Source organism: Electrona antarctica (genome assembly GCF_951216825.1).
Source record: "Electrona antarctica genome assembly, chromosome: 20".
Lineage (NCBI taxonomy): Eukaryota > Metazoa > Chordata > Actinopteri > Myctophiformes > Myctophidae > Electrona > Electrona antarctica.
This window is the reverse complement of record NC_136801.1, coordinates 19,125,702-19,197,790: the sequence shown is the minus strand read 5'-3', so window position 1 is coordinate 19,197,790 and position 72,089 is coordinate 19,125,702.

Below are 72,089 nucleotides of genomic sequence, written 5' to 3'. Positions count from 1 at the left end.
ATTTCACCTCACTCACTCAACAACAAAAAAAACATTTTGAGGTAGTCGCTGTGTGCGTGGGCATGCATGCGACGATGCGCTCATGTGTGCCGTTGTGATGTAAAAAAGGTCTCCACCAGGCCAGGTTGCCTACCCAGGGTCCACAAACATAGCCACTCGCAGAGGCAGCAGTTCCAGCAGGGGCCCCCCAGACTTCTCTCCACGAGGCCTGTTAGCTAGTTCTGACTGCAGGAACCAGAGGCATTCCTATAGGTCAAAGTGGAGATATAATCCCTCCACCAGGGGGGATTATATCTCATAGTTTGTCTCATTTTGAAGAGAATAAGGACTATTAAGCGTGCGCATCGGATCGTGTGGAGGCTGTTGATTACCATGGGGGTGCCAATAACGTGTCTTTCATTCTGGCTGGTAGAAAAGATCACTGGCAACTTTGGCAAGAGGGGAGTATCACTGCAGTGTAATGTATGGTTCCTAATGGCAATTAAACTCAACTGATGTCCTAAGTATCCTGGGCAAGTAACGTATGCTATGTTTAAAGTATTATGCTTCCTGTCAGTAGAACTGCCACAGAGAGGAAGAGGAGTGGGGTGAGGCGAGGGGTTAACAATCCCATTCTTGCACCTTGCCAGTGTGATTTTATAAGCACTTCCATTAAGTCATGGTTGAACCCATTTTATTATTGTATTTGACCTTGGCAAAAGGTTAGCTGGGGCACAGCTCTGCATGGATAACATTGTTCTGCCAACCGAAACAATGCTACAATTGGTCATACTGTACAGTAGCTAAACTGGTAAGTGAAAGGGCAGGGTGCAACACGACTGCAAGTCATGTGAGACATAAAATAGGTTTATTCACTTTATATGAACAATGTTAAGACAACACCAAGTATAACATTTTCGATATGATCATGATGTAATGTGTACATGCAGGTCTGCCAGGTCAGCACAGGTCTGTGAAACAAAACGATTAAGGAGAATGGTGGATCATGAGGGCACAAACAAACACACAAAAGCTTACAGAAAATGTCCATTGTTTTCATTTTTGTCAAGAGATTTGATACATAAGCCTGGGGGTGGAAATCGTATCTTCCAGTGTTCTTACTGTGCCGGTTAGTACACCCTATTTGTTCTGGTCTTTTTGGATCTTGCCCTTGACAAATATTGCCCACCTGTACATGAATAACACTAAAACCAATAAAAACTAGGACACCAAAACTAACCCATTTGACAAACTAAACTAGAAAACCCACTTTAAAGGGATAGTTATTAACAAGGGATAGTTAAAGATAGTAATTTGCATGACCACTGCTGGGATACAACTATCGCTTTAAACACGAATTCAAATATAAATTACTTAAGAAAAATGCAAAACTCTAAACTTATATTATTTCAAACCACTGCAACCAAAAACATAATAGAATGTATCATACAGCATCATTGCTCTCCTACAATCTGTACATTGCACAATGTGTGCATGCCATGAAATATTGTTCTATTACATATTGCAAGCTGCACTACCATTTCCATAACTATGACGGAGAGGCAGTACTGTACATATGCCTGATTGACCACAGTACACCATACATAACTATACACATAAAACAACTGAAATGCGTCATACTCAATTTACTACCTTTCAAATATATAGAGCATGCAAGCACTCCCAGTCTTGCTTGCACCTGAAGTGAGACTTCGGGATCAAATCCTCAGAGAGCAACACAGTTTCAAGACAATCCGTCTGTGTTTTATTTCAAATGTCAAACAGAAACCTTTTACTTTTACAACGGGGGGATTAGGGTAAACTCACAGTCCTCTTAAATGATAGAATTAGGTTGGAGTGTACGTGAGTAGTTCACACAAAGAAAAGTTCTTGTGAAGGTTAGCCAGGTGGTCTTACATCAGCATATGGTATGAGAGAGGAAGGGGGGGAAAAAGGACAGCTAAAATAGATTGCATGGCTGGTAGGAACAAAACCTAATTTTCTCCATGCAATTAAAAGGTTTCCAATATCACGCAGTTTAACTATGCTAATCAAATAATTGATGCGTGATAAGGATGCATCTTCCATAATTGAATCCAGAGAGTAATAATTTCAAAATGTATGCAATATGAAACATATGTTATCAAAATATAATTAGCCTATTATGATGTACATGTATTGAAGTCTGTATTAACATTTTGTAAAAAAAAGAAAAGAAAAGAAAATAAATGGGATGAATAAATCATCATTCTGTATCTCTAAAACAGCCAAGATACCCATGCATTGTCAAGCAAGATCTCAAATGATTTTTTTACCTTTTTACTTTGAAATGAAAAAAAATGAAAAAAAGGTATGGTTAGTAGTATAAGCCTATTGCAGGACCCGCTATAAATCTCTCTCATAAGCCAACAATCAATTCCTCATTATATTACGGTATAACACATCGATACTTGCATACCCAGTCAGTAAGACTCTGGCTTTCATCAGCTATGCACAAATATATTCATAATATTATTATGCGAGAGATTGTGGCCATTTTCCTTTAGAGATGGCCAATTTGGCCATTACGCTCTGGAGGGGGGCTCACAAACGGGTCAAGGTTGATGTCTAATAAATTAGTTCTTTGTCTGTAGGCTATGTACTGTACAGTATGTGTTTGCGGATGCTCAAGGACCTCATCATCTACCATGCAGCTGGGATTCAGGGCCTAATGCTGATGTTGCATTGATCGTGCGCGTGCGCATGCGTGCGTGCACGCGCGTGCGTGTGTGTGTGTGTGTGTGCTGGAGTGATGTTCCATGTCTCTTTTAACCCCAACCCCCTCCCCCTTCCTTAAACTGTCTCTGTTCTCCCACACTTTCAGACCAGTTATTCACCAGAAGCATAATTAACCAGTCATAGTCTGGAATGGGTCCAGATGGATGAGTTATTGTTACCATTATTGATACTGGCTGGTATGAAGCCCCGACTATCAGGGATTAATGCTGTTAGAATGTAGAACCTGGACACCATCTCCACCACTTAGGGCCATGATGAATAGTGTTAGGCAAAGTCATTTGCACTGACACTCACTCACTTCCCCTCATTTTATGTACTTTGCTTGCCTTATTAAGGCTCTTACAGGTATACCACACATTCTCCTCTTTAAGACCTAGAGGTGTTTTATTTAGTGAATGTAATTATGGTACCTGTAAATATCATTGATCTGATTCTAGCCCAATCAATCTATTTTCCTGTATGTGGGCCTGGCAGTCTAGTTTTTGTTTCCATTCATTTCATGGCCTCTGGACACTGTTAACTAGGCTTAGCTTGTTTGTAGCCCTCCTGCGTAACTTTTTCATACAGTATGTGGAGTGCTCATTAAGACATGGGACACCCCTAGGCTCAAACTATTACAGCTCACCCCCACCCTGCACCTTAAAGAGCGCAGAGGACATGGAGGATGCCCCCCAGAAACACTTCACTGACATGGAGGAACAAGCTCTGCCCTTATTAATGTGGCCTTTTACAAGGCAACACTCCATGCACAACGCCCCCCAGGACATGAGAGTGCACTGGCTGAGGCAAGTGGGTCGGTTCATTTTAGTTTTTTATTTTTAATGTTCCTTTTTTGTGTGTTGAGAGACTGGGCTTAAAGAGTGAGCATGTCCCACTTTGAGTGAACTGTTTTTGCATGCATAGTTCCATCTGGGCTTCATGGACCAGTAACCTCTGATTCAATCCGCTTGTAGTGTTTATTTTTTTCTCTCTTTTTTCCCTTGTGTAATATTGAAAGAGCTATTTTACAAGGAGCTAACACCAGGTTATAGATTTTGTGCGTTATAAATACAGTATGTTTTGTGTATGATTTTATGTATGTGCCTGCATGTGTGGGAGATATATTCGAGGTTATTCGTAATGCAGCTGGATGGTGAGAGGCTAACCAAGTCCTTTTGATAGAAGTAGTAGTTGACAACAATGTGTTGTCAAGAATACAGCCCAAATAGGTAACCTCTTCTTTGCTGGAGATTACTATATCGCCAACTCTGACCTTGAAATTCTATAATAGGCGGGACCGGATATTAACACTGAACAGTAAATGGAGTGATTGTAGAAAACCAGCTGATGCCGTTGTTAAAATAAACGTGTCTTTAGGCTAAGAGCAGCTGATGCTGTAAGTAAATAGTCATGTCCTTCCCCAAGAAAGGGAAACCAGGTTTTTTTTTAAATAAAATAAAGTAAACGAACAAATACATTCTGAGGGAAAACAACTCCTTAGGCCCTACTAATTTCTTCCAAAATAAAAGGTGAGTACAGTGAGCACAACTAATCCCAGATGTATGCGTATACAGAAAATAGCCAATCCACTCATGAGCCACAATATGCATAGGTGAACATTATCTGTATTTATTGTTCACCTCTCAAGTTGCAACAACATTCCATACAGCAGTGATATTTAACTGGCCCGTGGGCCAACTCTGGCCCCGGCTGAGCTTTCTTGTGGCCCCTGGAACAAATTTCCTATTCCAATGTAAAAATAAATGTACAAAATTATTATTAGATGGTTGGTTCTAAAACGGGTAGTCCCAATACTTGATTCTGATTGTCTGGTTACCGTCACGTGACCGGTGTAAATTTCACCGATAACCCACACCTTCAATCACTTTATATAATTCGCAGCTGATTCCGCATCTCTGTAGCTGTACTGGGGAAGGGGAGCGCTTGATTGCCTTGCAAACCCATGTCGTGCGGGCGTCTAAGCGCCGCCCGGCTCATATGACCCGTCACTTGCAGCAAAACAAGGAAGTGATGTGGCTCGCTCTGGTGGCGCAAAGCGTAGCTACTTTTGTGAATGTAATAGTTTTATTAGGTTAATATTGCTATATGTTTGTAACCGTTTTAGAAAAGCAATAAGCCACTCGAGGCCCCAGCTTACCGGGTATTTTACAATGGCTGGGAGGGTAGAAGACCCTCGGCTGCGTCTCGGGTCTGCCTACGCCCCCAGCCATTGTAAAATACCCGGTAAACTGAGACCTCTCGTGGCTTATTGCTTTATTATACAGAATGTCAATTTTAAATGTTTTTCATAACCGTTAACTGAAGCTCGTTAATCCTTAACCAAAATCTACCATAGTTTTGAAGTGAATACTTCATAGATGAGACACTCCATTAAATCCAAAGGATTTGGCCTGGGCCGGCTTAGCGGTCCAGGCACCTTGGCTGGTAATCCAGCATGATAGTGTGTCGCGGGTAGGGATGTCCCGATCACGTTTTTTGCTTCCAATCCGATTCCGATCATTAGATTTTGAGCATCTGCCGATACGGATTTTTTTTATTATTTATATTTTATAGAACACTTTTATTAAAAAGGGTATATTTGAAAAACAAAGAAAAGGTCCCGCACACTGTCAGACAATGACAAGTCAGACATTGTCTTGTCATTGTCTGTCCTGATGAAGGTCTAATCGACCGAAACGTCGATCTAATAAAGAGCAACATTTTGGCAAGTATCTGACAGTGTGCGGGACCTTTTCTTTGTTTTTCAAAGATACCCTTTTTAATGTATGCTCTATTGCCCTACGCACCTGTCACTAGCCTTCTGAGGTGTGCATCGGCCTTTTGCTAAAATAGAAGTATAGTTTATGCCATATCACTATAGTACAATATCCCAAATCACAGACAATATCCAGTCTAATATGATATGAATATAATATTGATACTAGGGATGTCCTGATCACGTTTTTTGGCTTCCGATCCGATTCCGATCATTTGAAAATGGCATGATCGGCCCCGATTTCCGATCACCCGATCCGATCAGGACAACCATAGTCGAGGGTTCGAGTTCCGAGTTAAAATATGGGACCCATATTTGCGTTTTATTGGCCCTCAATTAGCTGCCACCTTGAGCATAAGGTTCCTTGACAGAAGTGATACAACTAACCTTGATGCATAGGATCAGCATTCCTTGTGTATTTACTTTATTTGAATTTACTTTTTACCTGCTGTGGGTATTAATACTATTACTGTATTTTTATTTGTATTTAATTTTCTCAGGGTAGTTGTTCACCCATCTAGACTCAATGTGTCACAGAGCTTGTGCCGGATGCTCAAGTCAAATACCAAAGAAAAAAAGCAAATATCTGTCCACAAACATGTAAGCATTTCACCATGCCAGCCTGCGTCCAATATTCTCACAAAGACACTTCCATGCCAGGGAACATGGTCTTGTGGGCGGCCCCCGACTTCAAGTCATTTTACAATTGTGGTCCCTGCCTAATCTAGTCGAACACCCCTGTCTCCTGAGTCCTGTAAACATGAAAGAGAGAAACTCTATGGTGCCTGTCAACCCAACTACTCCAAAGTCATCTAAGCCAAGCAAACACATCACTTGGAACAATACATTGTTAAATCCAACACAACCACTGTTTACTCTTGTACTGCACAACACACCTCGCAGCTCCATCCGAACTTCAAAACATTGTGTTCTTGTAAACAGCTCTATTTCCATGGTGAACGGAGGCGGGTTTAAATAAAGGCCTGTTGTACAGGCAAGTGGTGGTCAGTTTAGCGGAGCCTGTGATATATGGTCTGCAGACCAGGGCACATGCAGGGCTCAATGGCTGGGTGGCGTTGTACCTATTAAAGTCACCACTTTATAGAATGGGAGAATTTCTTACTTTGATTTCCCTCAGGCTTTTTGCTCCCTGAGCTGAATGAAAAATGCCACCTCGTTGGCAATATAAAAGGCCTGATCCACACACGCACGCACGCACGCACACACGCACGCACACTCGTGACAGATTGTACTGTAGCTGCAGACAGTCCACAACATTTAAGGGTGCAGATATTGCTTCATTACTGACTGAACTTACTGTCTGTATTGCTGCATTTCATAGATTCTGGTATTTAAGACAAGACAAAAGCTCATAATGCAAGTATAGTGTCTGCCAGAAATCAATAATACTAACATAGCATTATAAATCTTCACTGTTTGATGAAATTAAATGAAAAGACAAAGTCAAGCCATACTGTAGGTGGTTACCAACTTACTTCACTAGGTCTACACCGTACATAAGATTAGATGTTAGTGATGAGTCAAAAGTCAAAAGTACAAAACATTTTTATAACATTCTCAAGATTTTTGAAAGAGTGAATCGAATTGATTTTGGCAATAGTACAGTACGTTAAAAATAAAATAGACTTTTACTAGATTCCGCCATGTGAACATGGCGGAATCAATATCACTACAAGATTTCAGGCATGGGGTTGACAAGGGTAATCCCTTCCCAGCTCTATAATGTTTGATCCGTGTATGGGCCAGATCAGAGCTTCACCAAAACCGGTGTGCTCCACATGCATGGAGCATGCAACAAATATGGGCACATTACATAAAAAACATCAACACAAAGTGCACAACACCACCAAACCAACACAACCTTACCACACCAACACAACACCAATACAACTGAACATCAATTATGCAACTACACAACACCAACACAACTATAACACTGTTGAATATTGTTTGTGAAATAGCTTAATTGAATTGCACTGTTTACAGCACTTTAAAGAAGACAATAGGACAATGACCATTCACACCTAGTGTCATCCCTAATCAGTGGGATTGGGCCCATGCTGTGAGTGCTTATAGGCAGGAAGTGACACTCTGCCTTCAGATTCGATTCAGATTTGTTTGACCTTGAACTTGATACCAACATTGTTCCACCTCCCTTTTCCCCTGTTTTTTAGTATTGTTAAACCGTATAGGAAATAAAATGAAATCTTAATTGCAAGCAAGAAGTTGTCCCATCTGATGGTATTCGCACCGCTACAAACACCAACAGCACAGCATCAACACAACTGCAAATCAAAAAACACATGTGCGCGCACACGCACACACACACACACACACACACACACACACACACACACACACACACACACACACACACACACACACACACACACACACACACACACACACACACACACACACACACACACACACACACACACACACACAATATTCATGTGGCATCCAACACAGAAAGCTGTGATCCCTAATGGCACACGAGCAGTGGAGGATTCTCTGGGGTGAGGTGAACAGATGTGCTCTGTGCCCAGAGGCACTTTGAGTTTGCTCTGCAGAGAGAGGGGGTGGGGGTGGGACTTACGCCTGATTTAGACTACTTGTGTGCACCATGTCACACAGAAAATAGCAGATGTACTATATATATTTATATATGAAATGCTCGCATGGACTTTTGCGCCACCCGAATCTGCGTGTACACGTTCATTATCCATCCATCATCCAACTGCATAGATCATCCTATTTATAAATACGCACTGCAGTGACGCATATTGTGGGATTCTATATGGACACAACGGACAATACGTACAAACAACGTTACTCACCGTCGTGGTCACCGATGTCACGTAATGTGACTGTATATATCCATATCCATGGTAACAACAAGCTTCATTCACTTTCTCAGTCTCACATCGCAACTTTTCATAAGGCATTTCACTGACTAGTCGCAGGGATAAGAAGTTAACTAAATCACTCCCACTCCCTTATTTTTTTATTTTGTTGTAAGTTTCTCTTTCACTATAGCTGCCTATAATGTCCACTGTGTGTGGACATTGACCATGCCAACAATGTGTAGTAGGCGGCTAATTTACATAAAAATTACATAATATCAAAATACTACTAACCCACGCCAACAGCTCACTGCCAAAGACAAGTTAAACAAATTGTCTTGCTGCTCTCTGAGAGAGAGAGAGAGAGAGAGAGAGAGAGAGAGAGAGAGAGAGAGAGAGAGAGAGAGAGAGAGAGAAGAAGAGAGAGAGAGCCAGTAGCCTGATAAGGCCCCGGGCTATTATTCATCATTTAGTAGGTTTCACAGTATGGGTCAATGCTCATACACGGCACCTTTCAAGCCAGACTGTGGCAGAATAACTTCTATTTGATTAAGTCCCTTTAGCCTTCATTTCCTCTCATCAAAGGTCACTATGTGTCTTGCGTGACGGCTGTCCTGATTCTCTGTGATCCCATCCACAGACCACAACACAGACTGTCACACTACACCCAAATCCATCTTGCATCGCATGCTTATAATAACAATCATGTATATACACATATAACAGGTTTTCAAATTAAAATTATATATTTTCTTGTTTGTTCCTATTTAATATAACTAGAAAAAAGGGCCCTTCCGGGTGCTTTACCCCAATCCATGTGAAAGCCCCCCCATAGATACAGACAATGCCAGGGGTCCTCCCAACTGTCTGAGTGTAATCTATATGCCACAGTACGAATGAATGCAAGTTGAGCCACAAGAGGCATCGGCGAGCGAACTCAGGCGTGCCAAGCGTTGTGAAGTTACCGTCAGCCGACTCAGCGCTGTCCGAGTTATGTGCCAATAGGGACAGAATCGTAAATCATTACCCCCCCCCCCCCTAGTATCTGTAGCTCAGAGACCTCAACACTGCCTCGCACGTGGTTCCAACACAGCTGAGTGGTCTCGCTTATTTTTAGCACCTATAATAGCTCCTGTTTCAAAGTGCACAGATGTATTATTTATTATTTGTATTTCACCGTCACGTTGGTGATGACTGATGTATTGACTGCAGGTCTGTCACATAATCTGACTGATTTTTCAATCATACTGTAAATTACAAAGTAATTCAGAGACCGAAATTAACCACTCAATGTGGTTTAGATTATTTGTCTGTGTCTCCAAGAGATCAGAGGGTAGGTCAAAGATAGAATAGATTTCTATAGATGTAGTCAGCTACATAGTTCACTTTTGAAAAACAGTCAGTCTTTAGCAAATGTGTTAAGATTGTCATTTAATTATGAAAACAATGTTTTAACAAACATTTGTTTCAATTGTATACAGGCACATTCATGTGTGTGTGTGTGTGCGTGCGTGCGTGCGTGCGGCACTGTGTGATGCGTAGTGCAGTAGATCTGTAGTTAGTGCATGCTGCATGCTGCTTCTGCTTGCTACTCTGCTTGCTACTCTACCGCCGGCTAGCCCTTCTCGCGGAGGGTGAAAAGTGGAGCCGAGTGCATAAGCCCCCTCCTCCTAGTACAAAGCCGCTCCACCGCCAAGACTTCTGGCCTCCACATGGCCACACACGGTAACTGGGTACCACTCAGTCCCAGGCCACACTTTAGTCTATTTCGGAGCAACAGTGGTCCCCAGAGGAAAAGCGTGCAGGCCAACCGGTGTGTGGACACGTCCTGGCGCCTGCCAACCACTGACCCAGCTATGGGCAAATAGTATGGGCAGATGGGGCTCATAGCCACGGAAGGCAACCCATCGAGGAGAAGGACACTCTGAACTAAAACCAGGACTGCAAGGAGTTGCGCCCCACAGTCCTTAATCAGCATTGTAAAGCCAACCATGGAGAACAAAGTCATCCTAATTCCTATACTCAGGAACATCGCAGCGGACGGTGGTGCTAGTCCTCCTCCCGGAGGACAACATGACGATAGGACCGTAAACCCGCAAGGGCAGGCTCCTGTCCAATCACAGCACCCCGTCCAATGCACACTTGCGCTGTCGGAGACCATTTTGAATGGGAACCTTCAACGCATGTACACAGAGAAGAAGCTAGATTGGTGGAGCTAGCACACTGTGCTGAGGAACGGGGAGTGGAGATCCTGGGAATCCATGGAACACAGAAGAGTGCATAGTCCAACTAACGTCTGACAGAATTGTGTGTGACTGGTCTGACACTCGAAGCGCTCATGATATTATTTTATTACCTATAAAACCAGCAACCTATCACCTTTCAGGTCAGAAAAGAGGGAGAGCAAGGATAAAAACAAAAAGAAACATGTCAAAGAAGAATCAACAATATCTTGAACATACACGTAAACAAGCAGTACATGAGATTATACAGATGTACTGTAAAGTGCATCTTTGGTAGATCCACACATAGCTTCAGGCATGTACATGACGTTTGACATGAGGAGCAAAACCTAGCAGCACAACGGCAGGTCCACATAAGAACAGACAGACAGAGAGGGATAGAAAACGAGGTGTGCGTGCTCGCGGGCATGTGTATGTGTGTGTGTGTGTGTGTGTGTGTGTGTGTGTGTGTGTGTGTGTGTGGCGTGCGTGCGTGCGTGCGTGCGTGCGTGCGTGCGTGCGTGCGTGCGTGCGTGCGTGCGTGCGTGCGTTGTTTGGTTAAGCCACTTATGTGTCATCAGTAAGTTAGATCCATGTGAGCAAACAGTACAAGTCCTTTGCATTCTCTCTGAAGTGGGATCAGAGGAACATGCCACACAAATAAATGAATAAACAGACACACACATGCACGCACACGCATGCACGGACATGCATGCACGCACGCATGCAGCACAACCCTTTGTATCACACTGATGCAACAACAAAGCAATCTTATAGCGTGGCTTCTGGTTGTGAGAGAAGTTTCATGCACTAATTAAAACGTTGCAGGAAGGAAGGCAAGCGGGAGATGGTGTCAATCCTGTGCTGCTCAGAGCTCAAGCTGCCACGGGTGACATTGTCGTCTCAGAGGGGTTTGTGCCCCGTCCTGTGTGAAGCACTCATCGATTTCCTTCTGATGCTCAGCAGCTAGCGTCTCACGCTGTCCTCTGCGCCTTGTTCGTTAAGATTCGGTCGGCTCTGCCAGGCTACCTGTACACACTTCTAATACAGTATGGTATCCATGTTGGGTCAGGGAGGGTGGGGGTGAAGGGGGCTACTCATAGGATGGTGATATGTATTGGGTGGACTGGTTAGTGCGTATATAATTAGACTCAGATGCACAGCCAGATTATCATGAGCCTGTTATTCACAGGCTGCCACTTGATCCAAATGAAACAGGAAGGAATGAAGAGGCTGTCAGTTCACATAGCCTACATATGAATTTTGAATACTTTTTAACGACCTGCAGTCACCCTAGCCTATGTTTAATCTGTGTGTGTGTGTGCGTGTGCGTGTGCGTGCGCGTGTGAGTGAGCAAGAAAGAAAGAAAGAAAGCAAGAAAGATCTGGAGGCATCACCACGCCCCATACCATTCCCATGTCTATTTTAATTTTAAACCAATACATTTAACTCAGACGGGGGGGGGTTATGATTCAACTATCTGTGGAGATGCCAGGGAAATCAGATGTGGAAATCCCGGTGACTAATGAATATTTCATCGCAAAATGCGGAGCACCGTTTAGAGGGAGAGAAAAAGAAAGAATCCTGGGTAAACGCAGCGAGTGCGTTCTCCCTCCTCAAAGTGAAAGTGCCGCTAATGCTGTAAGGCATATATTTATTTAATTAGCACGGCACACCTCGGCGGAAATCCTTGTTTATAATTGAATACTGCATCCGGGAATGAGTTTTATTGGAGAGCTGTCAATCTCAAAGCCTTTCCATTATACAGTACTTTACCTTGCCGTGATCTCCAGAGAATCCATCAACAGTCAATCAAAGGGGAAGTTTATTCACAGGATCCCAATTTGGTTTCCTCTTCCCTGCAAACACAATTTGAATACCCACGGGGACAACAACAGCACCGGCAGCACAGTGAAGCGGCATAATACATTCACACTGCCCCTTCCTTTCTCTATCATTGGAGTTGTTATTCCTTTTGTCAGTCAATCAAGGACAATCACAGGTGGCTGTACCCCCCAGATGAGGGAATGGGGTTTGGGTGGGCAACCTGCAACAGGATCAGCCTGTTCTAGCACAGTGTTACAAATGCTGACGATCAACTTCCCCTTGAGGGAGGAAAGTTTTCCACTGCCACTATTATCATAGCCAAAACAACAAAGTGTCGTACCATATTGTGCCGAATATAAGACGACAATGAAATTGGCCTAATCGCGGGTTCGACTTTTTGACATGTCATACTCATTACACATCCGGCCAATAGACACCAGTACCGCTTAAACCAGTAACCATAACCATAACACCAAGGATCTACAAGCTCACAACGCGTCGCGCTGCAACGCATTGTGAGCTTGTAGATCTGCTCTAATTCTGCAGCGCAAGCTAGCACGGCACTGCGCAGCGCAAAGGGGGACAACAGGGGGCTCCACGACCGGACGGCCGGGCGTTGCTTAACGGGAGGACGAATAAGTGACGCCGTTTGGGAGGAGGAGGCGACGCGCGGCCGTCGGAGGCCCCCCTAGGGGGGGGCGGCTCCAAGCCGACCGCAGCAACTGCGAAGGAACGGGCTGCGATGCGATTATTGTTTCTTAAAAAAAAAACAAAAAAAACACTGCCTAGCGCGAGGCCTCGCATGCGCGAGGCCCTGTGCGACCGCACCATTCGCACTACCCTTAAAGCGGCCCTGCTAATGATGCTTTATACCCACTGTGTGATACTTTGTTAACATATAGGTGATGAATTAGCACATTGTCTGCTGTTGACGTACTGTACAGTACGTTTTTTGAATAGCCATCTATTGTCTGCGATTGACGTATACATTTTATATTGCTTTATATAGCAAAATAAACACCTGGTTTAAGGCAAACAAGTTATCCCTAAATGCAAAGAAAAGCTCATATATGATGTTTATGCCTCATAATCACTCAGTCACATGTACCCGTCCCAATATTCAGATTGATAACAATATACTAGAAAGGGTCACCGTTACCAAATTTCTTGGATAATTGATGATAAACTCAGTTGGAAAAATCATATAGCCCTTATTTCCAACAAAATAAGTAAGAATTACTCTTACTTTATTCCTTTTAAGCCTACTATTACTGCAGCTACTGATGGCGGGTTGGTCGAGGCTGGTGGTCTTTGAGCACCCGTACACAACAGGGGCGATCAGACTGAAAAGTGTTGGCACAGAAGATTTGGAACAACCCCATTCCAGCGCCAGTGTACCTTATGCTGCGTACACACGGACAGACGCAAAGATACAGCCTAGCATTCATTGTCAATGGAAGCCAGAGACAATGATTTCCTACTAGACAAGCATTATATTTGATTTAATCAAATATAATCTGTTGTGTATTTGTGTTGTTTGTATTTGGTCTTGCTTTGTTTGTTCAAAAACTTAAAACGTTGGGGGAAATATCAGCACAGGTGATTTTTTATTTATTTCTTCTGAAGGGTAACATTTTTCAATTTGAGGAGTTCATCCCATTTTTTGTGCGAGAGCAGAATCCCTCATCATCTTCATCATAACCCATGGGTGCAACTTGTGGGAATATTGCAGGGGAAGAGCACAGAGCAGGATAATGCCACATCCCTGACAAACGAAAGTTCATCACAAGGAGATTTCGAGGTGATGATTGGTGAGGATCAGCAAGACCTTCTGTGTTGGAAAGGCACTTGTATGGGCTGAACTGAAATAAGGGTGGAAGTGTGGATGGATTCCAGTCCCCTGCAGTGCATTGGCACAATGATTGCCACTTGATTTTGGCTTCTTCTGGAAAGATTATAGCCTGGGTTCCAGCCTGATTCACTGCGTTCCGCGGATCTGAAAATGTCCCTGTGCTACTCAGTCTGGAAAGTCTCCTATTCTCCACAGGTAGGCGGGACATATGAAGGTTGAAATGATTGGTCTGTGGTGCGGGTTGTGGTGCGGGTTGAGGAAAAACAGTTTGACGTTGTATCAATGCGCACTGCGCTTATCATCCACTAAACTCACCCTACACAGCCACCATTGTTTTGGTACTATACTGAATCTGACAGTGGACTACTGAATCCTTTACTTTTTATCGTGGGTTTTTACTCTCAAGTCTCAAACGGCGCTATTTTTTGAGTGGTGCAACCACTCCAAGGAACAGCAATGTCCGTGTCCGTGTGACACCTATGTGACTCGTGTTAACCTATGTTTGTGTGTGACTCATGTGTGACTCATGAGTACCAGTAGGGGCGCTGTCGTGCCAGAAACAGAGAGAGAGAAATAGTGCTGCACTGTTGCCTGCTAATGAGAGCAAGAGAGAGAGAGAGGGGGAGGGGGTGTAAGGGGGGGGGAGTTGCACCACTCAGTTCACACGGGTGTGATTTTTTCAACAGTGAGAAGCATGGACAGAGTGGCGCTGGCTGATGACAACGTGGCAACATAACAGTTGACGTCATGAAATGCGAGAAGCAGCCTCTGTCCATACTGTGTGTGTGTGTGTGTGTGTGTGTGTGTGTGTGTGTGTGTGTGTGTGTGTGTGTGTGTGTGTTATCACTGGCCGACCGGATGAAACACTTAATATAATTTTATTATGGGAGAGAATTAACTTGCCAGTTTTCAGAAATTCAAACAGACACAGGTTGGGTTGTTCCTCAGTGCTAATGGTGTGATTAGTGCTGTACTTTTCCTTTGGTGCTGCAATTTATTTTGCTCCATTAAGGCCCCACTGGCTCAGTTGCTCTTACGAACAGCTAATATTAAAATGGCTGTTTTTCAACATAGACATCTATCATCCAGAATGGACTATAAGTACAGTACATGACATAGTGAACCCCCAGTGAAATCCTCTTAAAAGAGAGAAATAAATGCATGCATACATACATTTTGTAGTAAAGACCAGCATTTGCCTTTCAGTTTTAATTGGAGATACATGTGAATGACTGTCATTAGTTAGCAGGCCAAGTGGTCAAATGTGGAATGAAAATGGCTGAATTGGAAAATGTAGCCTGTAAAATGTCATGAAAGAATCATTCAGGGAATGTCAGAATGGATATGTGCATTCAACCCATTAAAGCATCTGTGTATCATTTTAGATGTTTGCGTTGGTTATTAAAAAATAGCATATACAACAGGCTCACAGCGAGCTTGTGCATCTGCAATTTTAGATTATTTTTTGGAGTGTCAGTCCAACTGGTATATGACATGTGGACATGGCCTGATGGAGTGTCAGTCCAACTGGTATATGACATGTGGACATGGCCTGATGGAGTGTCAGTCCAACTGGTATATGACATGTGGACATGGCCTGATGGAGTGTCAGTCCAACTGGTATATGACATGTGGACATGGCCTGATGGAGTGTCAGTCCAACTGGTATATGACATGTGGACATGGCCTGATGGAGTGTCAGTCCAACTGGTATATGACATGTGGACATGGCCTGATGGAGTGTCAGTCCAACTGGTATATGAAATGTGGACATGGCCTGATGGAGTGTCAGTCCAACTGGTATATGACATGTGGACATGGCCTGATGGAGTGTCAGTCCAACTGGTATATGACATGTGGACATGGCCTGATGGAGTGTCAGTCCAACTGGTATATGACATGTGGACATGGCCTGATGGAGTGTCAGTCCAACTGGTATATGACATGTGGACATGGCCTGGTGGAGTGTCAGTCCAACTGGTATATGACATGTGGACATGGCCTGGTGGAGTGTCAGTCCAACTGGTATATGACATGTGGACATGGCCTGGTGGAGTGTCAGTCCAACTGGTATATGACATGTGGACATGGCCTGATGGAGTGTCAGTCCAACTGGTATATGACATGTGGACATGGCCTGATGGAGTGTCAGTCCAACTGGTATATGACATGTGGACATGGCCTGATGGAGTGTCAGTCCAACTGGTATATGACATGTGGACATGGCCTGATGGAGTGTCAGTCCAACTGGTATATGACATGTGGACATGGCCTGATGGAGTGTCAGTCCAACTGGTATATGACATGTGGACATGGCCTGATGGAGTGTCAGTCCAACTGGTATATGACATGTGGACATGGCCTGATGGAGTGTCAGTCCAACTGGTATATGACATGTGGACATGGCCTGATGGAGTGTCAGTCCAACTGGTATATGCCATGTGGACATGGCCTGATGGAGTGTCAGTCCAACTGGTATATGACATGTGGACATGGCCTGATGGAGTGTCAGTCCAACTGATATATGACATGTGGACATGGCCTGATGGAGTGTCAGTCCAACTGCGAGTGCGATCTCAAGTGTGATTTTGTTTAACTGTGGAGAGGAATAATTCCATGTTGAATCTTAATTCTATAGGATTCTGATCTCTTCACTCCACACACCCACCCAGACTTGTAAAATGGTAAATGGTGCATTTATATAGCACCTTTATCCAAGACGCTTTACATAGATTGTGCATTACATTCACCCATTCACACGCACATTCATACACCGATTGCGGCGGAAGCCATGCAAGGTACCAACCAGCACATCGGGAGCAATTTGGGGTTCAGTGTCTTGCTCAAGGACACTTCGACATGTAGACAGGAGGAGCCGGGATTCGAACCGCCGACCCATGGATCATTGGACGACCTGCTCTACCTCTTGAGCCACAGTCGCCCCGATTAGGTTAGGTTAGGTTATCAGCTCAAATGCATTTCCATTGCAATAGACGCGTTTCCAGGCAATGTCACACTGGTACTGGCAAGTACTGTACCTGTATGCGCGCGCAGGTCGGGGGCAAAAGAAACCGATCGCTCATTAGATGCAATGTAAAAATGGTCACATCACTGACATGTAAAAATGCATCCAATCGAACTTTCAGATGATGTTTTCTTCCCAGTGTGAAAGAAGGAGGTTTAGAGTGGATGTTTACTGTGATATCTCGCTCTTGGTTTATGTTGTGTCAACTCACCGAGGGAGCGCTCGCATGATCACGGCTGCTTGATCGCAGCTCTCTTCAAACCTAACGATCGAGAACAGCAGTCGAACAGCAGACGTCCAAGCTCACAGTGGTCGCATGTGAGCTTGTGATGCTGGCGGGGTGACGTATATATATACACTGTATCTGCGTTTCTGCATCTCACCAGCCAACACACAAGAGGAGGTTGACTGAACTGAAACCATCGCTCTCCAAAACAACATGTTTAGGGATCTGTTGGGAATTGATTACATGAAACTGGCATGTCTGCACGTGCAGTCCCAATGTTTGTAAACAAGAAATGCATCTACTGTATAATGATCTGTGCTGAGCATGTAACAGTGGAGAGAAAGATCAAAGTTCACATTGAAAACCTTGAATTGATCTTCAATCATGTCCTCCGAGATGACTTTGAAAATATGAAAAGTAGGCGTATTGTCAGGACTCAGGAGCCAATGATGTTCCAAACAGAATTAGAATAAACTAGAAAAGGTGCCCTTCTGGGCACAGGTCTCCACCAGGAGGATAGGAGTGTGTGTGATGTTTGGAAAAATGTTTAGGAGTAATATAATCGTGTGTGTGTGTGTGTGTGTGTGTGTGTGTGTGTGTGTGTGTGTGTGTCATGGCTTGGCCTGTTGTAGCGCCACCATGAGGCTGATTTGAAAACTGTCAAGTGGCATTTCTTCCTCAGCCTAGTGGGAATATGCATGCACAGTTTCACCGCAATCGGACGCTGCGTTGAGTCGTTGTGGCGATTTGTACAAAACGGGTACAAAGCGGGCTACTCCTGAAAAGTTTAGAAGCCAATCGTAGGCAATGAAGGTGGATTATGAGAAATCAAACAAACCCATCTTGATCACATGACTATGGAGAGCATGTGTACCGATTTGCGTGAAATTTGGATAACATCTGAAGGAGTAATATTAGAAAATGTGTTTTACATATGTCGGCCTCCTGGTGGCGCTATAAAGAGCAGATGTGAAAAATTCCAGGCAAACGTTTTTCCTTGGCCTCTAGGGAGTTGGCATACAAAGTTATCCACAAATCCGTGCAGTTGGAGGTAAAAACACTTTTCGGCCAGTTATAGCGCCACCATGAGGCTGAGTTGAAAATGTTCACGTGGCATTTCTTCCTCGGCCTAGTGGGAATGTGCGTTGCGCAATTTCACGGAAATCACACGATGTGTTCATGATTTGCAGCATTTTGTTTGAAACTGAGCACTCCTGCGAACTTTGGAAGCCAATCTTAGCCAATCAGGATGGAGTCTGAGAAATCTGAAAAACCCGTTTCGTTGAATGGCTCTAGAGCAGAGGTGCCCACACTTTTTTGACTTGAGAGCCACTTTCAAAATTACCAGCTCAATGAGATCTACCCACCAAAGAAATGTTGATCCCATTGCTGACATTTGTTTAAAAATGTACCTGAGGTGCTTTGGAATAGTTACATACAGTAAGACATGAGACAAGCACACTTGGAATGGGAAATAGAGGGACATTTTTAATTGGTAGGGTTTTTTTTGTATTATAACTTTGTAATGCCACTGACGTTTGTGTACAACACTCTAGAAAACAAAGTATTGCTTTGGGTTTATTGGGTTTGAGCTGACAGGCCCTTATAGATGTCAGTCAATCAAGTCACCTTAATTCAAGTGGCACATGCGAAACAGTTTTTTTTATATTTAAATTAAATATATTTGTAGGACCTTGCCATGTGATCTACCTGCACAGCCTTTGTGATCTACTGGTAGATCATGATCTACCTTTTGGGCACCCCGGCTCTAGAGAGACTGTGTACCAATTTGTGTGATGTTTGGACAAATTCTGTAGGTGTACTGTCCAAAAAATAGTTTTGCACAAAGCGGCCTCCTGGGCCCAGGCGGTGGCGTAACCGTCTGGGCACCCGACTGGTAATCCAGTCGCAGTGTGCCGCGGGTTCGACTCCCGAGCCCGACACGGCCTTTACTGCATGTCTTCCCCCATCTCTCTCCCGTTTCCTGTCAGCCTACTGTCTGTCCCTTCAAAAAACCAATAAAAGGCGTAAGCCGCAAAAAAATATCTTAAAAAAAAAAAAAAAAAGCGGCCTCCTGGTGGCGCTATAACAGGCCATTCTGGAAATTTGGCATCGACCGGGTTAACGGTGCCGGAGATTAGCTGTTCACAGACGGACGGACACACGGACGGACGGACGGACGGAGTGCAAAACATACTCTCTCCCCATGCCTTCGGCCTGGTGGAGACAAAAAGAGAAAAAGAACAAGAACAGCACACTAGTTTATATCTTCTAAACCGATGGTGATCATAGCTGGTTGAGGTCACTGTCAATTTAAATGGAAATGTAAATTAAATGGAAATGTTTAATTTGATGCGTCTGTGTTTATTCCTACTAACATGTTTAAGGCCATGGTGCTGACAGATTTGGTCTAATGTTAACCGAAGCGGTCTTGCGAGATTATTATATTCACCCAAATACATAACTATTTTTTTAAACACTTGAAGCTTAATGAAGGGTCACACAGATCGTGAGTGAGTGTCCATTCTGTTGTCCAATAACTTGAAAATCAACATGTGTGCAATCACTCTGGTCCAGCCATCTCTGCACAATCTGGAGAAGTACTCTTCACTTAACTAGATGTCATGTGCTTGAGATCTTTTTCCTATACTTTACCCCAGTTTTCTTAGAAAAAGTTAAATAATTGTTATCTGCAACTCTGCTTCAACTGCTGTAACCTATAATTTAGGTGTCATCATCATGTCAACACCAATCATGTCAACCCCTCCCAATGGACCGTTTAGAATGCACATCCAATATGCATATAAATATAATAGTTGTTTGCCACGCCCATTCAAAGATGTTCTGGCGATTGGAGTGAAAGAAAATGACAATTCAGGCTGATTGTCAGGCTACATGATAAGAGTATACAGCCATATACATTTCATCACATTTAAACACAGCTACACGAATGCATATTAGATCGAGGTAAATTACACATCACCGCCCAGTAAATAACACTATCAATCCCAATGGTCTTCCGATGTTGTCTACATTCGTCGGCTGATTGCAGTGGAGGGTTCCACTGGGAGCCGCCTGACATTGGGTTAGCAATTTGTGATTTGCTAGCGCTGCATGTTAAATATAATCACTCAGCATTTACTTGGCATTCTGGAACACCTGTCATATAACATTTATTTATATTTGTCTTTGTCCAGCGCCATGGAGGGTTTATTCCTTTTTTCTTCTTTTGGACAAGCAATAAATACCAACGTCAATTTTCATGAAATGGTAATGTTGATGCATGTCAGGTGTATGATAAGTTTGGCTTCCTCAGCACTCAAATTGTCCTTCCCTCCCAGTGGATCTACATCAGCATTGTTTTTAATAGCAAAACAGCACTGTGTGTTTTCACAAGAGAACACCAGATTTTCGAGTTTCCGTGTAATAGCAAAGCATTCTTTGCAAAGATGCTTAGGCCTACCGTGCATACTGAAAACATATAATGCATGTATGCATGTATTATGGTTCGTATGTATATCTACTATATCTATATACAATGTAATCTACCAGTATTAGCGATTAGTTGATTATCTGTTATTGTTACAATAGTATTGCTATTCAGATATTTGAGACAAATACATAATCAAGTATAAATTGTAGGCACTAGGCAGCATGCATTATTTAGGCATGTACATAATGGCTGCCACTTTTTAATTTTAAATGTTAGGTAATGACCATTTGTCTGAAACATCCTACTAATCGAACCAAATAAACCCCCCTTCCACCACCGCCATATTACTGAAAAATAAAAAAGGAGTTCTTGTTCTCGTTCAGCAATGGCCCTGCAGGGGTTGGGGGGAAAACAACCGATAATCATCATCATCAACAACAAAAACAACTGATGTTCAGCACGCTCAATATTTCATTTGGCAGAGGCCAGCTCTGAAGCATGTCCAAAATGCAGTGGTCCAGAAGCCGTGTGTATGGCTACAGCTGGTCTCTCTGTCTCTCTCTCTCTCTGGACAATGGCAGGCAGAGTGTCCCTGAGGTCTGCTGTTGGAATATGGAGCTCAGTTTGGTTCCATGAACCTTGTTTGGAACCCGTGGAGACTGCACAAAACATGCACAGAGACATAATCACACACACACAAACAAGTGCTCAAACATAAAAAGCACAAACTTGCATACGGTACTGCACGCACACACACACACACATGCCTCTACCATGAGCGCACATGAATCACACGAGAAAGTACAGACATAATCCCCACACGCACTACACAACTCCCTCATTTGAAATTCATGAAATTAGTGTGTATGTGGCAGCAATTGAATTGATAGAGAACACATACTGTGCCCAATAGCAGCCCTTATTATTACAAAACAAACCCCACAAAAACAACCTGTTCTGTGGAAAACATCCAAACACTGCAGAATGGAAATCATTGATCTGCCATCGTTTCCTCAGTTTTACTTTAATATGAAGTTATTAGAGGCCTCCCCATGCTTGCACTGCATTGATCAATATGCTCTCTCTCTCTCTCTCTCTCTCTCTCTGGCAAGAGCAACACTAAGGCATTATCAGCCTGTCATTGGAATCAATGTGGCTCATAAAACGGGGTCTCGGGGTACAGCGAAACATGAGGACCGAAAACATTTTAACATCATAAAGATGCAAAAGAGGGTATAAAACGTGTTAAATGAGGTAGTGTTTGTTTGTTTGTTTTTTGGTCTCTGCAAACGACCATCTGCGTTATACACTGTGATACACTGTTTAGTGTTTCAGGTCAGACGATATAACACGTACTTGCTTATATACAAGGCCTATACTGTGCAGTGTTGATTTTGTGAATTAAAATTATTTTTCGATTATACAGCATATTTTCACTGATAAAGTAAAACTAAACTGACAATTTCGTCAACATGTTAGGGAGGACTTGTGAAGAAGACATCCAGTAGAACTAAAAAACACACTGCGACAATAACGTGTCGCAGTGTGACTCGTTGTGAGCTTGTAGATAGGCTATTTTCAGCATGCAACCTTTGTGCCAGGTGGGTCCCTGGCACAAAGTCTTTTCAAATGCAGAGTCTGTCGCCTGATACTAATTTGGGCAAGTTCTTGACATGAAAACTTTTGAGAATCACTGGCTTAAGAGATTTTTCTTTCTAAACCCATTTATATGTTAGCTGCCAAGTAGATAGGAGGAATTCTTGTAGAATTGCTTGCAGTACAACACCGGGACATTGCTCCAGCCTGCAATGTATTTATTCTGTGAATGTACGCTGCAATGTATGTGTCAGAGTCTGTTGCCTCTGATCTGTTCCCTGAATTCATAGGGCTGCAGGCAGCAACAGTACAACAGTAGCAAAAACAAGCATCAAGTCCAGCAACATCAGGCTTGGTGGTGGTAAGAAAAGAAGAACAAAATATAGTGACTATGAAGAAAAGCTTCCCCTGGGAACGAACAGTGGCAGTGGAATCTTCCAAATGGAAACAAATTGCGGATTTGAACATATCGGCAGCAACGACGAGAGGAAGCTCAATGACTATAGGATCTGATGACACATTTAACCCATTTTGGCCTGACGTAAAAACAATTAAAAAAAACTATTCTGAAAGAATATATATTCAAAGATTTGCGCCGCATTTTCACGATTTTTCAAAAATAGCAGACGTACAAGCTCCTAGCGCGCCACTCGGTGGCGCGCTATGAGCTTGTAGATCTGCTATTTTTCAATATCTAAAGTATAACATAATGCTTAGTTAAAACACCAAAAGGGGTTCCCGCCCAAAATGGATTAAAATGCCTTTAATCTATTTCAATGTTTAACTCAATATTGCCAGTTGCGACCACCCGTGACAATAATTGGCATTATAAGCAGCATACTGTAATAGAAGCCATTCAATTTAGTCTTGTAAATGACGATGCTGTTAATTTGAGACTGGCCTCATTGGAGTGCCCCTGCTCATCCATTTGTCATAGTAACATCATCCACCAGTCATGGAAAACACTTACATTCACAGTACACATTTCTTTTTAGCGATGCTAGACGCTCCAACGTGTGGCTTTGTGTATATGTCCAGACATTAAAATAGGGTGCATTTTGCATCCCAAAATGCAGTTTATAGTTAAGGGACGCAATAAAACATCCACGGGATGCACTACTGTACTATACTGTACTGTTTTTTATTCTAGTTTATTTTGCTAGCTTTAGTTATAATAATCATTTCTTCTTCTGTTTTCTACATGAATATAACCACATTATAACCATATAAAATGAAATGCGAGTTAAATGCTGCAATTTGTAAAAAGAAAAAAAAATAAGAAAAAAGGCAAAATATGCTAACGTCGTTGAAGTGGGATAAAATGTCCCTGGCTGGGACTCATCTAAAAGACCATCCCTGCATCCCGGGACTCATTACATTGAAACCCTATTTACATCACTGTATGTCTATCTGATGACCCAAATGATGCCCCTGACTCAAATGCAGTGGTTCTCAACCTGTGGGCAGGGGATTGTGTGGAAATTGAAGGAGGCGGAATCATGCATCTGTAACAGTTCTGCACAACTGAGCTACGCCAGTTAGAATGTCAATATTGACAATAAACTGATTGAACTGAATTGAAATACCTCACGTGGATCAGGGCGGCGTGAAGTTTGGATGAACTTTTGGCGCCCCTGTGCGATGTACTTTTCAAAAGCATTCCCTTTCTGTTGCATTAAAATTTAATTAAGGATACAGATCTCACTGTCATAACGTCGTACAACATTTATTGCACTTGTCTGCTATTTAAGTTATGAGACAGGAAGGATGCACCAGCTGTCCTGGTGGAGAACAGACTAGATGGAGTTAATTGGATGTGATGGGTGTTGTACAGTTGGCTGTGATGGTTGTTGTACAGTATTTCAGAGCGTACAAGCTATCTATTCTTTGCTCTGTAAAACCAGTATACAGTATGTCTTAGATCTCAGACATGGCTACAGGGAAGTGTTCCCTGATCTATAAAGCTTTTGCTTTAAGTGTTTCTCTTTTATAATTATTATATTTTTCACATAGCCTAATACATCCCAATGATATAATGTAAAAGGACAAAATACAGTAAAAGTCAGTCTCCAGTTATTGGCAAGTTGCACAATGATAATGTTCTGCCTTCTACTGTAGCTTTGAGAGAGAGAGATGTGTTAATTCAGAATGGAATGTCCAGGGCCATGAGGATAAAATGTGAATTCTAAATAGCAATAGGGATGTCCCGATCACGTTATTTTGCTCCCGATCCCATTCCGATCATTTGATTTTGAGCATATGCCGATACCGATTCTTCTCGATCTGATATTTATATTTTATAGAACACGTTTATGCCATATCACAATAGTACAATATCCCAAATCACAGACAATTTCCAGTCTAATATCACAATATGGATATAATATTGATACTAGGGACAACCCTAGTTAGCAACTATTATAATTATTATTATTTGGTTCATTTTCTCCTCTGCACGCTTTAAAAAGGGACACGTGACGAGACAGCAGTCTTCTGTGTGTCTCTGAAAAATCTGTTGTGGCAAGTTACTCCAATGATGTCACCGGACTAACATAATGTACGGCAAAATACCAGCCAGTGCTTGTCCGAGAAATGCAACAAACTCAAACTGAAGAGTGATTGTTCTCTCATGAATCAAGAAGCGTTTTATTTGTGTTTATAAAAGTACAGCAAACCTTTGGTGGGACCTGTTCAGCTGAACTGTGCTAACATAACCATACAATACAACAATGTATAACTTAAATACAACATAAGGATAATAGTACTGGATGTGATAGAACTAAAAGTGAGAGTTAGGGTCTTGTCTTAATGACAAGCACAATATATTTAGCAACTTTTAGCAACAGTGTCAAAAATGTGCAAAAGCAGATCGAGGCATAAAATATCCTGTATCTTTCTATCTTTAGCAGCAGTGACAAATGTATCACATTCGTGATACATTTGTGTCATTAACATGGCATTAACATGGCAAAGAGAAAGAGGTGCAGGTCATGCATCCCAGTTCTGTAGTAAAAGCTCTTTCTCACATAACATGGATCGTGACAGCATGAAGTTTGGATACCCCAGTGTCTCCATTGTACTTTTCTACAACATTCTGTTTCTGTTCGGTTAAAGTTTTATTAAGTAGGCCTACACATGCATCACTGGAAAGTCATACAACATTTGTCTGATATTTTAGTTATGAGGCAGGAATAGGATGCACCGGTTGTCCTGGTGGAGAACAGACTGCATGGAGCTAATTGGCTGTGATGGGTGTGATGTGCAGTGGTTCTCAAAGTGGGGTCCGGGGACCCCCAGGGGTCCTTGAGGGAGTTCCAGGGGGTCCCAGGCAAAATTATAGGAACCAAATGGACCCTTATGGGTCTGTAACTCTGAGAGTGAACAAATGGAACCAAATGGACCCGTCCATTTGGTTCATTTGCATAGGTTTTTACAATATAAATTGGGGTCCCAGAGATAGAAATGCTGTTAAATTGGCGTCCGTATAGCTTAATGCATGTCAAACTGGGGGACATTGAAATGAAAACGGTTGAAAAACAGTACAAATGGGGGTCCGCAGGCTGATAAATGTAAATTTGGGGGTCCTTGACATCCACTAAATGTACAGTACTAAAACATAAGTCCATGCTCTCAGACATCATGGTATTTGCTACATCTGAATGGATGACTATAGACCACAACAGGGAAGTGTTTGGAGATATGTCATTGATTGATGAAATCGTTTCACTCAAGTGCTACTATGTGCCTTTGAGCAGGGCACTTAACCTTTTGTTCAGTGGCAAAGACTAGAATAGTGCAGGTGTATCGAGCAGCCCCCAAGTGTGGACGCCTGTAACTGAATTCCTGTACAGCCCAGCATACTGCATCTTGACCGGGTAAATAAAGTATGAATAGACAGCTGAATGTCAGCGCTCTCTCTCTCTCTCTCTCTCTCTCTCTCTCTCTAAGAACAAAATGTGGAACATTTTAATTCTAGCAACTAATATTATTGGTTTCATTTTTGAACTCTGTGCAGTGTGCACTTTAAAGGGACACAAAACAAATTGTCTGTGTGTCTCTGAAAATTCTCTTTCATTGAGTATCATAACATCTTCTTGGGTAGAAAACCCATCTGTGAATAATACCAATTCAATACCGGAAAATATTAAACAACCGTCCGTTGTGATCCATATCGGACTGTTAATGGAGCACGTGTGTGTGTGTGTGTGTGTGTGTGTGTGTGTGTGTGTGTGTGTGTGTGTGTGTGTGTGTGTGTGTGTGTGTGTGTGTGTGTGTGTGTGTGTGTGTGTGCGTGCGTGCGTGTGTGCGCATGTGTGTGTGTGCGTGTTCGCGTGCGTGAATGAGAATAACATGAGAATGAGTAGCGGCAAAATACCCTCTGTGGGTGGAAAGGGCATGTTTGTTATGATAATCATTTGCAGCACATCGCCTATTCACTGCAAGTATAAAGCAGTCCCTGGATGTGCGGTACTTTATTTCCTCCATCTGGAGAATTAGCTATTTGACAAATTTACTTTGGGTTTCAAACGTAACATCTGGCCTAGAGGGTTCGTTTTTCTTTTTATTATTATTCCTCCATAATGCTCTCTGTTCTCTTTAATGCTGCATTATTAATTCATGTCATGAGGCTTCCGATCTAGGCTACCCTTCTCCCTTAACCCATTTAGACCTGAGCTCGATTCTACAAATGTCTTCTAAATCCTGAACGTTTTCTAAAAAACCTATGTTTCTATATCGGTGGTGCTCAACAATTTCAGGTCAAGGAGCCCCAGAATTATCTGTATTTGGCCACAGACCCCCATCTGAAAATATGTAGTTCCAGGGACCTCCCAGAAGCAAAGATTTGAGTTAAAAACGTTCACTGTGAAAGAATATATATTCAAAGATTTGTGCCACATTTTCACTATTTTTCAAAAATAGCAGATCTACAAGCTCATAGCGCGGCACCGAGTGCCGCGCTATGAGCTTGTAGATCTGCTATTTTTCAACAGCTAAAGTTTAAAATAATGGTTCAAGTGGATCATGGTTAAAAGCTAACAGACGCGTTAGGACACAGACGCGTCCTCAGGTCTAAATGGGTTAAGAGAACAAACTCTTTGTCTAGATGTATTATATTCTCCGACAGACAGCGTCTTTAGCTTCATACTGTACATGCTATTTTGTACTCGTGACACATCTACAGAAAGGAACATGACAATAATGTCACAAGATCAGGCTGGAGCTGTACATTCATCTGTCAATATGACAACCGCTTTGACTCTGGCCTTTGTGATCAAAGTTTCAGTCCCACGTCAGACAAGAACCACAAGCTAAAACCAAGCCGAGGAGACAGCATTCCAGCACCTTTTCAACATCTCTGTATATGAATTATGTTAACCTTAAAAAGCACAACAAAAATCTATGAATGGGTCACAGGAGTGTCACTGTGGCTTTGTGGTTGATGACACAGGACTGATTTGCGGCCATTGTGTTTAAAGAGATTTGATTGAAGCATGCAAGTGTGTGCCCTGCATTCCAGCAAGGTTAAAAGAGGACAATCTCACTGCAGGTGTTTAACATTTCAATATAACTAAACTGTGTTTTTGTCTGGTTTCTGTGGAGGTATTATGGGCTGCCTGGAGCAGCACCAGAGGGTGTTTGCTATTGAGCTAGATGCTCTTGTTAATCACATTTACCAGCATGGCTGCTACGCTTCCAACAGAGAGCTCTCTGGAATTATTACGATTTACAGCTTGCTACTGCTGTTGCACTGTCGCTCCGTTGATGAGAGGAAGTGCGAAGGAAATTCACATGTTGTACAACCACCATTTCATATCAAAAGAGAAAGCAGGTACCGTACATGTAATCATTATCCATACAATAGTAGCGTTACATGAGAGTCCAAATGTGAATTCACAACAATAAAAGTGTAGATGTTAACCCATTTAGACCTGAGACCGATTCTTGTGTGCGTGCGTGCGTGCGTTGCGTGCGTCCGTGCATGTAAATGGTAAATGGTGCATTTATATAGCGCCTTTATCCAAGGCGCTTTACATAGATGCATTACATTCATCCATTCAAACCATGCAAGACGCCAACCTGCACATCGGGAGCAATTAGGGGTTCAGTGTCTTGCTCAGGGACACTTCGACACTAATTCTGAGGGAGCCTGGGTTGTGTGTGTGTGTGTGTGTGTGTGTGTGTGTGTGTGTGTGTGTGTGTGTGTGTGTGTGTGTGTGTGTGTGTGTGTGTCTACAGGGTATATAGCAACAGCTATTGTGAGCTTGCAGATCGACCATTGTTTTACTCAAGTAAAGTAAAAGTAGGCCTACCTAAAAATGTTACTTAACCCATTTTGGGGCGGGAACCCCTTTTGGTGTTAGCATTATGTTATGCTTTAGCTATTGAAAAATAGCAGATCTACAAGCTCATAGCGCGCCACCGAGTGGCACGCTACGAGCTTGTAGGTCTGCTATTTAAAAAAAAACGACTGACATAGAAACATGGCTTTTTCAGAAAACTGTCAGGATGTAGAAGACATTTTTAGAATCTGATCTCAGGACAAAATGGGCTAACTCCATTATTGCCCGCTAGGTGGTAGCATATAAGCACACCTAACCTGTGCCACCCGTCCGCTCTCACTCTACGATCCTCGTTTCATTTCTGGGTTATCAGTGAGGTGGGGGCTGAGGACATTGATCGTTAGCCGTAAGCTCATACCGCTTAGCTCTCGTTAGAAGCATGCAGTTACATGTCCTCAGCGATGTTCACAAATGAGACAAATCATTTACGATCGTCGGGATGCGCGACAGCTCACCATGGACAGCGCTCGAAGCTTCAAGGCTTTGAAAATCCTGTTATAATGGAGGATTTAAAAATCCCATAGCTGGTGAGGACAGAGGCTCTCCATAGCAACCGGAGCAATACTAAAAGGTAAATTGACGGTCGCCGCTTTCATATATGGAGTATACGGTTGTCTACGAACATGTACGTAGTTAGCACCTTTAGTACCCTAGCCTAGGGCTACGATTATAATTGTAGATAGCAGAGAAAAGGTTAAGTACAGTACTTAAAAGTACGTAAATGTATTAAGTTACTTTACAGCGCTGGTAAGAGGGCCACCAGAAAAGGGTCCTTCATAGGCTGACGTGAGTGCAGATGGTGGTCATCAGGATTATGAAGCCGAGTCCCTACTTATCGCCATTCCTCAAACCATCAAGAGTGTCATCACTCTATTGTCGAAACACTTGTAATTAGCATTTTAATTTCTTGTTCAGAACTTTCATTAAATCAGACACTTTTGACCTACAGGAGGGTAATCCTTTCTGTCTTTAAGTCTGACATTTGGAAAGCGATCCTCCCACGTCCCTCCAAAGTAGATTACAAGTGCAGTGCAACGTGTGAGTTCTGCATCAAGGGATGATTATGATCGAAGCATTTTAGGTTAGGCCATTATAGGAGATTTGTTTCAGCAGACAAGATACCAATGGGCTACACACATGTTGGCTAACAATTTTGTGAGAGAAGTCAAATTAAATGACAATGCTGTGTTGTAAAAAAACAAATAAGGCACATTCATGTGTCCTGCATGTTCTACTTCTACCTTGTATAACCCAGTAAGCACGGTCAGGACCTGGACGAATTGGTGACGTCTCAATTGTGGCCAGATCAAGTCAAACCAAGACTAGTCAGATCTGGCCCAGAATATCACCTGATTTCAACCAACATAAATTCTGCCCAATAAGACAGACGTCCCTGGAGGAATCAGGGAGAGTTCGACCAAGGCCAGATCAACTCAGTCATATCATAGAAGTCAGATCTGGCCCAGAAAAAGCTATATTATTTCAACTGGTGAAGACATCCTGGAAATTACGTAAAGATCATCCCCATATGGGCTGTGATCTGGCCTAGTCCTGAACATCACTGGAGGACGTTATCATAACATCATCATGACGTCATTTGGCTTGCTGGGAAGGCTCCTGCATGAAAAATAAATAGTGTATAGAGCATTGTGGTCCAAAAATAAACAAATTGTCTCGGCGATGTTGTCAGGGAGGTGTCTCTGTATCGTTTACGACAGTCAGTCACTCATATTTGATACAGTCCGTTTCTAGCGAAAATTTAATTATTTCAGCAGCAGTAACATTAGCGTTTTCTCTCAGTCAGTTGATTCGTCATATCCATATGAGTGAAACAGTTCTTATATGAGGCGATCTAAAATCCCCCTATGGGTATTACAATACAAATAAAAAAGTACATGAACCCGTGAAGCCCTCTACTGATATTGATGTCAGACTCCATTGCTCTATTGCGCCGAATATAAGACGACTCTGATTATAAGACAACCCCCATTTTTCAAGATTAATTTGTGAAAAAGAACATTGAATGTCAAATTGTCTAGTCCCTGATTATAATACGACCCTGTTTTTTAAGGATATTTCCATTGGGAAAAAAATGTAGTGTTATATTCAGGACAATAGGGTACATATATACAGTATGACCAGGTCCCAGTAGAGAGTATACTAACTTGGTCCGCTCCACACGCCAACACTAAAGTAATACAATAATAGAAACAACATGATCTTGATCACAAGTAAGCCAAAGCTATGATGAAAATCGTATGTAAAATGTATGTAAAATATTTTTAAATAAAATAAGGAAAAATAAAAAAAATAAGGAAAAATGCCAACACAACAATCTAAGATCAGCTGCCAGGTTTGTTGTCAGGCCCAGTGGGGCCGATATGATCTCAGGCAACACTGGCTATTTATATTGATACACTGCTGTTCCCAGTTGTACCACATTCACCATATGGTTCTGTGTACACACTGGGTCCGTACAGATTGGTAGTGACAGATTAAATTAATAGAATTACGTGACTCTGATTTCCCGTTACACTAGGCTGCATTCTGTCCAAGTCTATTTCAAAACCTGCATGAGCCATGCTGCGGTTTGGAACACACTCTTTGTATACATGCACATTTGTTATTCAAGAATAAAATGCATACAAAACACGTGTTTGGAAAAATAATAATTCAAACATGTACAGTATAAATAGTTATACAGCACGATTCAGTCAATACTATATGGCCCTTAGCCGACCCACCATCTGCGAGCAACACATCAAAACACAGATCAGCATCGACGCTTTTGACTACAGTAGAAAACGATAATGGTTCCATATTCCCTTATTCCCTAGCAGCCGTTTTCAAAGCACTAGTCAAAGCTTTGGGCATAAAGACAGAAATGCCATTGTTGAAGACTGGAAGAAAGCCTTGTTTACAGCTCAATCAAAATGAGCAGTTGTAATCATAATGCAGGGATATGTGAGGAGACGGCCACATGAACGGTTAATGAAACGGTGCATAACACCTACAGACAGTACAGTATAATGATATCCTAAGTGAAGTATCAGTCTATAGTACAGTGCACTGCCATCCTTTCTGGCTTAACTTTCTGTGGAAAATGATTCATTTTCCTCCAGGACAATGATCCTAAACACACATCAAAGATTTGCCAGTGCTATTTTAAGTGCAAGGAGCAGCAAGGAACTGCTGAGTTGTACGGCTTTCCCTCCCACAGTCACCAGACCTCAATACCATTGAACATCTATAACGGAACATTTTTTAAAAGGGAACGGGCAAAAACATACTTTGGCAGCATGTCAAAGAGCACTGTGATACGTGGATTCTTACGTAAAAAAAGAACTTCTAAAAATCAATCACAGCCCAGAACTGAATACACGCTGTAGGCAATTTAAGTCAAAACAGTTTTCAACTTACTGTTCGACAAATTTCAACAGTGTAAAAAAAATTAAATAGTCATTCATGTTATTATTTTAATATCTGTTTTCATTTTTGTGTAGCCTCTGTGCCATGCTTTGGCAGAGCTTTGAATGTGGCAACATATTGGATAGTTCACTATAAATAGGGTTGGCATACATTTCTTTCTGCTGTGATGCGGGACCAAAAAAAGGAAAAACAAAGTCTAGGTCGTTTTCAATACTGTCCCTCAACTGAGAGATTGTGGAGTCGGTCCCCGGATGACCTGCTGCTCAACATATTGTAAGATAGGAATGTCAGCTAAAATTGCAAATTCCATATCTTAAGAAGTTTTCTCTCCCCACAGAAATTGTGACAGCCTCTACAGCTCCACTGTTATGAAATTGACTTCCGATGCCGCCTGGTGAGCACTGTTACATACAGTGATAGCGAGGTGCAGAGGACTGATAATTCATGGATTCATATTCGATACAGCACTACAGAAAGATTCCAGATATCAGTCTGTGAGCACAGTGTATCTTTCTTATTAATGTTATCCTACAGGGGATAGAGTGGAAGCTGCAGTAGAGTGCTTTGAACTGCTTTCAGGCAAAGAGGGGTAAACTAGCAAGAAATACGTGAGCTCAAACTAAAAGCAAACCCAAGGCTGTGGTTAAATTGAAGATGTGAATCAGATTGATCTGATATTAGATAGAAAGCACTGCCCTCAGGTGGAAGAATCAATTACTGCAAACTATTGAATTGTCTCAGAGAAGCGTTTGCTTTGCACATAATTAGATGTGGCGAGAAGAACGCTCGCGCGCACGCACACACACGCACGCACGCATGCACGCGCGCACACACACAACTCAACGATCAATTTTACTTTCCTCCGCTGTAATATTATTCAGTTAAATATTTTGACGCAAATATGTTACGCTTCTTTCTTTTTATAATGAGTCAACACTTTCATTTAGCATTGTTCTTTAATGCTTTTACACTGACGTCTTTTTAATTAGACAGATGAGTGATTATACTGCATGGTGGTAAGCCTAAAACGTAACAATTATGTAAAATAGTCTAGGGGCCCTATCTTGTGCCACCCCTTACCCCTGGGGCGGCTGTGGCTCAGGAGGTAGAGAATCCCGGCTCCTCCCTGTCCACATGTCGAAGTGTCCTTGGGCAAGACACTGAACCCCACCTTGCCTCCAGTGGTTGCCACCATCAGTGTGTAAAACATTTTAAAATAGTTCAACCATCCGATCTATCACATCTATCACATCAACATGTTGTGAGCTTGTAGATCAGCTATTTAAACCATTTGAAAATGTTTTAAAATAGTAAAAAAAAGGCAAATATGTTTAGGGATAAGGGGTAAGATAGAGCAGTAGATATGAATAGAAGAAATTCATTATGCACTTAAAGAGAGTTAATACACAGGTACGGTAAGGCTTTCTTAGTATAGTGTTTGTAAGATGCATTGGCTTATTTGGCTACCTATACGTAAAACGTAATTTACATTTACAATGTTGTACCAATATACTCCAAGTGAGTTGGTAATGTCTTCATCAGAAGGGTTTTAACCCCATTTCCAACTTACCGGTAATAGCAACATTGTGTGTGTATCTAAGACCCACACAGATGAAAACCTTTTTCCTGTACTTTTTGTGGGAAAAGCGCTCAAACTTTCTTTATTTTCCTGCCTTGATATACTTACCCCACACCACCCTCCTTCCCTTTCTTTGTTTTTGTTAGAAAAAGACATGATGGGGAACTATGCACAATAACACATTTCACCCACATTTTACCTGTAAAACTGTGATGTGACAATAAAGCACATTCTTTTTTTTCATTCATCTCTGACGAAGCCTGTGAAGGTGAATAACCGGAGGATCCACATGTTTCACCAAATTGCGATATCAAACTCTTTCTTTTGATAGACATTGAAAGCCCTGGCCAGTATAAGCCAAATGGCCGGGCGAGTAAGAAGACATCGATCGTGCCTTTAAAATGTACTATAATGACTGGAAATGATGCAGGCAGCCTCTCAAGGGGTTGCCATGGTGACAGTGGTTCAGTGTTGGGAGTCATGACCACACAATGCAGGACCTGAACCTCTGCTAACCCCCATCCCTCGTCCCCTCAAACAACCGCCCCCCTCTGCCAACCCGAGACCTCGGACCAGGACCCAGCGTGTGAGGACCCTGACCTGGCAGCAGAACACAAGAAATGTAAGTAACACCGGTGACGTTTTGGTGAACGCTTGCTGTTGACCCTGCCTGTAGCTAATGCAGCGATGGGCAAGAGGGAGGGGGTTGGGATGTAGAGCGCACTGCAGCAGCTCTAAAGAAAGTTCTCTGTAGAGTAGATGAAAGGGGGAGAGAGAAAGTGTGGCAGTGGAGGCTGTTGTTTGAACGATGAAGACATTCGTCTTTCTAACCCTTCTTTTGTGGCTGTGACCCATTCGTACTCTGTAAATCTATAATATGGCCATACCATGCAGTAGACTGTACTTAACTAGAGGGTAGCATGGTTCCATAAAATTGGACCCGGTCCGAAATGGGGCCAGTGATTTCTGGACCGAACCGAACAGAGCCGAGAAGCATTCTAATTTGCCGCGCCCGCCCGGAAACGGCCCCCGAGAAGGATTGAATCTGGTCCGAAACGGAGCCGAGAAGGATTGGACTGTTTGGACCCGGTCCAACAACCCATAGTGTGTGCTATATGATGCTTATTTTCACCATGACATGAGACTGCTCGTCTATGTGTAATGCTTACAAGAAGAGTTGCTCTCAGTCGTTGCGTTCATGGAGTACTTGCAACTGGTCCGATGGAAATAACAACTTTTAATGAGCTCCAGGCTGCTATGAGTGGAGAGAACAACAATGTCACGTGGCAACTAATCATTATGCTCGTGTATTAAGTCGTTGAATATACAGTAGATGATCTACAGGCTCACAACGTGTCGTGATGCTTGTGGATCGGCTGTTTTTTGGCGAGCAACACCAGCGGGATTAACCCATGGGGACGCAATATCTTCAGGACACAGACACTCATGCACAACGATGAATTTAATTGCAAAACTGAAAAGTTGCAGTTCATACGGGCGCATTGAACTGTGCATGGCGAACCGTACGCTTCAATTAACCAAGAGCCGCTGCATGCATCCTTAATTTGTATGCCCTGTTAGTGTTCGTAACACATTATGACAGGGTCAGTGTGGGAATCCAAGACAGCATACGCAAACACACACACGCACACATGCACACACAGACAGACACACACACACACACACTTGCGTGTATTCACTCACAACCACACAGAGTGAGCCAGAGAAAGAAACCTCATGCACCACTGGTTGGTTGCTAGATCACCACTGTAACCCGCAGAGATCAATACGTAAATGGTACAAAGAATCTACCAATTATAGGACCAGATAATGTCACACAGTCGGACAATTTTATTCACTCTAAAAATGAAATGTGTGAGGAAGTTAATTAATTTCTTGGGGGTGCTATGGGGATGCTATAACATTCCTTCTGTCCTTTTATCACTCCTCTTAATTAGGTCAAATAGAGGCCGGGATTTACGGTATATATCATATCCCTACCACATTGTGGGATCTTGCTAATATATCCATGATTAAAGCACATGAGGTCTCAACTGCTTAATATCACTGCACTTTAACTGCCGAAGAAGCACCACATGCAAAAACATATATCGGAGAGCCGCTTCGTAATCTGCAAAATCATGGGTTTGATCTCGCGGAAGTGCAGGTCAGCAACATGCTTCTTTTTTTATACCAATTCAAGTATCCACATTACCAAAATGTCACCCCTAAAGAGATCACACGGCCATTAACCTTTTCAACGGACACACTTTAGGCCTCATTAACATTTTCTGCCTCCTCTGAAAAAGAGCAAAACGTTGCAGCTTTCACACTCGCCAAGATCAGATTTGAAAGAAGCACAAGAGTTGACCGACCATGAAATTGAGCACTTACAGGGTCTCACTGGCCACAGAGTGAAATCAAGTTGGAATTTCTGTGGCTGTTATTGTTTCCAGGGCAATCTAATTGTCTGGACTTGGAATGAAATATGAATTGCCTGAAATATATTTGCCTTATTTCAGGTGACACTTTCTGTGAAGCCTGAGTCTACCATGTGGTATAAACATAATTGGAATGCATTTCAATCTGCTTATTGTATAATTATAGTTATTCTGATGGCCCCTTCACTATGCTTGTGGTCATTTGTTTGTTCTATTTGTTTATTTGGTTGGTATTTGGTCCTAATGATGTTTCTTTTCTGTTATGTGTAGGAGGAGAGGGCCAGTCTGCCTTTTATCTCTCCTACCAGACAACAGACTGTTTGTTGTTTTGTTTGTTTGGTTGCTTTTGGCTTTGCTTTTTCACATTTAATTATTCTTTTTATACCCGTCACATCCCATGGGGGAACTTTTTCAGTATTCTCTAGTCAAACCCCATGCCAAAATCATCAGAGTACTATTTGATTCAGCTGTGAAATTTGACAAATGGGTAAATGCGTCAGTTTCTGCATAATTTGAACAAAAATCTCAAAAATCTCAAAAATCAACCCGTTTCTTTTTGTCCAGGACCAGGACTGATCATATCAATCGGCTTAGATTACGGCAATCACTGACTGTACACAACGCCCCGCGTACAACTGGTCTAAAATGTTGCGGCCAGGCTCTTGACGGGTACTAACTAAAGCTGGTCAAATTATACCTCTGCCTGGCCTCTCTCCACTGGCTGCCAGTACTGTTGATTTTAAAGATGGTGTGCCGTGATTTTTGTATGTTGTATTTTTTCATGTGTTTATGAGGCGACAGTACTTCATTAGACCCCTTGGTGTGGTGATGTCTTCCCCTTTGTACTTTGTACTTGGCTGAAACCTTGACAGTCAAACATGCCACTGAAATATACAGTGATAGTGACATCACAATATCATCCCCTCCCCTAACCCCTCCCCCTGTATCATACAACAACACCTGTGGGTGCGGCTTCAGTTCAGGTGGATCACCACCAACCAGCAGGCAAACCAGGCATACTTAATGAACTGGTGGGCGTGTCCACATAAAAACAACATTTTAACAGTACACTTTTTTGAAAAAAATCTTCCTCCTTACAGTATATATAACAATACCTAATGATCATGTTTTAGGGTGGAAAAACAATCATCTTTAAGATATCCCTGACTGTTTATAAAGCTCTTGCACCATACACTGAAGACCAGCACCAGTAGACAGATGTGGGGAAGACAAGACATGCACCAGATGTAGTGAAGACCAGCACCAGTAGATGTAGTGGAAAACCAGAGGTTTCCAATTACAGTGGAGCCAGAAGGAGTGGAGAAAACAGGTGGTACATTTAATTGCTTTTTGCCACCCCAGAAATACAGCATGAGCAGAGCTGTGGGAAGCCCACTGAGACATTCACCAATCCAGCGGCATAATTGGCAAATGGTGTTGGTGGTTCTTCTTTTTTTCTTACAAACAAACAGAAAAGTAAATATTGACAAACTGTGAGGATGACATAAAACAACAAGATATTCTTGATGGTGGAGGATGAAGTACTTGTATCGCTTGGAGTTATAGGTTGTATTAATTAGACAGGTTAACAAGAAGATATAAATAATCATATAACTGCTTTTCATCTTCAAGGCTGAATGGGACTTATGGGACTGTTATAATATCAGTGTTATGCACAGTATCTGTGCATAATACATACTAATTTCCAAGTTTGTTGAGACTAAAACAAAGGTAAGAAAATATGAAATTTAGGTAACTTTCATTTCCCATCAATGGAGCGAAGAATATGTTTTGTATTGCAATGTGTTTTATGGATGGCTTCATGGCTATTGGCTATGCATGCAGGTTTGTGTGGTTGTGTGTGTGAGTACTAATATTGCATTTACAGTATGCATGTATGCAATATGCATGACCATGCACATTATACGGTACAATCAGATTAAACATGAACGAATTGATAAGAACCAAAGCGAAACCGGGCAAAGGAAAACGCTATCCCCCCACCCCTCGCCCTCCTCTTGCACTATCATGATCTTTTTTTTGCACCTTTCTAAACTAAATTTGCTGTATACAGTATATGGAACATAGCCTCAATTGCAACTTCTCATACTAAATTGTGTTGTGGAACATAACCTACTGTGAAGCTGTTCACAAAAACTTAACCTAACTTTGCTACTACAGGAAAAACACTTTGATTGCTCTTTCTTGCACCCTTTATTCTTGTTTGCTGTGCTTGCTGTGGTGTTGTTGTTTTGAATGTTATGCTATCTGTGCTTCTACATTGTCTGTAAGGAAGCCAAACAAAAATACGTTTTACTCTTATGTACCTGTACACAAGATGTACCAATAAAGTACAACCTTGAACATACAGTGCGTGTCTGCTCATGGCATGCACTCGTCAGCTTTGTGCACCAGTGAGTGTTTTGTGTGCATGTATGTGTGAGAATCTTAAATGTGCGTGCGTGCGTGCGTGCGTGCGTGCGTGCGTGCGTGCGTGCGTGCGTGCGTGCGTGCGTGCGTGCGTGCGACCGCCCGCACGTGCGTGAGATATGTCTTAGTAGTGGAAGCGCTGGCAGCGAATTGCCCTGTTTTTCCCATTTCCCCGCTGGCTAATCACAAGAGTCCACCATAAATCCTCTCTATCGCCATGGGATCAAGAGAGGCTCCTACCAACCCCTCCCCAGCACCCAGACACAACACCCCCCCTCTCACACCGCTCCCCAGTCCCCACCCTATGCCCAGACCCTCAGGGAAGCACATCTCCTCCGAGAGAACACAGGGGACCTCCTTAATATATCTGTTCTCCCCCTTGGGAGGAGGAACAGCCAAGGCTCCAGGGGTTGTAAGATGTGTGCCGTGACATCACCACCATCGTGGCTGTCTAGTGGGGGACCGGCTCCTCCAGACGGAACGCACTGGATTGATTGCAGCATGAGAACGATGAGTGCTGCTCCCAAAAGAAAGGCTGTTATCACAAAAGGAGCGCAAGAAGAAATCTAGGAAGTCGTTTAACGTGGCGCAGCTGAGCAGGAGGGGGACAGATGGAACAGTATAGTCAGAAACGAGCATTGCATCATTATCCCCCCCCCCCCCCCCACACACACACACAGGCTATCTTCCAGCCTGGTGTGGTTTACACAGAATAATTAGCATGGTTGGAACAACACCATCACCAATCCTCGGGAGGGGCCGGATTAGCACTTGGAGGGGGCCAATGTCTCTGACAGCTAAGGCCCTCCATGCATTTGTGATGAGAGACGAGATATACTGACATGCAGGCGGCCCCCGGATACACAGTAGAGGAGCCCTTTGATGGTTTTAAAAGCCTTGAGCGAGTGACAATTACAAGCTCTGAGTGGCAAAGAGGGTCAAAGAGGGGAACATATGATGTGCCGGGCACTGCCGGCAGAAGGTCGCCATAGAGACAAAGGTTGGTAGAAGAGTGTGTGTGTGTGTGTGTGTGTGTGTGTGTGTGTGTGTGTGTGTGTGTGTGTGGAGGGGGGGGGGATATCCAATAAATCCATTGCTATGTAACGAGGTCACTCGATGCAGAATTGTACAGGAATCCACACAATGACTAGTAGTCTTTAAGGTGGTTGTGTTCCATTTGATATCCTTCTTTTATCACAATCTCTCGCTCTCCTCTTTCATTCTTTCTTTACCTCTTTTACAGTATTTGTTCTTTTCCCCCCTGCCCTTCTATTAAAATAAGTGATTTGTGTGGGAGGTTTGGGCCTCCACATTTTTGTGCCACACTGTGGCCATTTCTGTCTGTTGTCAAATGAAAGTGTTTGGAAAGCTCTGTCATGACAAGGAGATCAAACACATTTGTCCTCACTAAATGAGATTGCATTACAGTTCCTTCCCCCTCTCCAGAAGCGCTGTAGAGCCTCAGTCACATTGGACGTGTCAGATGTGTTCCTCTTCCACAGACACAGCGTACGCGCAGTGTAACACTCAGGATATCAGAAAGCATGAGGAGGACAAGACAGGCTCCCGGCATTGACAACACCTCCCGCTGGGCTATTATGGTGGCATCTCTACATTGAGTTGTTGTTGTTGGGGTGTTTGTCACACGGTACATTTTGCTGTTATACCTGAAATTGTGACTCTGCATTTACCCATTTTAACTGTTAGTGTTAGAGGCAGTTGATGCCAATAATACAGGGGTTCAACTTTTTTTTTATTACGAGGAAAATATTTTGCCCGATTCGCTCACATTGATTGATATTGTTATTAAATTGCGCAATTGTGCGACCCCAACAGAACCTTCCCGCGACGCCACTTTGAGTCGCGACCCATAGTTTGAGAACCACTGCATTAATACACCCAGGGAGCAGTTGGGAGTCAAGTGTCTTGCTTGGGGACACTTCAACACATAGACTGTGCAAGACGAAGGTCAAACCGACGACCTTCCAATTCCCAGGGGGCCTCTTTACACACTCAGCTATATATAAGGCCACCAAGATTGCTGAGTTTTCTGTTTTAAGCGCGTGAGGGAAATATCTCAATGTGATCAAAGCTGTTTATTTCATGTGGCTCTGCAAGAGGCTGTGTGTGTGTGTGTGTGTGTGTGTGTGTGTGTGTGTGTGTGTGTGTGTGTGTGTGTGTGTGTGTGTGTGCGTGCGTGCGTGCGTGCGTGCGTGCGTGCGTGCGTGCGTGCGTGCGTGCGTGCGTGCGTGCGTGCGTGCGTGCGTGCGTGCGTGCGTGTCTTCAGAGCTAATCTTGCTAACCATTGGACAGAACAATGCCAAGTTGTTTGCACGCCATCGCTGCCAGTGGGCCACAGAAATGCCTGAATACTTTTTTGTTCACGATTTAGACTTTTTGTTCACAAACAAATCTATGACGACATAGTATTTATGACATGTTATGTGGTCATAGACCAGTGGTTCTCAAAGTGGGGTCCGGGGACCCCCAGGGATCCTTGAGGGAGTTCCAGGGGGTCCCCAGCCAAATGGATAGTTAGGAACCAAATGGACCCTCATGGGTCTGTAACTCTGAGTGTACAAATGGAACCAAATGGACCCGTTCCATTTGTACACTCTCAAGAGTTAAATTAACAGTGATTTTACGATATAAATTGGGGTCCCAGAGATATAAATGCCATTAAATGGGGGTCCGTAGCCTAATGCATGTAAATCTGGGGGTCCGTGAAATTGAAATGGTTGAGAATCACTGCTAGAGCCGTAGAGATCTTCTCTTATGGGGGTCCCTGGCTTATGTTTTCAAATGGGGCTCCGCGGGCTAATACGGTAACGTGTCAATGTGGGGGTCCTTGACATGAAAACGTTTGAGAACCTCTGTCATAGACGACTGACTGACATCATACAGTGTCAATCCGAGATCCAAATTGGAGCCACACCATGGCACATGTGGATACCAATGCATATGTCCACATAATCTCCTAGTTTTCTTATTTGTATCTACAGGTATTTATTAATTACCGGTAGTCGTATTTACTATTTAGTAATTTCACTCATTGACCGCCATCGAGTGGTGACTCAGAGTGGCGCAGAGTGGGCGAGGCTATTAGATTGAAAGCCGTTTTGTCCGGAAACTCTGAGTCAGTAAGTAAAATTCCCCAATTAAACGTCTGCCGCAAATGTCATTTTATCCACCCAAAACATACTTTTTGTATCGTTTTGATAAATGAGGTGCAAATCTAGCTTGTTAGAAGAATCTGAGATATTAGCGTTCAAAAAGCTGTGTCCCCATAGACAGCATAAGCTGTGTCCCCATAGACAGCATAAGCTGTGTCCCCATAGACAGCATAAGCCAGCGAAAATCCATTTCCGTTTGTTTTATTATTACCGGCGGACCGCTACCGGAGTGTTATGAGCGCATACAGGACACAATTGATCATCGTAATCAATTGATATTAAAATGTCCAAAGGTGATTTCGGCGCCCGGGGCCTTTGGAAAACAGGCATCAAAAGGCGATTTTCGTGATAAATGAGTTAACTCCAGTATCCAGACAGGGTCGCAGAGTTCTAAGCCGTATGACACATCCATATACATATACTGTAGAAAACCACACAACTTATGTACAATTGTCACAAAAAACAGTGTACTCTAAAATAATCAATACTGCAATGCAGAAACACTCTGTTACAAGTTAAAGTCCAGAATTCTAAATTGACTTGAGTAAAAGTACAAAGGTTTTGGTGTCAAAATATACTTTAATTACTAAAAGTAAAAGTACTCATCATGCAGAATGTCTCATTTCAAATGCATACAAATCTTTTGGAAATAGCAGATCTACAAGCTCACAATGAGTTTGTAGATCGGCTATTTTCAAATGGCCGAAATGTATATACTGTAGGGCTGAAGTGGTTACTGTATGTTTTGGAATAATAATGCAAAGGTGCAAATTAACTAGTAACTAAATATTTGTCTCCGAGATGTAGGGCAGTAGAAATAAAAGTACTGGAAATTGGAATAACTCAATACCTCAAAATTGTACTTAAGTACAGTACTTCAGTGAATGTACTGAGTTACTTTCCACCACTGTGAACCACTAATAGAAACTAAACACACAGATAACTTCTCTAACAGCTTGCTAATCCACATGATCAACATCTTAAAATCCCATGGCTTTGACCCCAAAGCGTCATTGCCCGGGGCTCTGGATTATCATCAGTATTCAGAACCTCAGTTCTGCTGTTTTGATGAATACTCTGCCTTAAACAATCTCGCCAATGATATATACCTCTGACAGCTTCGGTACAAGAAATGCTGCATCACTCTTGAGCTAGGCAGCCGGTTGAGTGTGAATGTGTGTGTGTGTGTGTGTGTGTGTGTGTGTGTGTGTGTGTGTGTGTGTGTGTGTGTGTGTGTGTGTGTGTGTGTGCAAGCGTGTCTATCCTTCATAGAGGAAAATGGAAATGCAGTGAAACAAAGAACCTGAAAATCTATAACATGAGAACCTATTACCTATCTTTATACGATCATTCCGTATCTAGACGACACAGGCGCAAAACGTGAATTTAATAACAGTGTCGGGGGACGATATACTGAATATTAAATTCGATACTGATACTGAATTTAATAATTGTGCCGCCATTGCACAGAGCCCTTAAATCCCACTCAGTGCAGATTTGTTTCAATTGTTTCAAAGGAAGCAAGGAAATATAAGCTCAAAGGCTGTGATCCTAAACTGATAACTTTGAACAAAATGGCTTACGTCCCCCCATGCAGCTCTTTAGCAAATAGAAATACATTTTCAGGTCGTTATCCAATTCTATCCAAGCACAGATGTTGGCACAGTGAAAAGACTCTCTGGATTGACGGCATTGATCTGTGCAGACACGTTTTTAGAAATTAGTTCAGATATTAGAACGACAAAGTTTGTTGCTTCAGCAGAATGAACGTCTTTATTCTGAAATGATGGGGTTTTTCCCACATCTGCCGGTCTACCACTTGAGAATATTGCGGTCTTTGCATGCTTTCTCGAACACCTACCGTGAGCGAGTGTTCTCCACAGTTTATCCTGAATAAAGACCAAGCCTCGGAACAGGCTCATAACGGATAACCAGAATGGGCTCCTGCATACGGCGTGAGGAGTGCGTGAGGGCAGGTGGAGTTCTCACCCACCCAAACGAAGCTGCGCTCAATGACATCAGCCAACCTCTACAGAAAGGTTTGTTTTGATTGTATTTTGAAATATAAGTAATACTTTAGCTATATAGGACTTTGGTTCCCAAAGTTCACTTTAACCTTTATTTTATACTTTATATAAAAAATATATGAGTTGCACGGAAATACAAGCTCATAGCGTGCAACTCTGTGCCGTGCTATGAGCAGGCTAAAAACGATCATTTTGAGGTATCATTTTCATTCTCAACATCTGGCAACAGTGACACTATGCTCCTCAGACCAACAGTGGTGGTGGGCAGTAACAGGGACCATGACAGTACACATCTAAAGTGTAAAAACTAAACTAAAATTAAAACATCTACAACCAATTCTAACAAAACAAAATTGTGTGTAAGATTCTAACAAATCGACATTTATATTTTCACTGTATTTGCACTACTGCATTTATTCATCAAATAGGTTAATACGCCATTAAAGTACTCTTTTGTGAAGCTCTACTGATCACAACATTTCTCATTTGATGCCATGCGAGTCACACAGATATGCACTACCAAAAAAGCATTGTGTTTGATTTATGATTACCTGTGTGGCATGGAGATAGATAAGATACATATTGAGTTATGACCTGAGAAGATGCATTCCGAGACGACATCTATCGTATTGCCTGAGAAAAAGAAAAACAACAACACATGCGCGCGCGCACACAATTTTGAAGTCTGTGACAACAAACGCTACTTGAATAATGGGCTCTCGGCTTCAAGCTGAAGAATATGCATCTTGTATCGATGCATTATTCATACAGTCCTACAGTACATCTGCCAGGTTCTTATCAACATGACATACATCTAACGGGGGCGGGTGTGGGGGGACCCTCCTCCTCCTCCTTTCAGGCTAAAAGGACATATGATCAACTTGCCACCCACCTTGGGATCCTTCAAAGATCAACAGTGTTGCTGAATATTGCATTATACGTGTCAATCAATAAATCAATGAGTGTGCACCACGATGTGATTGCAATAACTTGTCATTTTATCAACTCCCGGGCCTGCTATTTGTGAAGAGGCACTACAAAAATCACATTCACCATCTCTTCTTCTTGCTAGCAGTCAGTCAGTCAGTCAGTCAGTCAGTCAGTCTGTCTCTCTCTCTCTCTCTCTCTCTCTCTGTGTCTCACTCTCTCTCTCTACCTCATAACCTCGCACACTTTCAGTCTAGGGACCTGGTGCAGGGAAGGAGTGCTGATCTTATCCAAAAAATGTGTGTGGGTAAGCAAAGCTTTGTGAGAAAAGCCATACATTAAGTCATGTTGTGTGGATTTTATTGCTCCGTCATTGCAGTGGAGTTCAAGCTTGCCTCATTGTTAGCGTGCTAGACCTCTCCACTCGCTGGCCAAGCCCTGCTTACTGCCACATGCTGTCTAGGCGTTCACTAGCGATAATCACCCCAGAGCTGAGGATTTATACGTGGCAATATTATCATTTTTGTTGCTCATTTCCAATATGCTTCCACTGGCATTGGTTCAGAATCTTAGAATTGATGCATTGCATAGAATGTAGCTCAGAGTTTCTGCATAAATGTAGTCATCACTTTTTTTCCATCCTTACCAGCACACACACACACACACGCGCGCGCACGCACGCATGCACTCACACACGTGTAGCGGTAATGCTCAGAGCCTCTGCCTGATGATCAGCTCGCTCACTCATAACATTGTGTCTATGGGGCATGCACTGGTTAAATAACCATAACTAATATGCTTTTATATGAAAAAATATATAAGGCTGTCAAAATGATCGCATTAACGCAATTAACGCAAGCGCAGTCTTGACCCTCAGTGTTGTTTCTGAACATGTGTGAACGTCAGTCTCTTGACAGTTCGTACAACAGTGTCCCAGATTTCTATAGAGCCTTCTAGGCGAAAACCCAGCTAAAACACACCCTAAACAGGCCTTATTATGTAGCGGAAACTCAACTCAATTGAACGTAATCACACTCTGATGCGCGCAGCTCAGTCACAATCTATTGAGATGTGCACGCCGCTCGCGCTGATCCAAGACACAGAAGAATAACTTGTCGTCATGTCCCTACCCAAAAACAGTGCGATAAACTTGATGTTGTTTGATTAAACACAACGTGCCACACTGCCACCGAAAAGTAGCTTCCCATAGCTTATTAATTTTGCGTCGAGGAGCCCTGTGTAACGTCGCTGTTACACAGGCCAACAAAACACAGCTGTCAAGTGAATCCTGACTTGTGCTTCGTCGTATGATGTGTACGTTGCATGCTGAGAATGGTTGATCTGCAAGCTCAACGCATCGCATAAGGAACGCGTTGTGAGCTTGTAGATCGGCTATTTGCAGGTACAAGGAAATATGCAGGATGTGAGACGTTTAGAAACTTTTGCCTTCACAATAAAAGCATTTCAGCTCTCACAAGTTGAAAAGAGCTATTATTACAGTATCAGCATATATGGGCATATTTCACATATATGACTAGACAGAAGCAAAGTGGAAAAGGATTAGGCCTACTGATTCGGTGGCATTTCACATTACAAAAGGGTGCAGGAAGAATGGGCACCTAAACATTGTGGGCACCTCAGTGTTAACACATTGAACGCGGGAACCGTACATTTACGTTCTTAATTAGCCCTCGGTCCGGTGCGGGACACGTGAAACTACGTTTCGAGCACTTTTTTATTGATTACTTTCAGGGGAGGGGAGGGGGTCTTGTGTGTAGTGTGTCGGAACCATACCATACCTTGCGGCTCCCATGGATGCTACCACCATCGTATAACAGACTTGAATAACACTACAGTGCAACACACATGGACAGAATGCGGTCAGATTCATGTCTCCTTTTCTTCTTCATACTACTACGAACAAACAAGATAACTAACAAACGAGATCACAACTTCACAGATTGTATCGACTATCGAGGGACCGTCACCAGCAGTGGCCGGATCGGGCGGCCGCTAGCAAAACACGTTGCAAACGGATCGTTGCTGCTCCTCTCCGAGTCTCCTTTATTTCACCCCCACCCCTGTAACTCGGCTGCATTGTAACCGCTTCTTCCTGTAAAAACAACGTTGGATGATATTGCTGCTGGGGGACCAATATTTCAAGAACGCATCCTAGAAGCAGATCGGTGTGACAGATTCGGCGAGGCGCTCATCATCATCATCCTCATAATCATCCTCATCACATCCCTCAAAACAAACAAATCACTGGCTTCCTTCAAGACAGGCCTACAAATGCATCTGTCAGCAGGTCAAAGGGAGAGGAGGTGATCGCCCCAACCTCTTTATGCTGATAATCCCCTTCCTATTAACTTCGGCCCCAACCTATACTGTATATTTCATATTTAGAGGAAATTCATATGTTGTTTTAAATTATTATTGTTATATCAATTGTTGTTACTGTGTTAAATTATTATTCATGTCATGTGTGAGTGGATGGGACCCGAATGGAAACAAGGCCACAAGGTCTTTCTTCTGTGAAATCCTTTTTGGACAAAATGCCTGATTGTACATTGTGCTGTTTGCATTTATATGTTGCCTAATAAAAATATTCAATATTCAATCGGGTAAGAAACATATTGTGGATTGAGAAGGGCAGATGAAATGAAACGATGCAAAGACGCATTGTGTCATTATTTATCTATCTACGTGTCTTTGCATTGCATCATCGTTGCAAACGTCATGTTATATAGCCTACTTAGTTGCCATACTATACGTTATACTGCTATTGATTCTTTTGTTTTTATAGTGCTATATATATATTGATAAAGTGTATTATTATTACTAGAATAGTGCCCGTTGGGTGTGATCAATTGGCTAACATGGTGACAGGTAGCACAGCAGTGTTATGTCAGAACATGCCAGCTCCATATACGGAGATCTACAGTATAGGGGTCAACAGTGCCCGTTAGGGCTGATCAATAAAGATTATGAGAATCATGGTGTTACTGTATGTCAAATGCGTTTTGTTACTGTACTTTCTACTGTACTGTAAGTGAATCGCATTGGGTTACAGATCACATCTGTAACCCAACGCGATTCACATAGGTGATAGGTGATTCTCACTATAAGAGAACGTTTGCTGTGGGCCTTGGAAAAGGGTCCTCCTTTGACCGCTTTCCTTCAGCACCCTGTGTTTAGACCTTCCTGAACTGCCCGGCAGCCAATGTGTTAAATTGGCTTTTTTCCCTCCGAAATGTAAAATAAATAAATAAGGAAATAATTTGTGTAATGGTAATGGATGGACACAAAGTGACAAAAGTTGTCACTTTATTAATCCTAAGGGATTTTTTTATTTGTTTTGTTTGCATTTTTTATTATATAAAAACAACATATTTGAAGAATGTATTTTACCAAAAACAATCAAACAGCCCTACTCTGTGGTTCTATGGGCTTTTGACAATAGCTCGCAGCAACGTGTATATATATATATATATATATATATATATATATATATATATATATATATATATATTAATCATCATTCGAACTATTTCGTTCTTTTTTATTTCATAACCATATATATATATATATATATGATTATGAACTAAAAAAAGAACGAAATAGTTCGAATGATGATTAATCATGATTAATTCATTTTGAAGCTGTGATTAATCTGATTGCAATTTTTAATCATTTGACAGCCCTAAAACAATAACATTAATCAGCTTGATATGATGACACCTGCCCTCTAACAGGCTGGAGACAGCTGCACTGAGTTGGTGCTTGCTATAAAAGGTGCTCACTCTCTTAGTTCTGCCTGGCTCTGCTTGATGGAAGGACTAACTAAGCAACATACTCCATTTACCCTCAACGTTCGTTTTATTGTTGGTTTTATTTATTTATTTTGTCAGTATTTTCTTCTTTTTGAGGGGCGCTAGCCCCTCCTATATACAGGTTTAATGTTTGTCTTTAGTTCAATGTTTGTTTTGTAAACGCTATTGACATTGAAGGGAAAATGTATGTCATAATGTGCCTCATTACGTCATATTGTCTCTGTATTGTTAATGGAGTTTAATGTACACATGTTAATGCACCGTTTGTTTTACATCACCATTACATCACCTAATCAACATGAGTTATACTTTAATATATTAGCGCCCCTCACTTCACACAGGTGTGATTTTTTGTGTACAAATAGCGCATTTACCAGCTACAAACGTGGTTAATATGTAGTATTTATGGCATATTATATAATGTGAAAACATAAATGTTGCTCTGCAGCACTCTTGTACTGATCGTACTGTAAATCTCCTATTTACGCTATTTTTGGTTTTTATAGACCCCTTACCATTTGGCACATACACACCTTCAAGCATCCCAACCACATGACATACCATCATCATGCAGTCACAGGGGGGGGGGGGTCAGAAACGCAATATATCTGATTTCCACAACAACTGATGAGCCTGTCTCGAAGTGACAGAAATAGCAATGATGTAATTATGAGAACATTTACATATCTGCCCGTTTTGGAAGGTGGTTTGACCTTTCAGACTCAGACGCCCTTTCCACAGTCTTCCCTATGGCTACACTGTCAATGGGAGCCATCATTACCTGAGACAGCTCATTTGTTAGCACAGGCCAAAACGATTCGCATCACTGCCTCCATACCATCATATAACTACACAATGGCTGGTATTTGGGCTATACAGCAGCCATAAGTATCCCCCACTTGTTCCGTTCAAGGGTGTGTGTGTGTGTGTGTGTGTCTACGAGAGTGCCTGTGCATGCTGATCCCACATGTTACGCTGAACTGCCACAATCGTAGTGTGTTCAAGTTCAAAGAAAGGGATAATGCAGTTGCCATGTTACAATGATAAATATTAAATTTGAACCGATAAAGAGCCCAGGCTCGAAACGTCGTTGAATAAATTGTATTGGAGCAGATTGAGTTATATTCTTCTTTTGATAATTTCTTAACCAAACACCCCAAAAGGTGATGTGTGTATTCCATTAGCTTGTGTAAGTGATGGGAAATGCAGTGGTGTAAAGTAACTAAGTACATTTACTTTAAAAGGCATACTTGAGTATTCAAACATTTCAGTACTAGAGCAGTGCCCGTGGGGCCTCTACAGGCCTGTACCCGTTGGGAAATGCATGCCCCACCCAGATATTGTGTCCCTTTTAGCCCATATATGGAGTTCTTTGTCAGGCATGCACAAATATGGAGTATATGCAGATGTCAGAATGATGTCAGAACAGGCCAGCTCCATATACGGAGTTCTTTGTCAGGCATGCCCAAATATGGAGTCTATGCAAACGTCAGAATGATGTCAGAACAGGCCAGCTCCATATACAGTATGGACACTGGGCAGGGGCCCTGTCCAGAGCCCGGGCAGAGGTCTTTTTGGGGTGGCTCTGGACAACAGTGGGTCCGACGGACTCGACACCGGGCACTGCACCCCCTGTGGTGGGGTCGAACGCATGTGTCAAATTTGAAGTCGGTGTGGCGAACGGTTCTCGAGTTTCGTGGATTGCAGACATAGAGACGTACAGAGACTTGGTGCATTTATAGTTAGATTTATACTTCTACTTTCAGAGACAATTATTGTACTTTTACTCCACTACAAATATTTGAAAACTGTCGTTACTAGTTATACTCCACACTGATCAACATTGTCATACTGGGGCGACTGTGGCTCAAGAGGTAGAGCAGGTTGTCCAATGATCCATGGGTCGGCGATTCGAATCCCGGCTCCTCCTGTCTACATGTCGAAGTGTCCTTGGGCAAGACACTGAACCCCAAATTGCTCCCGATGTGCTGGTTGGTACCTTGCATGGCTTCCGCTGCAATCGGTGTATGAATGTGTGTATGAATGGGTGAATGTACTGCACAATCTATGTAAAGCGCCTTGGATAAAGGCGCTATATAAATGCACCATTTACCATTTATACTTGGAGCCCCTCACTCTACTAGAGGCAAGAGGACATTTTGACCTGAGGGCTAGAGGAAAGGCATTGCATCTCCAAATTCATTAGGGATTCATTTAGACTTCTAATTGTGCACACTGCACAGCTAATTTCAGAGAGCCAATCTAGTCAATTCAAGATCATCGCCGATGGCCTGGGCCGAGGCCCAGCGGTCCAGGCACCTTGGCTGTTAATCCAGTCTGGCAGTGTGCCGCGGGTTCGACTCCCGATCCCGATGGCCTTTACTGCATGTCATGTCACCCCCCATCTCACTCCCCATTTCCCGTCCCTACTGTCTGTCCCTCCATAAAAAATGTCAAATAAAGGCAAAAGCCACAAAAAAACAAAGAAACAGAGAAAAAAAAAGATCATCGGAGATGATAACACTAATAATCACAGTGACTAATAATCACACTAGCCTACCACAATGACAATACCTTCATATTGTGCACAATGTGCAGATGGCCAGAGGCTGTGTGGGGGTCTACCCAAGGTCTACTGTGTGGAGCTTAGTTGCTTTGTGGGATATGGAGGCTTTGTGTTGGGATTTGGTGAGGATTGAGCAGTAATGGGTGGGCAGTGTTGGGGAGCGCTCAGCTATCCCAGAGGATTCATCTGATGAGCTGGGATTGGATTCATCTCCTTCGTCTATCGATTCGTTTTTTGCCACACACAGACCCCTCAATCCAGCTTTCAGGCTATGGACTTTTTCATTTTTAACTAGTTCTGAGAGCTGTGATTCTGCTGAAGGATCTCATTCTATCTTTGGACACTTTTTTCTTATTTTTTATCAGACCATTGAGTTAGAATTGTGCCAACCATGAGGAAGGGACAGTAGAATTCAACCAATAGAAATGGAAACAGTTTTGAAAGGTGAAAATCCTCTTCGATTTCTTAAAATTGTCTGATGCATCACAAATGTAATATTGCTGTCTATGCAATGGTAGCCCCATCTAAGACAAAAATTGTCGTCAAGCAGCAGTGAACATTTTAAATTCTTAATTGAATCTATTGCAGATATACAGCTTTGTAGAGGCAAATGACAGAGGAGTATACTGTAGAAGTGATACATGTATTAAAAGCCATGTTGACTTCAAGGCATGTGGGCCTTCCAGGTTTTCCTGAACAAACACGAGAGAGGGGACCCAGGCACACAGAAGAGGGTCCCTACCCAAGAGAATGCTACAGTACACACAAATAGAACACTGCGTAATATATTCACACAGTAATAAAAGATTAGATTGGGGGCCCTGCCTGTGAATACAAATCAAGTTTCAAGGATTTTGGTTTCCTTAAGCTGTTATTCTGAGAGGTTCAATTTGCATCTGATTTTTTATTTTATTTTTTTAAGAAAAAGAAAAGGAAAAAAGTATTCTGCCTGGTAATGTTAGCTTGAATCAATAGAAGAAACAGAAGCAATTCCAACGCCTTTATGGCCACTAAAGATTATGTACCATAGCAGTGGTCGGTAAACAATGAAATACTGAAGATGGATTATGAACTGGCTTTGTCCACCGTTTGGCTTGGGCACACAGAAAATGCCTGGAGAAGTGGCGTACTTCTCTTCCATGCAGGCATAATTGTGTGCTTTGTTGTTGTGGTTTTTATTGATTGATTGATTGCATTATTAACATGATTGCAAAGAGTACAGCAAGTACATTTTAACAAGCTATGCTAAAACGTGTGTGTGTGTGTGTGTGTGTGTGTGCGTGCGTGCGTGCGTGCGTGCGTGCGTGCGTGCGTGCGTAATCTAAGATAAAGACCAACAAGAGGTAGAGGATGAAGAAAGAGAACCAGGAAAGATAATTATACAAAAAGGGAACAAATGAGAGGGCTGGGATGGAGAGAGAGAGAGAGAGAGAGAGAGACAGAGAGAGAGAGAGACAGAGAGAGAGAGAGAGAGAGCCTGGTAAGTGATAGCTGCTGGCTGCTGACTGAATATTGTGTTGTGATAAAGAGGTTTGTGACTTGTGTCACTCTGTGATTACAGATTTTGATGAGAAGGCAAGGCAGTAATTACTCCCCACAAAAAAAATATATATTAGGCCAATTATGCTTCAAAAGCCCTCATATATCACTTGATATGCTAAACTCTATACATCGCTGTTACAAATAATCAGCCACAAATGCTAATAACTCTTGCTCTCTAGATGAATCAAAGACATGTTGAGATGTAATGTAATAAAGAAATAGATTTTTGCCTTAAACAGACTTGAGCAGATTGTGTGCATGAATATCTGATTCCATTTGCATTCCTGTGATGCACAGAAATAATTATCCGGGTGGAATTTAGCATTCCTTTCTTATCTGCAACACACCAAATCAATACAAAGCAAATCTGAATATGGATTAAGGAGGCTTGCCTTAACTGTTAAACATTTACGTGTTGAGAAATCAAGTCAGTACACGCACATATGTATACGTTCATTATTCCCTTAGCTGTGCCAGCTTTTCCTGTCAATAACCTTTTTAATGGTACCGTTTTTGGTTTTTTTACTAAATTGAAATTAAAAATGTAAAACTATAATAACCCTGGCCCATGTGTGTGTGTGTGTGTGTGTGTGTGTGTGTGTGTGTGTGTGTGTGTGTGTCATGTGTGTGTGTGTGTGGGGGGGGGGGGGTCTAGTACTGTCTACATTGTACAGTAGGTAGAGAGGGGCTTAATATCTTCCTCCTCTGCAATCTCAAAGTAGAACCGTGGGGCTTGATAAATGATCCAGGGATCAGAGAAATCCACCGGCAGATAGCTTCCTTCCCATTCTGTGGCCAGTCAAAGAGAGGAAGTGTCAGCTTTTTCACCCACTGAGTGATTTAGACTCCCATTGGAGACGGAAATTGATGAGTGCCTTTGAGATTTATGACGCTTTGCCTTGCACATTAAATATAGACTTTCTAACATGCACTGAGAGCCGCTTTGAAAACGTAATCTTACGGTGAAGTCACAAATAAATAGGAGGAGGAAAGGACAGCAGATGAAAAAGCACACAGAATGTATGGTGCAGGAAAAGGTCCCACATACTGTAGCTCCTGCTTGAATGCACTATGCTGCAGCAGCACAACATTGCATATCACACCAATAACTTCAAGAGAGTATAGTTTCAATACACATCTATAGAAACCCTAGACAATGTTCTGTGCACTCACTGCAACAACAATAATAACAACAAATATAGCTGCTAGCAGCAATGCGGGGGTCAAGGATGAAATGTGCAAAATGCAATATGCCATAGAAACATATGGGTGAATTTGAGAGAAAGAACACAATGCAATTAACAAGAGCTTTGGAAACAGCTGAGCAGAGTTCTGAGGGATTGTGGATCGACTCATTCACTGCCAATCACGTGTTTTGACGTGTGTCTTTCTTCCAAATCCCACACTGCCAATCACGTGTTTTGAGTGTTGTTTTTCAGTTTTTACACTAGATGGCACTCTTCGCTAACGCTAACCTATGAGTCACCGTTTGACTCTCTGTGACAGAGATCCAGGAGATCACGTGACTGCAAATATTCCCCAGGCCGTTCGCTTCCTTTCCTCTCCTTGCCATTTTTGCCCAGACAGGCTATTTTCAATGGACCCTAACTATTGAACGGATGGTCGCTTTGACAAAAATAAAAAAGTTCAGCCAGACTCTGTCTCTTTAAGAGCATCAGCTGTTAGTGGGAGGGGGGGCTTTTTCACACAAAAAATCGTATCGTATTTTATCGGCCGATATGACACACACACACACACACACACACACACACACACACACACACACACACACACACACACACACACACACACACACACACACACACACACACACACACACACACACACACACACTTATAATAGACAGTTTTGTGCAATCATATGTAATAGAGCAACTAAATGTCAGGGAGATCAGGACAGGCCTTGAATTCGTTTCAGTGAGCTTATGCAACAGAGGGGGCAGAGTGGAAACAGGGAGGGTGCAGTTTCCCCAGAGGAAGAATTTCACTCCCTCCCCAAAATAAATACAATCCCAATGGAGGTGCCATTCAATTCAGCCTGAGAAGAGCTCACACTCTCCCGTGGTTGAATGTATTTATTCATTTCATACATTAAACATGACATTCAATATATCTACATTATTCACATAGACCTATGGCTTTACAGAGCCTACAGTATCCAAAATGAAACCCAGGCTAGGGTTAACTCTCCATTTACATTCAGCCATTTAGCTAAGCCAACGCTCTTACGCAGCAGTGGCTCAGGGGTAGTGACCGGATGGGAACCACAAGGTTCACAGTTCGAACCCAGGCTCCCCCAGAGTTGATGTCAAAGTGTCCTTGAGCAAGACACTGAACCCCTAATTGCTTCCGATGTGCAGGAGATTGGTGCCTTGCTCCGGCATCGGTGTGTGAATTGGTGAATGTAATGCACAATCTATGTAAAGCGCCTTGGATAAAGGCACCATTTACCATTTGCGCAGAATGTGAGTGAGTGAGTGAGTGAGTGAGTGAGTGAGTGAGTGAGCAAGCGTGGCACTTGTTTGAGGTTTGCTGTTGTACAGTGCACATTGACGGGACAGGCCAACTGGCAATTGAACCTGTGACCCGTGGAGAGGATTTACTCACACACATCTAGACTGAAGTCTAGTCTGAAGCCTCAGAGAGCAATGAAACCATCATCTCAAATACAGATGTCGTACATGTGGATTGTCACAAACCAAAATAATGACTCGCACGCACGCACGCGCACACACACACACACACACACACACACACACACACACACACACACACACACACACACACACACACACACACACACACACACACACACACACACACACACACACACACACACACACACACACACACACACACACACACACACACACACACGAGTGAGTACTGTAAAAAAGCAATACATTTCATTGTTGGCTCAAAATTATTATTGCTCTTCACTACCATTGAATAAATCTCATATTATGACATCCCACTGTAACCTACTTTTCTTCAGCTCATAACCTAAGCGCTCTGGACTGTGCTTCATTGGCATTTTTTCCCCCCACACTCTCTGGGACCCAGTTTTAATCTCCTCACCTTATTGCCTGCAGAAATATTGTCATCACCATCCAAGAGTTCTGCCCGGGCCCTAAAATGCAAATCAATATTCACTACCATGTGCTGAATACCAAACAACTGTGCAAGGGTAAACGGGGACTCGCTGACAATGACATCCACATAAAGGAGCATACCTATAAGAAATAGGAAAAAGCCAAGATTGTCAGGTAATGTCTGGACACTTCTCTGGGGGATAAACCCAAACAGCAAGTTCAGCAACACACGTAGTTTTTTCTCACATTCAGTGTGGCTGGTGGTAGTCAATGCTCATGAATCATGTGCTACAGCTTTCATTATTCATATTGTCTGTGAGTGTGAGTCATTAAAAAACAATTATAAGTGAGGGCAGGGGGAAGGAAATGCTGGCGAGTGGAGTGAAGTGAAGTAAATCTGCACTTGTGCCTCTGCCTTTTCTGAGTGACATGGGCACTCACTCAACTTGACTCAAGGTTCATGTTTAGCATTATAGGGAGTGAAACAGACGCAATGACAATACAAAATGTGAACAGAATCTGCAAATCTGTAAATATTAGAGATGTCTTGATACTGTATCGGCCCTTATTTGTCATATCGGTATCTGCGAATATGCCAGTCTAACCACCGATCCGACACAGGGGTAAGGGGTTGACACTATGGCAGGAAAATACAATGTTGGAACATGTGGAGATTGCTTTTGAGTTGCCCAAACTGCAATAGTCTAGTCTGAGCTAGCAGAGATTAAAATAGGGTGTGTTTTGCGTCCCAAAACGCAGTTTATAGTTACGGGATGCAATACACCAACAACCTCTGCGTCCACGGGATGCACTACTGTACTCAGCAGTGTACAGTAATAATCCACGTGAATAAAAAACAAACAAACATTGCGGTAAAACAATAATCCACGGACATGATAATTTTGCATGGCCGATTTTCGCATCCGACCTCATCCTACATTATAAACAATAAAATCCACGTAGGAATCGTAGAACCACTAGTTTGTAATAATAACAACACAGTCTGACGGGTGCCGCCATCTTGCTCAGAGACGAGCGCTGAGTGGTGACATGCGGTGAGCGAAGCGCAGCCTGGAGACTAGAGCCATTTAGAGAGAGAGAGTGACGACATGCCATGAATAAACAGTGAACGGAGTTGTCGCAACTCTCTCATCTAAACGGCGCTGCCTCCGACAGAAAGACGGGGGAACATTTTTGAGCATGACAAGCAGAGTAGGCCCGATTGAATGGGAAACACACATCGTGTGTAACAAACGCCAACACTGTTGTATGTTGTGTGTTATGGACCGGTGTAGGGATGTCAACCCTTGACTTACGGTCGGTGGACCTTTTATTTTTTTATCATTATAAATATTATTCTCCGGTATCGGTATGCGGTATCGGCCAACACAGAAATTGTGGTATCGGGATCGGATTGGGAACGAAAAAAGTGTATCAGGACATCCCTAGTAAATATAGTCCTGTAATAGTTTATATCACTTTGTTTGTGTTCAGAATTCGTATGGCCTGTGGATAGAAACTGTCCCCATGAGAGAGCTGATTTCATTTCCCAGACAGTAGCAGAGTTACTAGGATCTACTGATGATCCCCTGTGTCTTCACTCTACTCCTCTGGGTGTAGAGGTCCTGTCAGGATATTCTCAATGGTGCATTTGTATTTTGTAGAAGCTGCAGTATCCAGGAGTCCAGGCAGGACTAGGTATGTTGGGGTGTTTTATTTATTTGGGTGTTTTATTTATAATTTATTATATGCTGTACGAGTCACTGTGTACTATTGTTTTTGTATTCTACTGTAATGTACAGTATGTATTTATGTATGCTGTGGGTCTTTGTGTCCAAGACAAATGTCTCCCCTGGGAGACAAAATAAACCAAACTTGAACCCTGGTGGTGGACATGTATCTTACCCCCGCCTGCGCATCCCGAGCGCCAACACTGTTACTATGTTATCCTACTATAAATGCATATACTATCAGTCCGACCGACTTCAAACTCGGCATGTGCATCGGTGAGTCGGTCAGATGGGCGGTTGTCCAGAACAGACCATATTCACATGGCGGCCATCTTGCCATTAAGTTAACTAGAGCGGTGCCCGTTGGATCCTCTACAGCGGTGCCCGTTGGGCACTGGCCTACGATGCAAGTTGGAAATGCAATTGTCAGGCATGCCCAAATATGGAGTCTATGCAGACGTCAGAATGATGTCAGAATAGGCCAGCTCCATATATGGACACTGGGCAGGGGCCCTGTCCGGAGCATGGGCGGAGGCCTTTTGTGGCGGTTCTGGACAACCGTGAGTCCGACCGACTCGACACCGGGCACTGCACCCCCTGTGGTGGGGTGGAACACGTGTGTTGAAATTGAAGTCGGTGGGGCGAACGGTTCTGGAGTTACAGTACGTGGATTACAGACGTACAGACATATACAGACACAGAGACTTGGTGCATTTATAGTTACATGAAATGCCACCCTGCTTTTTCAATACAAAATGCCAACATGGCCGCCATGAATATGGTCTATTGCCAATCCGACCGATATGCCATATTATAATATGCATTTATGGAGATTGTCAGAACTGCCAAACCGACCGATAGACATCCATTGATGTCATCAGGGTCTCAATGTATTGGCATAAAATACAGAGATATCCATGTAAGGGGATAAACGGGACACAGACAGGTACAACGGACAATGGGTACAACAGGTATTACATAACCGATTGGGGCATGCATTCCAAACTTGTATAGTTCCTGACTTGCATCGTTCCCAAGGCTGGTACACCAGTATTTCTAATTCTGGAGCCATTGACAATGCCTCTCAGCCAATAACCATACAAGGAACTTTGACATACTGTAAATGTGACACCTAAATAAAAAAAGGGACACAGCCAGTTCAATTAGTTACATTCTGTTTGAGTTAACCTTTGGCGTCCGGTTATATAAAAAGATCTGAGATAGTTCATAGTTAACCTGACTCCACCAGATGGGGCAGCGATGCTAGTTCATAGTAGCCATCGACTCAAATTGCACAAACATGCAGATTTTTGTGAAGACCCTCACCGGTAAGACCATCACCTTGAGGTTGAACCAAGTGATAACATTGAGAACGTCAAGGCCAAAATACAGGACAAAGAAGGCATCCCTCCTGACCAGCAAAGGCTCATCTTTGCTGGAAAGCAACTGGAAGAGGGTCGCACCCTTTCTGACTACAACATACAGAAGGAATCCACCCTCCATCTCGTGCTGCGTCTGAGGGGAGGCCAGTAAAGATTCCAAAATCTTAAATACATTTCCAATAATAGAATGACCAAACAAATGAATAAACTGAATAAATATAAAACTGGCCCTCTGGGCAAGAGAATTTAGATCAATGTGATTCAGAGGATTCTAACATTGTTAAAACATCAACCAAAATAGAAATCTCCCCCCCCACCCCCTGAGGCGCCCAATATGAAGAAATGCCTCTCAAAATCCTCGTCGTGAGAGGTGGAAGCAGGTAATGCTGACTAAAAGGGCTCTGATAAAACTACCAGTAGGCTAATCACCTGTGCAGTGGATGATTATAGGGTATTCAAGAAAAAAACATGAAATATGGAGATGCAAAGTACAGTATGCCCGAAAGCGACAATATGTCTAATATATGTATGGCAAAATGGAATGGAAAAAACAAACCAAAAAAACACACATCAAAGCTGGAAAGCTTTCAACTTAAGTCAGCTATGAGTAAATAGACCAGGCTCTTCAATCCCAAAAGCGCATCCAGTGCACCTGAACACTTGGCTTTCTGCTCGTGAGAGATTAGGATGAATGTAATCAGAAACTGTATTGTGACTAGAAAGCGCAGGTGTGATGTGTTTACACCTACACCTTCCCGATTAAAAACAGCAAGGAACTGCAGAGATGACAAGCGCTGAAAAGGAGGTGATAGACATTTATTGATCCCTGTGGGGGGAAATTAGGTGTCAGCACCGATATGAGTAGGACTAGAGATATACTGTATAGAACTATTAAAAAAAAATGCAAGTATGTATAAGATGAATAAAGAAAGAAGGAGAAGAAGAAAGTTTGACCTATGAATTTGTTTTTGTGGTTAGTGTAATGTACACGTACGTATTATGTACATTAATTCACCAATAATATGACCATATTTATATCAATGAAAAAAGGGGAAAAAATGTATGCTCTTCCCGTGATCTACTGTATATTATGGTTATTGAATTTGTAGTCCGGCACTGGACTTGACCAAGACGCTCAGTCTTATGTTGGGAGGCGATGCGTCTGTTGCTGAATGGTGCTCCTCGTCCCTGCTAGCTCATATACAGAGGTGGTGGGGGGGTTTCAGCTTTAGGCAGCAGTGGCCTAAAGGTTACGAGGTCGAAAGGTTTCCCCGGACTGGCAGGAAAATCTGGGTGGGGAAGTGAATGGTCATCACTGAAGTACCCTTTGAGCAAGGAACTGCTCTAGTGGTGCTTAGTGGCCAACAGTATAAGACTGGTTGTGCTGGTCAGCTCCCAGGTTTTAATGTATGTGTTTCTATGTGCAGGCCCTAGTAGTAGCTCGCACGCACGCACGCACGCACGCACGCGCACGCACAGTCGCACACAAACCACGGCAAGAAAGGAAAGAAGCATAGCCTAGAAGTATGTACAGTACAGAGGACTTGGCAAATAGCTCATTTGACGTCAGGCTAATAATGTGTACTCTGAACCCAGTATGGAGCTAGCTTGCCATCTGTAAGAAATAATATTTATTTTAGGCAGCAGTCTCCACAGACGGGGGTCTCTGACTCCCTGATTTGTGCAGTATGGCCTCGCAGTCGGCTGCTTTGGACTGTGGGCATGCATGCATAGTGTGGGAAAATTGCTTCCATTTCCTTCCATCTTTATTATTATGGTTATTGAATTTGGTTCAAAAGAAGCCGACATCAAAGTGACTGTCGGAAATTCATAATTCAGGCGGTTCAGTGTATTTCATTGTAAACCGCAGGGAGGGAAAAAATAATGGAATGTCAAAAACAACATTAAAAGAGAAAAGGGATATTTTTTTCTTGGCGTGAGGAGCAGGTGTCTCCTGCTGTAGATCCCCTCCTGTCACACAGTAGTAGGTTGCTGGTATCTCTTTTTTAGAGCTCACCTCCAGTGGAAACAGGAAGGCATGCGGTGATGATGTGCCGATGAATATTTCATGAGCTACAGTCTGTACTACCGCACGCTACCATTAAACATCCAGTTTACCTTACTGTACAGTATATTATACTGTAGCGGGACAAGCTGTTTAAGTGATTTCAACGATTTAGAAGGAAACTGACCGCATGAAATACACGGGCAAAATCCGAGTCCTTTAATTTTAATTTTGAGAGTGCAAACATATATGGAACCATGAGGGTCCATTTAAATTAACTGCTGCGTACAATTATGGAGAGTTAATCATAGCATGTCCTGGAATACATTAACCCATTTATACCTGAGGACGATTCTACAAATGTCTTCTAAATCCTGACAGTTTTCTGGAAAACCCATGTTTCTATGTCAGTGGTTCTCAAACATTTTCATATCAAGGACCCCCAAAAATATATGTAATTGGCCACCGACCCCCATCTGAAAATATGTTGTTCCAGGGACCCCTGTTTTTGAGTTAAAAACGTTCGCTCTGAAAGAATATATATTCAAAGATTTGAGCCACAATTTCACGATTTTTCAAAAATAGCAGAGTTCTGAGCTTGTAGATCTGCTATTGTTCAATAGCTAAATTATAACATAATGCTTAAAACACCAAAAGGGGTTCCCGCTCAGAATGGGTTAAGGAGTGCTGGTTAATGGAAAAGGTATAGAGGGATATAATGCATTATAAATAATAAATCATTACATGTTACTGATTGATCGTATGAAAGACATACTTGATCAGTGATTTAACCCAGTTACGGTAGTCTTACACGGCTGCAGGTCAACATCCAATTGCTGCGCTATGCATCACATACTGGATAGAAGGGGTGAATATCACATAGAGAAACATACAATAGACTGTACAGTACAGGGATATAATGTTGGAAAATGTGAAGGGATAACAGGCAACGGGCAGCGGTGGCCGAACGGTTTGCGGAGCGGTCTTGATACCGGAAGGTCGCCAGTTCGAATCCACGGACCGGCACGTTAAAATTACCACCGCTGAAGTGCCCTTGAGCAAGGCATTGAACCCCGTCCCCTACCATGAAATGTTCTATGAGCAGGGTGTGGCTGTAAACAAGCATCTCGAGCTTAGTCCACTTCCCTGGGTAAACAAAGAACTTTGCTTTGCAACAACGTGCAATATTTAACAACGCCAATTCTGAGTAGGCCTAGTCTAATGCCTATTAAACCTATAAGATTATACTACAAATGGATACTTCAAGGTGACATAAAGCATGTAATTAGCTCTTGATAACTCTTTTAAAGTCTGTTAAGACCTTAAATATACCCCTGTGGACCTTCACTATTGTCTATCTGGAGTGCTTGACTTTGATCTTCAAAGCTGACCTCCTCCCTCCCTCCCTCTCTCTCATGACTGATGGATTGGGTCACCATTGATGCCCGCATATCCATCAAGGAGAGCTCGGCCGTGATGAATGAATATGTCCTCTATCGGCCGTGCATCACCTCATGAAGTATTGTCCTTTTTCACCCAACGTATTCATCCTTCGCTCAAAGATTGATTAACTGTAGGCGTGATTCACTCAGCAATTATGACCTCATCGCTAATCAATCTTAACTTTTTACCAGAGGGGTGGGGGGGGGACCTATATTGCAGCCAGGGCCCGTGCATGGGCGCACTGTTCTTAGCCTAGAATGTGTTTGCCTATTGGCTATTAGCCAACAATATGTAAGTAGCCAAAATACTTCTAGAATAACTGGTGTGTGGGTTGTGTGGTGTAATCCTATAAGAAACTATGCATTCATTAATCATAATACAATTATTAATTCATCATTACAATACTACTTAAAATGTTGTAACTGTAAATCAATATGTCTAGGATAAATGCAGACTTATGCCTATAGTTTGTGATGCAGTTGCTATGGCTATGCTATGGCAGCAGAAACATCGTTGTACAAAGTCAGTGAACTGTCCTAGACTTGGTAGCTGGAATGTTCCAGACAGTTCTTAGAATGTTAATCAGTTATGTAAGAATTGATTTATTGGATGAAGTGCTCTGGGTCAGCCTGAATTGAAATGACGTAATCAATAGATAATGCATAATGGAAGCCACTAACAAAAAAAAGAGTGTTGCACTAGACTAGTTCTTGTTTGGTTGGATATTTTTTTCCAAAAGGCATTTAGAGTTACTGTATGCCATTTTAAGACTGTTACGCTGCTGCGGCGCTCCAAAAATATGGACATAACAGCGTGAAAAACAACAAAAAGCAACAACGTAATCACAGCTACAACAAGATATCAGTGAATAACAGCAAGCACAGCATACACATCGCACACATTCCAGCTTTTCACCAGAGGAGAAAAACGTTTTTTTTTTTTTTCAAAATGAGTTAATAGCACAGGCAGACTCTTCACATACTAGAGCATGTCTGAAATAAGTGTCAGAGCTGAAATCGACATGTAAATATGAAATAAATGCTTAAACATGTAGCTAGGTGTAATGTTAGAGACCACAGAAGTGAACCTTTCAAGTCTGTTTTCTCAACTCGCTGTTTTCTGCAAGACATTACTCTATAAGCCATATCTCCAAAACTGGTGGGTCAAACTGAACAACCAATATGTCAATGTGAAGCTATGATTCCCTGCTTTCACATGACATGGAAAAACAAAAATTCAAAAAAATCCAATGGCAGTCTCTCAGTCAAATGTGGTCACATATAATCAAAATAATACATTTGGATGCTGCTTAATTTTCTATTAATATATGGCTACAACAAAATACACTGCCTTTCCAGTTCTTATTGACAACTATGGCCCCTGAGGCTAACCGGCTACTTACTGTACGCAAACCTTTCCTGTCCTGACAGTGATGAATCTTTTCATAAGCATTAACATATTGTTCAGGGACACAACGAGCCTGATGGCTGTATAGCCTATGGCAGTAATTCCCAACCTTTTATCCTTGGAGCACTGTATTATACACATACATGCACGCACGCACACACGCACGCACGCACGCATGCACGCGGGAAGTGTGCCATGTTCAAGTTACAGGATAACAGATACTGTATGCTGACTTGGACTCATATCACATTGAGGACACAGGCAGGGACAGTGGATGAAAAGAAGGACTTGAAATGTACATTGCATTTAGATATGATTTTGTGCAACGGGTGAGCAGTGGTGGAAAAAGTACTCACATGTTTTACTTAAAGGAGAATTCCATGCTAGAGGGCTTTCTTACCCTTATTTGTAGTTGTTACGTCCCCACCAAAGAGGTCCAGGTGTTATTCTGTGCAAAATTTCATTATTGGCTATTTCCCCTACCATAAGCCCCCAAGGGGGTTTGGGTTTTTGTGCTAATTTGCTTATTTCCAACCGAAATAAGTAGTAAAGTGTAGTAAAGTGGGATACTATTTACATTATGAAGAGAGGATATATACATTTATTTTTTTGAGCGATGGAAATAAGCGAATTAGCGAACACCCCAAAGCTCCATTCAATTCAATGCAATTCAATTCAATTCATTGGGGGCTTATGGTAGGGGAAATAGCCAATAATGCGCTTTTGGGGACGTAACAACTACAAATAAAGGTAAGAAAGCCTTCTAGCATGGAATTCTCCTTTAAGTAAAAGTATCAATACTGCAATGTAGAAATACTCTGTTACAAGTAAATGGCCATAAGTCACAATTTACTTGAGTAAAAGTACAAAAGTATATAGAGGGTATGCGCGTGACGTGACATCATCATCATACCCGGAAGTTACGCGGGGATGCCTACTGTGGCAAAATGATACTTTCTGGCCTTGACAGTTCGTACAAAATTCCAAACAGAAAAGCAAAAGTCCTCTCTGATTGCATTAAACGAGGTTAAACTCACTTTATGCATGCACAATACCCTCTATAGGTATCAAAATGTACTTAAAGTAGTAAAGTAGTAAGTAGAAAGTACTCATTATGCAGAATTTCACAGGTTTAAAAATAATAAAAAAATAATAAAAATAATAATAATATGGTGAAAATGCACAGTAATATTTAGTTACTCATGACGGTGGGCCGGCCGGTATGTGTATTGATCCAAAATGCTGAGCTGGTGGCAGCATATCACACAATTATCACGCAACTACACATACATACAGTTGGAGGCCATCGATATTATCCTTTTCTTTTTGCTGAGGTTTGCGTGATCTGCGCAAAAGGACAGTTAACCCATTTTGGGCGGGAACCCCTTTTGGTGTTTTAAACATTATGTTATAATTTAGCTATTGAAAAATAGCAGATCTACAAGCTCATAGCGCGCCACCGAGTGGCGCGCTACGAGCTTGTAGGTCTGCTATTTTTGAAAAATCGTGAAAATATTTAGAAGGATTTAGGATTTAGAAGGATTTTTTAAAATTTTGAGGTCAGGCCTAAATGGGTCAAATGATAAGGGACAATATCGGTGGCACCCAACTGTAACATATAATAATAATATGGTGATTCATGCAGGTGCCACCTCGTGAGTTATAGCACTGGTACTCACAACCCCCATGCATCAAAGTCTATTTCCTGAAAATCAGCAGACATGTTCATCTGGAAATTGGTTGCCTGTCTTGAATGACCCTTTAGGGTCACATTGTAATGAACTGGCTTCCCACTCAGGTGACAAGGAGCAATCTCCCGTCTTCAGCAGACAACTGAATGGATACGGAGCAGCATTCACTTTGCGAAAGATGAAATACAAAAATAGAACGTGTAAATCAGAGGTCTGTAAAGCGCAGATTGTCCGGGTGAGGTGTCATGTCAGTCTGCTTTAAGACTTACATGCGATTAAATATTGCTTTAATAAACGAGTTCTTTGATCATGTTGAATTTCCCTGCTCAACAATGCCATGCAGCAGTTGTCCTGTGACCACATTTGTCAACTGAATGCAATACATGACTGGTATTAATATGATTGAGAATGTGTTGAATTGAGTTACGCATTCATTTAATGTATTTTTGTTTATTTGTTTATTAATTATATATTATGAAATTAACATATTTGATGGTTTTGTGCATTTCATGATTTGTGTATGAGAGCAGTCACTTTGTTTTTAGAGCCACTTGCAACACTAACACTTGCAAGACGTTTTTATTTCCTGCGTCTAGATTCTCCCGGCGGATCCTGCCAGGAGCTGCCTATGCCATAGAAAGCATAGGTGGACCCCAGGCTACTCAGAAGATGACTCAACTATAACATTTTATTACACGGCTTGGTTGAATGATTCCGATTGGTCAATCGCCGAATTCAGCGGTGTGTTATGCAAGGGATAATATCTGCCTAGGTGGTCATTGTCGGGAGATAATCCACCGATGCGAAGCGGAGGTGCACCAAAGCATTATGGGAATTGTAGTCCAGGAAGGAGCCCAGTGCCCATGACATCATGGACACTACTTTGTAATACTAAAATAACTAAAAACACATATTACCCACATAAAAACCCCAGGGAAGTGTTTCGTGTCTCCCAAACATCATTAAAATAAGATCTGGTTGCAAAAGGGGTGAAGTGTCCCTTTAAACGTTTCATGACATTAATTTAGATTTAGATTTTTTTTTCGATTTTATAGTTTTTCTTTTAGGTTTTATGACCTCAATTACACCAAAACAACCTGAACTTTGAACATTCAGTGGATTTTCTGTGGTCTGGGGTTTTCTCTGCGTCTGTGAAGCCTTTTGAGCTGCAATGAAAACAGGCAAAACAGTGACATCTACTGGCAAATCCCATTGCCATATATGGGATTTGCTGGCACTTGCATCAAAATCTGAGCACTTGTTTGAGCCAGAAAACCCCAGACAATCTACTGAATGTTAAAAGTTCTGTTTTTTTGGGTGCGATTGAGCTCAGAAAACCTAAAAAAAATAAGACAAATTACAAAAACTTTTCTTATGTAACAATCCATTTACCGTAGTTACTTTCCACCACTGATTAAAGACGACAGGCGGGGGGGTATCTCTTCCTTTACCCTCAGTGGACATTGCTGTTATAAAAGGAACAGCATACCCTGAAGAAGGCAGTTGTACTGCCGAAACGTTGGATAAATAATCGGCTCTTTGGCTATCAGTGTGTGCAGCCATTATTTTGTCTTTTTAAGACTTAACTCTTTAGATGTTTCTGCCGTGAGCTGGCACCACTACTAAGACTGGTGTGCGTTTAGCATCCTCCTGCACAATAAAAGGAACAGCACCCTGTCCTTAAGGCCTATTCATAGTCTGGATTTTCGGTGGTGAGGTGACCACCGCTCCGGTGGTGAGCTGACCACCGGAGCTGAAATAACGTTGAGCGGTGGTGAGTAAAAACAGAGAGAAGGGCTGGAGTCGGTGGCGGTGGTTTGCTCTTCACCGCGGCTCGTGACGTCATGTTGTAGTTCGGTGGTCACCTAACCACCGAAAATCCAGACTATGTATGAGCCTTTAGTCTCCTATCACCTGTCCTCCAGGTAGACTGTACTGTTCAGGACATTGACCCCGACTTCTCCGAGCATCAACACACTGCCTTAACCCTGCAAGACCCGTATACATTTCTACCTGCAAAAAAAAAAGACAGCATCAGATCCACTGCAGCTGACAAAATGTGCCAGTGGCAATAAGCTGATGTGGCACATGCTGCCACAGGGAATCTGTAGCAAATTCACAGGAATCTCCCCACAGACGAAGTTGTTAGGACAACAGCATTGCGTTGCCATGGGAATTGAGAGAGCATTGTGTGCGGCTGTGGGCATTGCTCAAATCCCAGTTCTGATTCCCAACACAAGGCTGCTTCCTTTGTTCTTGCAATATTTATTTATTTATGGAAAACATTTATTTGTATGCCTCTAATAACATGTAACGTGCATCATTATGTTCCCTACCCTGTCCTTGCAAAATGGAAATTGGAAAAACGCACACACACACACACACACACACACACACACACACACACACACACACACACACACACACACACACACACACACACACACACACACACACACACACACACACACACACACACACACACACACACACACACACACACACACACACACACACACACGTGTATTGGAGCCCATCACGTGCATAGCGGCATGCATCTTCAAAAGGGCAGTTTGAAAAGCGAGGCCTTGCGGAAACTCTAACATGCTGCTGAATAAATGCATTAATTAATGAGGAATTAGGTGCTTGGTGCTTGCAGTTTGGGCTGGCTGTCTTTCAAGTGCCAGGATCCTCATAAATAAACATGCACAAAGCCATGTGGCAAGATCATGAAGCAACCTCTTAACAATGAACCGCCATATCCTCATCTCCGTGATAAACACCTACTGTAGCGCACTCTCCCCTCACCTTGTTAAGAAACCAACACTGTCCGCCTTAATGAATGTAAATTAATGCTTTTTAAATGTATTATTATTATTATTATTCAGGATGAGAAGGCTTCCTGAATCATGAGACACAAGTCTTTTGAGTTCCAGCATCTGTAAAGTTGCAGAATAGAAAATGCTGCCAGCACGCTTGATAAAACAGATCCCGCTATTGTTGTCCCAAGTATTCTCATGGGATTGCTCCTGTCATTGTTTTCTGTTATGAGGATATTAGTAGAAAGAAAAACGAACCTTTGAAAATATACAGATTGTGTTAGGGCGGGGGTAGGGGGGGGGGGGGGGGGGGGGCACAAGGATGGGAAAGATGGAACGTGCAGGGGGATTGGGGGCAAGGGTGGGTGTACATTTTTTTAAATAAATGAATTCCCAGTAGTGCAGGATACCATCAATAAGTGCAGTGGAATGAAAAGTGATGCATCTCCGGAGCATAAAGACAGATTTACAATGAGGCACTTTGTACTGTAACTCATCTCTGTGGTGGCTGTACTGTACCCAGACAGCCTTTGTGATGTATCGCTGTGCTGGATGAAATTGACATCCTTTATCTTGGCTCGCACAGCGCTTTGGATGCAGATCTTTGTAATAAATTGGTTCAGTACCATTTGACATTGTTGATGGATGGCACTGAGGTGAGTGAAATGGCTCAGAACTGTATACTTTTTTTTGCATAATTATATTAATCTCCCACTTAATGATTTTGTTTCTTGTTTTTGTAGTGCAACTTGTTTGATATGTTATTCATGCTTTTGTGCTATTCTATTGTCTTGATAGAAGTCAACATTGAAACATGACATGCAAAGTGATCTCAGAAGCACAACAAGTAAAAAACAAAACAAACAAACTAATATTTGCTTCTCCAAACTAACTTTGAAAAAGAAAAAAGGAGGTTTTAAAGTGCGCTTATAATTCCACTAACTTTTCCTCTTGACTGGATGAAAACAGTAGTGGGGAGAGAAGAAACAACACTGTTTGTTTTCTCCAAGCATTGTATATTCCCCTGACTCTCCTTAGTAAAGGTACAATTATAACTATCTGAGATAATGTCAAATAAATTAAGAAGTTCAAAAAGGATATTGCTTTGCTACCAAATCTATACTGAAGGATGCAGCCCCCCCCCCCCTTCATCACACACACACACACACACACACACACACACACACACGTGCGCACACACGCACACGCACACACACTTACACTTCCCTGGACATACACTGCAAGTATATATAGTATGCTTTTAATTAGTGTGGTCAGCCCAAAGCTTTGCCAGTGCCTACAGAAGCTTCGGAGGAGTTTCAGGATATTCATTCCATAGATGACAGCAGGAATACACCCCCTGTGCCGAGGATCAAGCCAGCAACCTATTTTATTGGTCCAAAGTCTCTATACCTCCATGGCCAACCTGTCAAAATGTATTTTTAACCAAAGGCCTCACTGTGTTCTCACTGTCCAAATATTAAAGTGGGAACTGGGAACTCACGGTCTGTGCATTCGTCTGTCCATCAGTCTTGAACCAAATATCATCTGTCCATCTGCCCATCAGTGAGAACTCACAGTCTTTCAATCCATTCGTCTTGAACCAAATATCGCCTGTCAAAGTGACTGCTTAATCAGTGGGGTGAGGGGTGTTAGCCTGGCTAATAAGCCAGACTCAAATCACAGTCGTGTGGTATTTGAGTCTGGAGATGCTGTGTATGGATCTTGTTTCCCGGGGGGCAGGTTCAAACATTTTCTCTTTGACGCAATTGGTCAGAGCTACTGTCAGTCAAAGGTCTCAAGCATTGAACGTCACTGTACCAAAGCCCGCCCATATTGCATACCGTGTCCCGATTGGCCACACCAGTTCTCTGGTGTAGGAAATGGGCGTACAATTGAGCCTCTCCAGCTTATTAGCCAGGCTAGAGGGGTGTTGCCGTCACATTTTGCCATGGATTTAGAGCTACTTCAGAAGCCCCCGGGGACAGTATTTTTCTGCCGTTACTTGCAACAGTAACTTTTCTCTTTTTGGCCAAGCTTGGTGCCTCAGGCTGGTGCTTTCACAAGTTTCTCAATTAGTCTGAACAGTTTCTGGGACTATGACAGGCTCCCCGGCCCCCCTAGTGGCAACAGCATAGACATGTTTATGACACTCGCAGGCCCTGAGTTAATATAGCAGGCTGTCAGTTGTGATTGATGCCGCTTTGTGTGCGGTGACATATGCAGTGTGAAGGAGGACTGAGGAACCACATCTCCAGGTGGTTCCTCAGTTCTCCATCTGTCCCCACCAGTCCACCTGTGACCACATGACGGAGGTCCAAAGGCTGCTCTCTCACAGCAGGCACTGGCACACAGCCACTCTAATCATGTGACAAAGCCCACAATCTATTTCCACATTTGTACAAATTCTTCTCTGAAATGGATCATCATTAACCACGTGAGCCCTGTATTACACATTGTTGTATGACAGTGTTGCACAGAGAAAATTGCCAATCTAAAGGCTCACCACCCGTTTCGGATGTTATCAACCGATAATCAAGAGAATGTTTGCAGTGGTGTCATGCTCGTAGAACGCAGTACCACGCCGTGGTACCAGTAATGTTTTGACGTGCACACGCAGGGACGTAACGGTGCATGTGCATGCACGCTAGAAAGCGTCCCCCTAAATTCAAGAGAAGACGCATCTAATCGACCTCGCGTCACCAGAGTTTCCAAGAGGCACCAAGTACCCAGTGGTCTAGGTCAGGGGTTCTCAACGTTTTTGGCCGGGGACCCCCAGAAATGCTTTGGCCGTGTCTCGTGACCCCCGCCCCGCCCCCCTCCCCACCCCCAATACAGATTGACCGCTACAATAACCATAATAATAGTGAAAATACACCATGAATAAATACTGAAACCAGATATAATCATTAAGGAAAGTTTATGCATGTACTATGTGTACTATGTAAACTCTTCATTTCTCTTTTCCAGCCATTCAGTTGCAAACCCCCCCTTTGTTTTTTGTTTTTTTTTAATAATTTGGGGACCCCCCAAAAGAATGTTGGCGACCCCCCGGGTTGAGAACCCCTGGTCTAGGTTTACTGCCAAAGATTAGATCAGTGACCAGATAAATACATAGGTGATTCTAGTCTTACAGAGACACGATTAGTCTCATGTTCTTTATTTTAAGACCAGCTTAAAAAAAAAAACAACAGCCTTTGTCTAAGTTACATTCTGATGTTAACAGCCTGCGCTAGAATGATTGCAGAATGATTGCAGTATTAACTGTGACAAGGCAATCTCCATTACCCAAATAATCAGTCAAATCATCAAGGTCAAAATGATCAGTACTGGCAGTGCTAAGTAGGAAGACAAATCCAAGAGCAATCTAATTTGCCCTAATTTACCATCTGATCCAATATTGGGCATTGGTGTTTTCAGGAGATGGCTCATTTCAAACAACTCCTCTTTTGGACGGTATTTCTCCATCTCTTTCCCTTCACAGATCAAGGTTGCAGATGAATCCTGTCAGCCATCAGATGCCACATGGCAGATGTCACAGCATTTATTGTCACAATGATTTATGGGGCTCGAGCCACAAGGAAGTACAGTACACATCCAAAAAGCCCCCCTCCCTGCCCTTCCCAAGTACCCAAGTTTCAGTCCCTTCCTC